The sequence below is a fragment of the Fringilla coelebs genome, assembly GCF_963513975.1.
Source record: "Fringilla coelebs genome assembly, chromosome: 5".
NCBI classification, from domain to species: Eukaryota; Metazoa; Chordata; class Aves; order Passeriformes; family Fringillidae; genus Fringilla; species Fringilla coelebs.
The window spans coordinates 10,814,731-10,880,547 of NC_140033.1; the positions used below are offsets into that span (position 1 = coordinate 10,814,731).

General features: G+C 38.1%; 1 protein-coding gene across 4 annotated transcripts; it reads right to left on the minus strand.

Annotated features, from left to right (window-relative positions):
- Positions 1–2,035: 2,035 nt before the first annotated feature.
- CD36 (CD36 molecule (CD36 blood group)) lies at positions 2,036–31,988 on the minus strand. Of its 4 annotated transcripts, none has more exons than XM_084206595.1 (14): positions 31,913–31,988; positions 24,052–24,285; positions 16,336–16,496; positions 14,187–14,331; positions 13,437–13,619; positions 13,205–13,296; positions 12,729–12,775; positions 10,340–10,409; positions 8,563–8,750; positions 7,601–7,719; positions 6,252–6,325; positions 5,490–5,544; positions 5,119–5,283; positions 2,036–4,442 (listed from the first exon to the last, which is right to left on the minus strand). In XM_084206595.1, exons 2-13 carry the CDS (start codon positions 24,169–24,171, stop codon positions 5,119–5,121), a joined length of 1,419 nt encoding a protein of 472 aa, XP_084062721.1. In that variant the 5' UTR covers positions 24,172–24,285; positions 31,913–31,988; the 3' UTR covers positions 2,036–4,442. The 4 variants fall into 4 exon arrangements, with proteins under 4 accessions (XP_084062721.1, XP_084062719.1, XP_084062720.1 ...); XM_084206593.1 differs by having other exon boundaries at positions 31,846–31,980; XM_084206594.1 differs by lacking the exon at positions 31,913–31,988 and adding an exon at positions 27,499–27,651.
- Between the last annotated feature and the right edge of the window lie 33,829 nt (positions 31,989–65,817).

A 65,817-nucleotide genomic window follows, 5' to 3' on the forward strand; every position in this document is an offset into this window, starting at 1 on the left:
AAAGGAAACCCTGGTCTTAGTAAAACACTACAGAATATTAATGGTCATTAAAATCTGCCTCAGAGCTGCCCTCAACAATCTGCTATCTAGCAGACACTTATGATGGGCTTTTTGTTGCACTGCTTTAAAGGGTTGTAATTGTGTATGATGATGTGAACTCGCAGGGGCAGCAAAACTTCATTATAGCCAGCATCATTTTTGACTGCCTGTGCTGAGGTGAAGCAAGAGAACTTGTGAAAACCTGGATGTCCTTTGGGTGGCGCCTGCTGCAAAGCATTTGGTTTCTCTTCTCACAAAATCGAAGTAAAAAAGGTCCCAGCCTGGTGTTGCCCTGGTGGACTGTAAATCCCTTCCTGCTTCGGGTACTGTTGGGAGAGGGTGGAACCACTGAGCATCAGGGCCAACTGATAGGCAAAGAGGGAGCAGAGAAGGGAAAATGAATAGCATTTATTTATAAATGCAGTTTGCATCTGGTATGTGCAAGTCATTAGTCTTACATGCTTCTGTTTTTATATGGCTACTGAGAAAAAATAAAACAAGCTGTAAGCATATTTTATTAGTTATTAAATTTATTTCTTTATTATGCCGATGTGTAGACCTGTGAATAAAACAAGTCCTTCCCTACTTTCTCAATTAAAAGAACATAGAAGGCATTAATTTTCTCTTTTTTTCACAGTATAGTAGCATATTTGTATTACCTTAACAGACAGTGGTAGGCTAGGTGGGAAGAGCAGGTTTTAACACGTGCTTTGAATGCATAATTACAGTTAGAGATCAAGAGCTGGCACACCTGCTCTGGGGTGTCAGCGTGTGGGCTGTTAGATCTTTGGCCAGATCTGACTTTCACAAGCAGTTTTCACACATAAGGACCTGGGGTGGGTGGGGAACGTGAGGAATGGGCATAGCCTGTCTTGCCTGACACCCAACCTGCTGGGCCAGCAGAGCCAGGAAACGGTGTTGTAATGTGCACATGGATGTGCCAACCCCATCCTGCCAACACATCCAGCTCAAGGGATTTGAAAACAAGCCCCTCTCCCAGCTTGGATTCCTGGGTTTGCTCTAGAATTGCTTCAATTTAGATGTGCTGGTGCTTACCTTGTTCCACCAAGTCTTCTCCTTCTTGTGACCCAGAACATAAATCACAGAATCAGAATATACTGAGGTGGAAGGGATCCACCAGGATCATTGAATCCTGCTCTTCAGTGAAATAAATCCCAGAATCAGAATATACTGAGGTGGAAGGGATCCACAAGGATCATTGAATCCTGCTCTTCAGTGAAATAAATCCCAGAATCAGAATATACTGAGGTGGAAGGGATCCACCAGGATCATTGAATCCTGCTCTTCAGTGAATTGCCCACACAGGGATCAAATGCACAACACTGGTGTGGTTAGCACTGGGTTCTGACCAACAGGGACAATGCATGCTGTATGCCACTGATATTCCTAATGTACCCTGCAGCAACATGACCTTCTAGGAAGCTGCAGTGTGCCTGAGCAAAATGATTTAACAAGGTTAGCCACAGCCTATAGTGAATGCAGGGAGCCCCTGACACAGGCAATGATTGGCACCTGACTCCATTGATCCAGAAGGCTGAACAATTGCTTTATTAAATAATACTATATCACATAATACTATACTATATCAAAAAGATACTATACTATACCAAATTGCATGCTAAAGAAAACTCGTGACTGTCTGCTGACGGCCAGGACACAGCTTTGACCCAACAGGCCAATTAACATAAACAATCATCACCAGAGTCCAATTAAGCACTCACTTCAGGTAAACAATCTTCCCAACATGTTCTATATGTGCAAAACAACAGGTGCAGCAAGTAAAGATAAGAATTGTTTTCTCTTTCTTCTCTCTGGGCTTCTCTAGGAAAAAACTGGAGAGAGATAATTATCTCTCTCTCTGTTCAGAGAATGTGAATGCCACAATAGCCTCAGTTATTCATCCATTTCCAAAAGTAGTTTTCTAGAAAAAGAAAACATACCCCAAAATACCAAGAAAAGAGACACAAGAACTTAATTATTCAACACAGAAGGCTTTATTTACAATGAAACATAAGGATATCAGAAAAAATATTTGAGCTTTATTTTATTTGTTTTTTCATTAATGTTTCAAATGAAAGTTTACCCTGCACTGTTTGAACAAATGTAAATACTTAACATTTCCTTAGTATCATGAATAAACAATAACTGTAACTGATGCTTTGAATGAAGTAACTAAAAATTACAATTCAAGTGCAATCTAGGTGCTGGACATAGCTTAAAAGCCCAAACCTGCATTGAGATCGATAAGATTATGCATATGGACAAACCATATAAAATTTGGCCCTGAGACATTTAAAATCATGGCCTGACTTGCTGGATCACTTCTGCTGGAGCACCACAGAGCACTAAATAACACTGGTAAAGCAAACACTAACTTGCTGACATTGTACTTGAAGTCAAATAAAATGAAGTTGAAATGTTAGCATATCAAAAACTACAGGAGCACTTCTGCTGTTCCTTTCATGTTAGATCCTGACACAAAAGACTTTTTATTATAGAAAGTTGGTGTCAGGTCTTGAACCACAGCAGGTCTGTGTTTATCTCAGAGGAGATGTGGCCTAATGACTTCAGCTGTCCCCATACTTTTTTGACCAGTCCATAGGACTCTAGGGATGGCTTCAGTTGTGTCAAATTGTCCCCAGGCTAACATGGGAACAGAGCATCAGACATGACACCAGCAATAATGTGAATATGAGAAAAAGGTGTTTTTCATTGACTAGCCAGCACCATAAGTAGTCAAACACATGGGCTGAGAGCAGCCCTTCCCTCCAGGGTCACACCAGCTGCCCTGGTAGCTGGCAGCTCCAGCTCACAGCTGGAAGGAGAGTGCAGCCATGTACCTCACAGACCTCACCTTCAAGAATAATGTCTGGGGTTTCTGTGACTCACCAGCTCTACTGATAGCTACAGAACTTCTTCCAAGAGGAACAATGGAATAAAACAGCGGCATTATAGTCAGTTGGATTTTCCCTTTATTTCCAAAGGTAAGAACACCTTACCAAAGATACCCAGCCAAAGACATTGGACTTTATTAGCAACTTTCTGGTTTAAAGTCCATTGTAGCATTGTTTCCAAACAGCAGGATGTGAGAGGCTGGGCATGTTCAATTTCCCTTGTTCTTTGCAGCTCTTAAATAATGGGATAAAAGATCCAAAAAGAAATCTTAGGAAATGCTGAACCTAGGCTCTTGTTCTGAATTTATTAAATCCATGGAAAGAGACCCAGCAACACTCTGTATTTGCCCCATTTACTCTCAGAATAAAATACAGCATTTAGATCAAACAAAAAACTCAAATATTTATGGAGATGTCAGTGTTTGCTACCTGTCTACAAGCTGATGCACCTCATTAAACAAATGGCTGCAGAAATTTCCTTGTGGCAGGTGGTTTATCAGCAAGTAATTGGGGCTACCTGTTTTCATTTACGTGCTTCTATAGCAAGTGGAACCCTCTGATGTTTGATCAAAAATCATTATCTCGGTCTTTCTTGTCTCTGAAGCATTTTGGAATATTTTATCTTGGCCTGTCAGGTGACATATCAGATCATTCTCCAAGGGAGGCCTCAGGCCAAGTGGGCTTAGGGCAGTGCAGAGGCTGTTCAAACAAGAGCCAGAAATAAAAGCTGACGGGAGACAACAGGAAGAGCAGTGGAGCAGGTTGGGAGTTAGGGAGTGGTTCAGATCAATAAACAGCTGTGGAGCCAAATGCCAATGAGCTCCACCAGCAGATGGGTGACTGAGGTGTATCTGTGAGCCATCTCCATGTAAAATGCATGAACCACGTGTTTTAGTAAGTCTTTTATAAACGTCATGTATTACAGTTAGTAACGCGACATAATAAACTTCACATTCAATGCAATTCACATCCCTGAAGAGAGGACAGAGAGCAGTACTATTGCAGCAGCTTCTATTCCTTGAAGGAACAGAGAGGAATATTGCAATGAGAGCAGCTAGAGCACAGCATGAGCTCCAAATGGTTGTCATTCCCAGCCTGTGCTCAGAGACGGAACATCAGCAAGCGGCTTTCGTTTTCTTGCAAATCCAGAAGAAAATGAGTAGCAAGTTGCATAAATGGCAGAAGGGGGACTAAAATCCAACTGCACCTCAACTTCAGTCTGCATGACTGCAATTTAAAATGTGTAACAAGTTTCAAATAAAGTCTTTTGATAGCATAGTTTCCACAGTGGCCTCTTTAGTGATGTCAGAAGCGTGGACCTTCGAAAACATCAGCTTATTTGGGTTAGTAAGCTGGTCTTCTCAAAGTGGAAAAACATGTTGAATTCCATAGCACATGGATTGACTGTGCCTTGAATCATACCTTTTGTCTCTGAATCTTAACAAGCTGCTTAGCTGAAATTTCAATTAAACATTGAAGACTTTTCACCTGTTGTGAAATAAAATCAGAATTCAGCATATGGTGAAGTCAGTCTTCAGCTTAAGAATACTTTAGTACAGCACACTTTCCACCATAATGTTCATGTGTCTGCACTTCTTTTAAATAACTCCAAAAATGTGGTTGCTTCCCCAGGTATGAGCACATTACTCATTTGATCAGTCTGCCCTGGTGGGAGTACATTTACCTCTGTGAGCTGGGTATGTCCAGGAGCTGCTCAGACTGAGATTAGAGTGATGCACCACTGAGAGAAAGTGAGAAACCAGCCCTCAAAAGAAAGTGTCATTCACAGGGGGTTCTCTGAACCTCAGACAGGGGGATGTCCTGGCAGAGCACAGCAATCTGCAGCTGTGTGGCCTCTCAGAAAGGTGCTGGAGGACACTTCTCAGCAGTTTAACAGTCCTGGACAAAATGTCAATTTTAAAGAAATCACAACTAACAAAAATGTTGCTCTTTTGATGAGGTTCCTGTTAAGAGCATCCTGAAAGATTTAGGATGGGAAGAGGACTTGAAAATATTAGGCCAATTGTCTGGATGATTTCCTACAGAACAACTACTGGATTTTCTAGAATATAAAAAAAAATAAGAACAGCAAAATAGGTTCTGAACCCTTGAAACCCTGAGGAGAGGTCACTGCTGAGGAATGAGCTGTTAAAGGCTTACTTACTTATTTTAACTTCTTTGACCTGCATATGAAATAGGACCCCATGAAGGCCAGGAAGAGCACAGAGCCTCCAACCATCAGTGCCATCTGCAGCGTGCTCAGCAGCTGGAGCCGACTGGAGATTTTAGCTCGGAACATTTCTGCTTTCTCATCCCCAATAACAGCAGACTGAAACAGTGCAAGAAAAACATCAGTGAAAGGTACACATGTAACACCTCACTTACTGAATATGCTCTTGGTGTGGTGCAAATCACAGAATGAGTTTAATTACCCAGTTTCAGGGCACCAAGACTGAAAAAGCTAGGTAGATTTTTTTGTTTATTTGTTTGTTTGTTTCAAATCAGAGAATATTAATAGACATAAAATATACTAACCTCATTTAGCCAAAGAACAGGGAACACATAGGGCTTTTTAACTTTTTTTAAAGGCCTGAAATGAGAAAAAAAGTACAGCATGCAGCATGTTACTTTCAGTTTGCTACATAATCCCACTCTCGAATTAAACATTTTTTTTCTTCTCTAACTATATTTCTGTCTTTCAGATGTTCTTTTAAACATACTTTTGGAGTGAAAAAAAAAACAAACCAAACCAAAACTACAATTAATAGCAGCCATTTACATATTGTGCAACCATCATTTCCTGTCTAATCTTCTGTATATGGGCAGTCAGACACAGAGAGGGATGAAGATGTGTGTGCTGTTCATATGTACAAGATGCTTTTCCATCATATGTACAAGATGTTTATCCATACACATTTGAGCCAATGAAGAGGAAAGAAAAGCAACTAGAGACACATTTACCCTTGTGATAAAACCATCTAGTGACAGGGAATACATGAATTCTCTTTCTCATTGGATTTATTGCAGAAAATACAGTTTGTCTTTTTGTTCATGGCCCCATTTGGGTTTTATAAGAATGTTATTTTTAAGAAAATTTTGCCTTGTAAACTTCTGTAGGGAATTCAAATGTGTGTTAAAATACCTGGGCAGTATCCTGCTCTGGAAGATTTACTCTGAACAAGCTTTGGTAAAGTATTTTTATTCCTTCTTTTCCAACACATTTCTACTGATGCTCTCACAGACCGATCAGTCCACTTAAAAAATGCTTTAAAAATAAAATAAAGAAGTAGCACTTACTCAATTCTTGTTGAAGGCCTCACAAGGAGGTTTACTTGCAGCCTTTTTGCAAATCGTAGTGTAAAACCAGTCACCTAAAAGCAGTGAAAAACATCCAACAAGACATTAATTTAAATTTGTTCATTAGATGCCAAAGTCTATATATGGACTGTGTCAAAAAGCACTTTGGGATTATTTTATCCTTATGTTTTGAAGAATTAATTTTTATGAAATGGTAATGTTTCTAAGGGTTTCTTATTTCTCATAGAAGTTCTAATTTTGTGGCTTTAGCATAGTTACTTTTGTAATTTACATTTAAACCTGAAGACAAAGTTAAAAACTGCTAAATGAGTCATGGCATATTTTGTGTAAAGATATGTCTCAGAGGTTTTTTTTTCCACCAAAAATCAGCTAACTTTTCTTTTTCAAAATGAAGGATATCTAACTTTCATAGGGCTGAAAACAAACCTTCCATATCAGGACAAACAGATGTATACAGGGGTCAAATAGTTTCTTCATATCTTTCTTATACTCTCTGTCTTTCACAATAAAAGGCTGTGATTCTTGAAAACTTTGTGTAATATTTAGGAAAATCTGGTTGATGTCTCTATTTCAAATAAGGTGAAACAAAGATTTAACTTCATTTCTCCTCATTGAAGTTACATATCATAGTTGCCTAATTTTAGTGAGAAATTCTTATTTTTACTTTTTCATTCAAAGTAAGAACAAAATAGAATTTTGGAACCTTTGAGTTCATCATACAATTCAGAAAAATTTGGTAAGTACACTTAAAGATCTAAATTGCTGAAACAGAAATAGAGGTAAACTTTCAAGAGGTCAAAATAAATTCATTCTTTTTGGGAGATCTGCTGGACAATTCAAGTCACAAAGACTTAAATTAGGTCTATTTAAATCAGACTCTTCAGAGTTCTAGCAATACAAAATAAACTCATCTATGTTTATTAAGTTTCAATTGTGATAGTAATTATCCAAAAAATTGCTATAGATTTTTTTTTAAAAACCAATTGTAGAGGAAACAGAAGTTTCAAAGAATATAATTTTCTCAAAGTACCTGAAGATCATAGAAAAGCTACAACATACTTCACAGTTCACAGAATCTATTCAATCCCATGTTCCCAATCAGTAAAAATCAAACCAGATTTTCCAAACTTTGAAGGTCAGAGTGAAATAAAGTTCTGCTCTCAATTTCCCCTGCTGAAACCATACCACTTTGAGAGCAGACCTTAGAATAGCAGGCATGAAGATATTGTATCTTCTCCTTGTCCCTCTGGTAAAAGGCACGTTCTACTACTACTAAACCTAAATATTGCAAGTTTCCCAAGGTGCAAGTAATAAATGCTTGGACTTACAGGCTCTATGTCTAGATATGTCTCATGCTCCTCTTCATTTGGGCTCAGGCCTTCCACGTCATCCAATACAGATTCACTTGCATGAAGAAAATGAGGAAGAGAGATATATACTGGTCTTTCTATTAAAAAAAAAAAAAACAACAAAAAACTCTCTTGAATCATTAAGCCTTGCTTTGGCACTTATCTTCACAGGTCATTTTCTAAACATAATTTTGCTATATAGATGTACAATCCTGATAAAAAAGTTAGTAGTCTAGCCTCACCACCATAAAAAAAAAAAAAAAAATCAAGAAGCCCCAACCCAAACCAAAAAAAAACCCAAAGTTTGAGCATTTTTGTTATTTATTTGTCATCATGAGGAACATTTGCATAAGTTACAAATCCTGCTTGTCTTGTGTCTATATTGTGGAGCTGGCAGTGCTCCCAGTTTCATGCTGAGGCGAGGACATGACTATCACTGTCCCTGCCCACCTTCGTGATCTTGTCTTAGCCTGAAGGGACCTCTCAGAGCTCACTCTGCACAAAATGCAGACTCAGCATATATTTATTTTACCAGCATATATTTATTTTACCAGCAGCACACTGAGCCAGTATTGTCTGTGCACATGCATACAGTTGTGGACATACCCACCCCTGCCATGTGTGGGAATTGCCTCAGACACAAGGTGATGAGGCAATTACACATTCTGGCTTTTACACAGTGCCCCTCCTTTCCTTTCTCTACAGACACTCCTGCAGTTTCAGCACACAGTCCATGGTATCCCAACTTTGCATAGCACTATGCAAAATACAGACAAATCATAGTCCTCATTTTGGGCAACGAGGATGCAGAAATGTGAGGGGTCTCACAAGCAGCCTGTGGGAAAAATCCAGACAAACATCCTGGATATCAGAGTGACAGCTCAGCTACAGGACAAGCGCCTTGTCCCCAGTCAAATGGCAGAACTGTGTGACCACCCTACTTGCTTTGCAGGCACTGATGTCCAGGAGTCCAGCTATGGTGCAGTTCTTTGATATTTCTTGATCTGTGCAGAAGCAATAATTGTCTGGGACTTCGACCGGCGCTGCGAACGCTTCGCGAGGAACTACGAACCGATACAGGGTGATCCCCTTGACAACCTGCTTGCTGTGGAAAACTCCATAGATTGATCTGGACACAAAAGAGGAGAAATGGGTTTCAGCCTTTTGGATTAAAAGTCTAAATTTGTGAAAATGCTCCTGAAGGTTCCCCCCAACAGGCTCTCTCTTAAAATAAACCCAGCGTCCAGGCTCCTCTTCAGCAAATTGTAGGGGTGTTTCTCTGTAATGGAGAATATTCCACACCTTCACCAAAGGATATAGCTCAGTGGTGAACATGAAAATACACAAAGCAACAGACAAAATTTCAAATACTAATCATAAACAATATAGACAAAACTAACAAGTTAATTGAGATCTCTTTTCTCTACACACAGCTACACCTGCAGTCATTATGAGGTATTTGAAAGTTTCTGGACTACAGGAGAGATGCTTATCCATATAGAGCATATCTGATATAGTTTTTTGCTGACCTTAAGCTAATCTAAACTTTATGATGCAGATAGCATTTTGCATATAACCTTTTTCTGTTGCATATGAATCAGAAAACTTCTTAAGCTTCTTTTTGCTAATTCAGTATCAGCTGATACAGAGGTATGGTTGCTACACAGTAATGTAACCAGGACACCAACACTTCTATATTGCAGCCAAACAAGAGAAGGGTTTTGCAACATGGACAGAACAATTTTTCCTGGCCCTGCTTCTGCAGGACCTTTGGGCAATTCTTGTTGTCCTTTACTGTTCATGAATTGTGAGAATTAAATGGTCAGAGGGATCTCAAACTGTGTGTGCAGTCAATCCAAAGAATTTTATCATTTCTCCCCTGCACAGAATTCTGTTTTCTATGAATTGGGAAATGTTTTCCAGTTTGTGGATAAAATTGCTTCAGAAAAAACCCTTTTAACTTCATGTAAAAACACTGATCTTTAAAAAAAAACAACCACTCTGCAAAGCAAATGACCCACTTAAACCTAGTAAAAAGGAAGCATCTGTTTCCAGGCAGCAAAATAAATAAAGGGTTTGAACCTCTCAAAGTAAATACACTGTGTTGCACTTTAAATCTTTAACATTTCTTTCAGTGATCCCACTGGAGAACTGGGGATGCTGGCTAGCCCAGCAGAAGCAGCAGGCTTAAAAGTCATCAGCACGAGATGTATTAAGCAGGCTTATTTGTTTGTAAATATATAAAAATAAAATATGTAAAAATATCCTGTGAGAAAACAATTTTGAGTATTTATTGAATGACAGTAAACAGTGTTCTGCACAAATGATTTTTTTCGACATCATGCCTAAGACAGGCCTAACTGGACCCTGCTGTACCTCTTGCCTTCTCAGACCAAACAAGGCTGGGTCCTGACCTTAGAAGTTCATGACTTTGAACCTTGTGGCCCTCAGTACCTTTTAAAGATCTCTAACAGCTCACAATGTCCCATTTTCCTGAATAAAGCACATTGTACCAGCTTGGTACTGGACATAAAAGTTGTAGAATCAGGCTCTGAATCATGAGCACAACTCAAAACTTTACTTTTTAGATGAAAGGTTTGTGTTGCACTGCCTGGTTGACCTGAGCCCAAGCACAGCCACCACAGCCCCCCTCTGAAAACCAAGAGCCCTCAGAGGCACACTTGGGTGAGACCACATTCCAGGAAGGGAGCAGCCTACCTGCAAATGTCAGAGGAGAAGAAGCGTAGCACCTGATCCTTCTTAATAAACGGTGGGAAGGATGCTCCATCTGTGAATAAAGTAAAACAAGAGCTTGAAAGCAATTCTGCCTAGAAGACGTGATTTAATTTCTAGCTCAATACTCAGTTGTTACTTTCCTGTAAAGCTGTGATGAAAGTAAACAATATGAGTCATTTGTGGGAAAACATTTATGTAAGTTATTGCACATTGACAGGCACTTCACAGATAACATGCAATTGTTTTTGAAAGCGAGCCAAGAGTTAGCAGCAGGTTTTTTTCGCCCCCAGGTTTGAAGCTATATGATCAAGCCCATTTAAAACAGAGGATATTAAAAAAAACCAAAAGAACAAAACTGCTTAATATGAAGCCAAAAACCTGTTGCCATTGCTTCAAGGTTTATGCACCTAGATTTATAGACCTAAACCTTCCTGAAGATGCTTGAGTCACCTGCAATTCTGACACTCAACGCTTACAAGAAACACAGCTTTAGATTTCAACACTGTCTATTTAATAATAAATGCTAAACCTTTTCCACTAAAGTTTGCTCAAGTGGGTCTGTAAGCTGAGGTCCTTCTAGAGCTAATGGAGAGGAGGAAGCCACTTCTAGAGCACAGTCCACCTCACCCCATGTTAGAAATGCAAAATAAGTCAGAGAAGCAGCATTTTGGTCTTGTTTCTCTCCACTTGCCCTAAAAGAGTGCAGAGATTCAGATTTGTATTTCTGCATTGCAAGCACCCAGAGTTATGTAAGAGGAGCCTCTGCCATTTTCCCAATTAAGGTGTTGTAACAAACCTTTAACCACTACATTTGTTAGTTTTTGCGACAATTTCTGTTTAGTTTCTTAGGCAGCAGCCATAACCAAACAATTGCAAACATCTGTGATGCCTTTGAATCCAGTTGGCAAGAGCACGAAGGCCAAATTACATAGTGCCACTTGCCCACTGCTGACAGAAGCACTTATTTTTCAAACATTCAAGATCATCCTAAACAAACACTCTGTTTCTAAACCTTGGCATTCTTGTAAGGTTGGCAGACATGGATTCCTGCCCAGCCCCACACAAATATACTGCTTTATATTTTTATCTGTGTATTTTCCTATACTATACCTGTTGAGCTTTCGTGTGAAAGCTTACAAGATAAGGTAGAATTCTCACACTTACAAGATTTTTAGACCTGTTGCATCTGCAAATACAGCAATGTCACACTGAATGACCTTGTGAACTGTGCAGCAATCTTTGCTCACAAGTGAAAGCTCATTTTCACTGTACTGGAGCACTTAATTAGTTAGTAGCATATGTTTATTCCATCAGTTACAGAGGAAGAATACAAAAAAGATGACCCTGGCTAAAAAAAAAAAAAAATGCCAGGCCCCATAAGAAAGAGGGGAAGTCGTAGAATGTAAGATAATATTGTTTCTTATAAAATTACTTACATGGTTTAAAAAGGAACTGATCCTTAATGGCTCATAGAGTTTTGGAAAATCAGATTTTTGTGATATATTTTAAATACTTCAAAATACTTTGTTGCACAGTCTGGGTTAAAAGGAAAATTATCCGTGCCAGGTAAAGCAGAATGGAAAACAGAGGGAAAAAATCCAAACAAAACAACCCAACACAAAAGCCTTCATTTACTGAAGGTCTGGAGCTTTCTGCAAAAGCCTCCACCAAGACACCTGCCAGCCTCAGCTCTACAGATTGTGGTGTCCTCACAGCAATGCTTGCACTGACCAAGAAGAAATATATCACCTTGAACAAATGTATCTTAAACAACTCAGCTGTTTACCCAAGCATTCCAAAAGAAAATTCAAAAATATTTTTCTATAGTCTATTCATCCCAGTCTAAACTACTTTTCTTCTTTCTTTTTCATTTTCTAGTGATCTACAAGCCATTCATCTGACAGCCTCCTCCTTTGTTGCCTCAATTTCTTCTCATATATCAGGATATCCATTCTGGTGCATTTAATTAAATTTTCAACAGTGTAAATGAATGTGCATTATTAAAGTGCCAAGATAAATTCTCAACTACTATAGCAAAGAAATAGACTCTTAATTATATTGTGATATGAAAATAATTAGTAGAAACAAGAGAACTGGATAATTTTGTTTCTCTCCCACATTTACTCTAGATGTAGAGGCTGTGTGCATGCATAGATAAAATGATGTGCAGTAATAAATAATTCATGCATTTTAATAGATACACACATAGGCATATACCATAGGAGTACTATGTCTGCATATATACAGATATTTAACATACAGAATACAGAACTGGCAAAGCCCGGGATAGTTAATTTAAATATTGTATTTCATTATTCTCTTGAAATATCAAGGAAAGTATTGAAATTTTAAAAAGCTTTAATAGGCTCACCTGTGCCATTAATCATATCACAGTGGCCTTTCCAGTATGAAAGAGTGCTGTAAGATAAAATAAAAGTCAGGCTGCATGCAGTATTTTACCATGTCAGTACTTTGGTTACCTGTATTACCAAATATAACTGTTCCTGGGTATCTTGACCCATTAGCAAAGGCCAAGGATAAAGATGTTCATTAATTGAGATAAATTACAGAATCCATTAGAAGAGGTTAAAAGGAATCTACTTAAGAATACAAAACAGAAGTAAATACTTGTATCAAAGAATCAATAACTGTCTTAAGCCCAAGCTCCTAACAGAACTTTTGATAGCTGAAAGAAAGTCATGGCTTTGCTAAGCCCAAGGCTTAATCCTGTTTCCTTTGAATCACTGAAGTATTTCTGTTTATCTATAGCTCTTAGTGAATCAAGTATTAAAAGCCATACCTTGAAAATGCACTTTATATTTTTTTTACTCTACAATGTTATGATACCTTTTATTTTTATAGCTTTCAATTATTGCTGTTTTTGCTATATCTTCTGTCCCTGTATACACAGTGTAAGGTCCATCGGTTGTCTCATTATACTGTAAGAGATGCAACAAGAAGGAATAACAGTTAGAAATACTGAACAAATTCACAGCATTTTCTTCCTCAGAGCAGCTTTCTTAAGGTTTATTCACAGACTGAAAACTGAAGGCATTGCCTCCCCATTGTTTTCACTTACCGGGTAGAAGACTCCCACAAATGACTTTACAGTGCCTATGGGGATACTGTCTAGGAAGGGATCTGTGTATCCCCACAGTATTTCTTTGACTGTTCTGTTCTGCAGTATGGCTGCCTTGGATGATTTAACCCAAGTGTTTATGACAGATTGCATGAAAGGGCTTGTGTACACGGAAGGTACAGCCTACAATGGCAAAAAAAATCAATGTTTAGTATAAAATTCTGCTTGTGCTTTGAATTAAAATCACAGAGACTGACTCCAAGAAATGTCCATTCCCAGATTTACAACTCCCTTGAAGTTAAGTTTCTACATAAAACTGGCACTTAACAAAACAATTACTGGCCATAAGCTACACAAAAGCAGAAAATTTTTCTTGACTGATTACATGAGTTCACTAGATCAGCCCTAATCACAGAATGACAGAACAGCTGAAGTTTGCAGGGAGCCCTGGAGAAATTGCAGGGAAATCCACGCTGTACTGTTCATGCTCTACATCAACATGTTCATGCTCACACACAAAGGGAACCTACCCACAAACTCTTGATTTATTCCCATGTTAAAGTTGACTAGGAGGATGTTTTTTGAGCTTTGAACACACCGTGGTGAAGGTGTCCCTGCCCATGACAGAAGGGCTGGAACTAGATGGTCTTTGAGGTCCCTTCCAACCTAAGCCCTTCTATGATTCTATGAACTCCTCCCCTATTCCCTCAACGTTTGTATCTGCACACTACAGTTTTTTTCTTTACTTACTACAACAGCGAGGTTGAGGATGGTCAAGGTGTCATTTTCTGTCCCAGCAGACATATCGGGTTCAAAATTAGCAATATTAGGCAACATGTAGGATATTGTGCCATTCTCACCTTCCGTGACATTTACTTTGGGTAAATATCTCACCCTGGAAATACAAAACACAAACAGAGAATATTTTAATCTTTGACTTTTGAGAAAACAAATAACCATGCCTGACTGAAGGCTTTTTAAAAGTTGATGAACACTTTAGTAAAATGAAAGTTGAACATTTTATAAACACTAAGAGGTTTCTAAACTTTCAATGTGATTACATGTAAAGTTCAATTTTAGGCAAATATTTCCTTATTGGCAAATGGAATAGTCTTTCTTGATACTAAAATAAAAACAAGTATTTCCTTTGTATTTTTATGTCATGAATGGACCTTATAATTTTTTATACTTTTAAAAATGAATTATAATTTGATACATTTCATAAGCAATCTTATGGTTGCATGTAATTAGAAGGTGGTGACACGGACATAAAAACTCAGATATTTAATCTGATAGACACATCTTGCAATGAAACAGGTTAAATCCATGATGTTACTTTGATAGTATTTAATATGATGTAGAGGTTTATAAGGGATTTTTCAGTCCCACTGAGGTTCTGCCAGTCATGCTCTGGCAGCAGATCTCTAAGGTACAAATTTCTGTTGCAGTTCTGGCTTTAGCTCCACTCTTCAAGTCCCACCCTCTTGCTGACCCCTCTGTGGGGACAGCAGCCAGCAGGGATCAAATAACAGTCTGTGCTGTAGGTCCAGAGAGCTTATCACAGCTCCATCCCAGAAGGGATCTTCAGGATACTTCAGGATCAGATCTCCCAGCAGGAGTGCAGGGGGGTGCAAAAGGTACAGAGAACATTTCCCCATGGTACAGGTGTAGCCATGCAGGTGGGTCTTACCTGAAGAGCATCTGGATCTTGGCTTCTCAGAATTGGTTTGCATATATGTAATTTTAATTATTGGCCTAACGTGCAAAGCACCCACCGAAAATCTTGGAGATTTTTTGTTCTAATGAATGTGTTTTTGAATTGTTCTACACTGTAAGAAATTATTTACTATTTAAAGGGAGATTGAGAGAGAAACTCAATGTCACAGTTACTCAGGTAAACCAAATATCCTAGGAAGGCATGAGTTCAGCAGTGAGAAGAGCCTTCATTTCACAGTCATCATTTCTTACTTAGTCTGATTTAGGCTTCTGGCTGAGATTTGTCTCTGAAAAAAAAAGGGATCATCATCATCACCAGAGTAAAATGTTTCTGTTTGGTAGGAATTCACCTTCTGCAGTATTTCTTAACTGTCCTTTCCTGATTCCTATGTAACCCTTTCCTCTGTCTTCCCAGGTGCTCTGGGAAGTAAAAGCTGCCTCTTTCCCTTGGGAAATAAGTAAGTGTTTAGGCATAAAGGCACTTTGGCTGAAGATGCTGAAATGGAAAACTACCTTGTGAATATAATATACATCCCTAAAGTTATCAAAAAAGAAATATCCTATCATCATAGGAGTAGGAAAACAATTTCCTAACACAGGTGCCAGTGATAGCAAATATTTGGCTTAATAACTCAGGAAGAATCAGCTAGTTCTATGTCAACATCACATTTACCCTTAAACAAATAATAAATCCTTCCTGCATCTATGTCCTAGCCAGTCCACTCAGAAAAAAAGAATGCTTTTCCAAGTAAAATTTGAAAAAAGAAAAGCTATCGATTAAAAAAAGTCATAAAGGTGAAAAAAACAAAATCAAGCCACATTATTAAAATAAGGTATTTGTGATGCATGGATGATAAGATAATCTCTTGGTTTTGGGGCATCTGGCACATTTTCTCCTGTTTAAAGCTGGTGAAAACAGAACAGGAAGGAACACAACCATCTCTGTGATGTTGTGGCTAATGAATTATTGTTTTTCTCAAGAGCAAGCAGCTTCACATCCTGTTACCTATCTCTATTTTTGTTTTCATTATGTTAGACACAATCCAGAAAAAGTTTGGGATTTCTGTGTGTAGCTGCAGTTTAGGCATTTTTGTCATGTCTAAGTGAAGAATGATGCCGGAATTTCAAAAATAAAGTTTATCTCAGCAGATATGATGTCACAAATTAAAGGGTCTTTTCTTACCTGTATGTGTAAGGTCCTCTTTGTTCAACTTTTGGTTGAGCCCCCTCCTCCATAACCTCTGTAGGATTTAACACATGGAAAATCCAAAATTCCCTGTAAACTGAGCTTCCTGGCACAAGCCAATTTTGAAAAGCAGTGGTACCATTGACAATGACAGCTTCCTGAAAGTACAAAAATCAAAGTTAAAATTATCCACAAAAGAAACAAGTGCGAAGATGCATTTACTTTTTAGGTGATTGTTGAAGATTTCAAACCAAACAGAAAATAAACCACCATTTTAGCATCAGTATGAGATGTAGAGCCCAGCTGGCCAACATCTGGAGGAAGCTTGACATTCCTGCTCAGTGAGAGCAAGAGTGAGTCCCCCTAAAACAGACGAGCACAAAGCAGATGCAATTGCTGATGCAGCCAGTAGCAAAGCTTCCCTATTGCTGTTGGAGGGGCATTCCCTCACTTCTCAAACACTTGCCAAAACCACTGATCATTTATAAAGGGAAAATCCTTGGTGACTGGATGACACCCAGCAGGTTACAGAATCCATAAACTGCTTCTCATATGTTGCAAATAGCCCAAGGGAGGAAATAAGAGCTGTGTCTGAGCACTTTTCAGGCTCTAGATAATTTTGCACCCAGAGAAATCACATAGTGCTCTTGAAGGACTGTTTCTTTGACAGAAAATTTTTGTCACCAGAACTGGGATTTTCTAAGAAATCTCTCAAATTCTGGTAACATTTGATTAGGAAATTTTCCCAGATCTAAGGAAGAAGGGATAAAACAGTACATCTGGAACCCCTCTAGAGGAATCCACAGCTTTAAGTCTGTGCTGCTCAGCCATATGGCAGATGGCAACTCAGGCCTCAGGACTGCACAGTGAGCAGGAGAGTTTAAAGGTATGTAATCAGGGGAATGCTTACTCTGCCTGGTCTGTATCAGGCTTCTTCTATGGGATCTTCCCAAACCTTGGGATAATTTAATTTTTCCCCTTGGTGGTAAAGATTCATAAAAGAGTTTTTCAATAAGAAGATGAATCTAGACTGCATGTCTCCAACATAAAAGATGCTTTTCTATATTAGAGTGATTGAAGATGAATTAGCTAATTTGCACAACTCATGAAGTCCAGAAATTAAAAGTCTCTAATTTCTCTAGAGAGAAAGGAAAGATATTTTAAATCAAAATTTGCTAAATATTTTTGCTAGTTTAAGTTTGTGCCTCTAAAGTTCACTTGGCAATCACCAGGTAAACAAAATAGGTACTGCCAGTTACCACCTCCTGCAGTTAGAAAGGAGTGTCTCATCTTGGAGAACTTGTAACACAGTCAGGGTTCTGCCAGTGAAAAGCCTTTGCATGATGCAGTTGCAAACACCTTGCTGACTGTGTAAAGCACCAGACTTGCTGCCTGAATGCCTGCTATAATTTATGTGCATTTGTGTGAGGGGGAAAGAAACCTTGCTGCAGCAAGTGTGATATCATCTCGAGGCCTCTCAAACTCACAAGGTCAAAGACTGTCCCAGCTGTGGCCCACCACGGGGCAGATCACAGATCACCTCCTGGATGAAGAGGGAAAAGCTTACGTGGTTCAGAAATGGCCTTCCCAGTTTTCACAGAGAATTGCTCCAAGAATCTGGGAGAACCAGGATGATATGAAAAGTGCAGCTCAGCCTGCCCAGAGTCTGCCTGTGCTCTGTACTCAGCAGGGTCCTGAGATGGGGACAGATGCCATGATGGGACCTCCCACGGTGGGAGTGGGCAAGTTGTTAAATTTCTTGCACAAATACGGTCAAGAAGACAAACTAATATCTCTAGAAGACAACACTCAGGAACAGAGAATAGAGAAGTTTCAGTGATAACAGATCTATTTAACAGATCTTTAAGTGGTGTTAGGTATATTTCAAATTTCTTCCCCTCCACCCATTCCCCCTCTCCTTTTAGCCCTCTGCCAGGGGCTGGAGCAGGGCAGATGATCTGCCAGCTCTGCCACTGCACTCTGCCAGGTCACCAAGTGTGGATTTGCAGCCCAGCATTCGCTGTGACACTGATGTCACTGTGGACACCCTTGGGGAATGCTTCAAGGGTACAACTGATCCAATCTGGCAGCCAAAGGGGCAACTGGCTCTGGCAGTCCACAGTTCCTGATCTATCTATTGCACCAGCTCTTATGCCTCAGGGAGCTGTTTCTGCCTGCCAGACAGGAGGAACATAATTCCCTTATTTTTTTTTGCTTTTTGTGTTACCTTTCTACCCGTTAGCCATTTGGCTCAGGGGAGAGGGAATCAGCATTAAGGACATGGGAAGCAGCAGGACAAAAGAAGGAGGGGGAAGGAAGATAACAAGACCATTATTTTCAGTGGCATTTAGCCATTATTGTTAATACTATTTCTCCCACAAAAGAGGTGTGTATTACTCTCTGTCACATACTTTGAGAGTGCAAATGGTGGGTTAAAGTGGAATAAAAATCTGGAGCTTTTTTTCATGTCTTCAAATTAATGCCCTCACACCAACAAGTCTTCTTCTGTTTTTTCTGTTTGATCACTGCTGATCTATCCCTAAATATTACCCCCCTCTCTGGCTGGGCAGTTACATATTTCCCTAATAGCACTGCTGTGCTTTGGGATGTTATGAGAGGAGGAGCAATTTTGGAAGCTAATATGCAACTGATAGTAGAAAACACTTCTCAGCTCCCTAGTCCAGCTGCAGCAGCTCTAATATCTCAATAGTTAATGCAATAGTTAATGCAATAGTTAACTACTGTCAGCAAAAGCAGCTGCCCAAATTCCATTGCTACACAGCCAAGTTCATACCACCATCCAGCTGCGCAAGATTCAGTGAAACCAGTGGGAACTTTGACCCTTTTGGTTTCTGATGATTTTCCCCACTAAAGCTGGGTCAAATAGCAATGCATAAATTCAAGAAATGCTGAGCAGTCAGCAACAGAAACTTGCTGCACTTAGTTGATTCAAAGTAAATGCAGCCATCGTGATTTCGGATGAAGAAACACAAAATTTAAGACAAAGTTTCTGTCTTGACAAAGAATCTGGCCAGATGCACAAAAGATGCCATTTTCAGGGAACTGAAATGTGTCACAAGTACTTTGGACTGTAACAAAATTGTGTATGTTGTGCTGCCTACATAGACTGGAGGAAACAAAAAATACAATTCTGTAAAACTGAAAAAGTTAAGCTCAATAAAAGCTAATAATCTTCTCCCATTTGGCAGCTGAAAGAATGACTCTTATTATTTGTTAAATTATGATTATTAGCTTATTACTATCATTCCACTCAGGCTTTTTTGGATCATAAGTTTTATTTCTTTTCAGTCCTTGGTAACAGAATTGTGGGGCTAAATAAAGATTAAAATTGATAGTGTGGGATTATTTGTGGTTAGATCATTTGTGTTCAGCTGAGAGCCAGCAGTTGCTTTAGCTTCATTAGTTTGTGTAAAGAAGGCAAATGAATGTCATAAAGACAGTTTTAAATTAGATATAATCTGGCCAGTCACAGATCACAGATATGCAGAGACAAATGAATAAACATAATAATAGCTCCAATTGAAGGCCTTATTCCTAAAAATAACTGAGACTAACCCAGTACAGCACTGAGGCGTTGTGGCAAATCATTCACCACTCTGTATTATCAATTCATCAGGAGTTCAATATACTAGGTATAACTACGTGGTTTCTGTTCAGCTCCTGAGCACATGCACTCAGGTAGAAATCAGAAGATCTTAGAGAACTGGTGATAAAGGTTTTTCTAGCAAATGAATCCACTATGAATAGCTTTGTTAAACCTAGCTGGGAAAAAACCCATAACTGAAGTGATGGGATGTTTGCCTAAAAAGATAATATTGTTTTAAAGAAGGAAAAGCAAAAAGTAGAAATTGAGCCATGTCAAAATATTTTTTTCCAACAATATCAGATAAAATCTTTATGATTTGTTGTTTTGAATACTCCTTTCTTTTTTTTATTTGAGACATAATTATCTCTAGTAATAATCACAACAGACATGATAATGTTCAACTGAAATGTGGAGTCAGTTAAAAAGGTGTACTTTGTAATCCCAAGCAAAGTATTTCTTTGTAGAGAACTCTGAAACTTCTATGTTTCACTCATAACCTCACTAAGATCAATTTTCCAAACTCCCAAGACCTTAATGGAAAGTTCTCTCCCATCTGGACAGATTCAGTGTTTGTGGAAATTAGGACAGGACTTCTGCCCTTTGGTCATGAAATCAAAGGCACCTTTCCATTAATAGTATCAGAGCTGAAATAGTTTAGCACTAATCTCCTTTTGTGGATCCCTGCCAAGGTGTTGCTGCTGGTGTCATTTTGAGTGTACTCTTCAAGTGACAGTTTCTTTAAAGAGCCTTGAAAACAATTCAGAACATACATACATATATAAAAATATATATATGTATACACACACACACACATAAATATATATATACACATATATATCTATACAATTTATTTAAAATTCTGTCCTCTGCTGGAGGTCAACTTATCCAAATTTTTGGAGACACAGGGAAAGCATGCTGGGACTAGAAAACATAGCCATGTTCTCTGATTTGAAGACAGATGTCCGATAATAAATTGGAACAAATGAAGATGGGACATCTGAGTGTTTTATGGTGCATGAACTTGTTTGGTTGGTCCACTCATGGACTGCTCATGGGTGGAGCACAGCACTCACCCACCAGGAGATAACAGCTGTCCAGTTCCTAAGGGCACCTGAGATTTTCTGTACACTTGCAGATGCTTTCATTTTGCTTCAAAAACAGTTTGATCCAGCACAATATACCCTGCTGTGTTTACTCTGACTAATCTCTCAATGACTGCAATAAAGGAGAAATGAGGCTGGTCAAGTGTAAAGATGTGTGCCTAAGGGAAGCTTAAGAGAAGCATGGTTAGACTTCTGCTGCTAGCAGAAAAGGACGAAAAAACCTATTGACTGCATGGATTTTTGAAATTAAAGTTCCTCCAATTCATTGGGAGATGCTAGAGAAGCTCATCTGGACTTGATTCATCTTGCTTTGGAGTAAATTGACTGTAATGTTATCTGACTAAATCTTGATTACAAGTCAATTTAGGACAATGTGTTTCGCTACAGTACGGAGTGTCCTAAAACTATTCAACATTTGTTATTCTAATCCAGAAATAACATTTGATAGGAACTTACATTTCCTCAAAAAATGTAGAATTTTTCCTACTACCATGCAACAGAATTTTTTCTGAGATAGGATAGCCAGAGGAAAAACTAGGAGTCTTTTTTCAAGCTTTGACTGTGAAGAACTTAAGAAAAGATTTTGCCTTTATTGTTTGTGTCTGAAACAGTTTTTTTTTACCTTTCATTAGGCATATGGCATACTGAGTTTTGTTTTCACCCCCTCAGTGAGGACATTTTCCTCATGTGAGTGCAAATGGAAATAACATAGATTCAATAAGGTTGGAAAAGACCTCCAAGATCATCCAGTTCAAACTTTGACTGCAGTGCTCACTAAACCACATCTGGAAGTGCCATATCTACTAATTTTTTGAACCCTTCCAGGGCTGGTGAGTGTAACACTTCCCTAGGCAATCTGCTCCATAAATGCTTACAGGCCATATCTGAAAGAACATCTCCTCCTTTGTTATTTTCCTGTCCTACAGTCACTATTCTTAAGAAATTCCAAACAAATTTGTCATGGAAGCTGATCTGTTTCTACCAAAGATTTTCCATAAAAATTACATTTCCAAAGTGAAATAGTTCAGAAAAAAAAAGTATTTTGTGCACTCTCTGCTTGGCAGATCTGTTTCCTTTGCAGTCAGCTCTATATTTATTTTCAATATAACTGCAATGAATAACAAATTTGTTTTTATTATCAGACCTTTCATCAACACGGCAAAAGAAGAATTAATTAAATTCAAGTCCCTCCAGAGCATCTGCTGAACTGATCACATATTTCAGCTGTTGTACCTGGGCCCATCTTGTCTGAAATGGAATTGTCTTTAAGTCTTATGGTGTCTCTGAAGAGTCAGCACATTAAACAGAAAGACAATAGTCTGGTACGACTTGTGCTTAGGAAAAAACACATCCATTTACTTAACAAAGCCTCTGCAAATGTGCTCTTTTATGTTTTATGTGATTACTGATACATTTTATATATACACATCAAACAGGCTGCCTTGAAATAGGTACAAGCATCTGAAACATGAGCACAATGAAGAAAATTAAAAAGTGGTTGAGGGGAAAATTACTCCCTCAAATGCTACCACTACAGACTCATGCAGATATAATTGACTATGTAGACATTTGCAAACCATGCTGTGTAACTGGTTCATTACTGTCAGTAAATGAACACATAACACTGCCAGTATTTGTAATTTGTTCCCAAAATATTGAAGGGTACGAGGCAACACTCAGGATTCATATAAGTAAGTATTCGATAAAAGGAGATATTAATTTTTAAATTTACATGCTATTTAGAAAACCTGTTATTTCCTCAATATGGCAAACAATTAAAGTTGTTTGTGACTTTTTTGTAAAATGCTGAAAGGCAGTTGAGACATTATCTAGTGAGATTTTTTTTTAATTCTCTATAAACCTTAAAATTCTTTAAATTCTTGAAAAATACAGTAACAAATAGAAAAATCCCAGTAAAGGTTGGTTTTCATTGGATTACCTGAAAAAAATTGAGATGTTTTATAGAAGCCATTTTTTTTCAAATTTTTTTTTTTTTAAAGATACTATAATATAGCCAGGGCCTCAACAGATAGTTCAGCATTTCCTGACAGTTCATGTATTCACCTCCTCAACTGACTACAACAGCTGTAGGGCTAAGGCTACACTTCCAGAAGAGCCTTTGGATAAGTGTCTCCAAGACACCCACAGTCTTCAGCACCACAGCAGATAAATAGCAGGACTAAGCAATAGCCAAAAGTCTTAAGATTTTCAGATTTTTAAACATCAGAGAATAAACCCTGTGTAGTGACTCGAAGGAGATTTTATGTCACCATAGGGGACACACCAGGGCTTTTATTCCAGATTGCTCCATGATTTATGAACACTTTTCACCAAAGATCTAACAAATTATTTTATTCTTTACATAAAAATCTAGATTTTAGGGACAGAAAATAATCTAAAAATCAGAGAAAAAACTGTGTCTGCCAGGTCTAAAACATTCTACTTCATTCAATCCTCACACTCAAAATGGAGAGATGCTTTTTATTAGATCCTCCAGTCATATGGAGAGCGTTGACTTGGATCATACAATCACAGAATGTGAGGTGAATACATGAAGTGTAGGATCAGATTCTACAGCAGAAGACTGTTTAGATTGTTTGCAGTATATAACTATAACTGCATAGAGTGAGTACCAAAGTATGAAGATATTTTTTTTTAAAAAAGGAAAAATAAAGAAACATGAAAAAATCATAAACACAATAAAATAAAACCCACTTACTTCTAAATTGCATTCTGAAAACACAATATTTTTAGCTTCTAATGTGAAGCACAGGAGAGCAAACTAGTGAATGTGGGAATATAATTAATATATTTTTTAAAGTTTTGTTGTTGCATGTATTTCCAGGGAAGTTTGGAGCACCTAACTTATAAAAACAATGTTTTACAAAGAAATTTAAAAAAAAAGGGAAAGAAACAGAACCAGAACATAAGATTTAAAAATAATGAGTATTCAATAACCACAAACCACATGTCCTGGGGAGGTGAAAAAAAAGAAAAAAGTACCTTTTTGACTCCTTTGCCTATAAGATGGTCTCCAAGGGGTATTAGAACTCCTCCGAAGATTGCCAGGACACCACCGATGATGGCCCCGGAGAGGAGCCCACAGTTTCTGTTACAGCCCATTCCTCTTTTCTGTCAGGGCACAGGTAAACAGTGGACAAATATTCTTGCTGTAAGGCTTGATGGTTCTTCCTCTCTTCCTGGTCCAGACAAACACACTGATCTTCCTCAGAGAAGCTGGTAATATAAGCAGAGAGTGAACAAAAATATCAAATTCCAAAGCTCGAAGTACAAAGTACATTACAGGTAGCAGGTAAGAAGATAACAAGACAAACCCAGAGAGCCAGTGGCTGGCCACTGGCAAAAATAAACCAAAAAAAAAAAAAAACCCACAACACCAACAAACTAAACAAACAAAGAAAGTTGCAGGTACCTTTGGCTTATTACCAATTGCTTATTACATATGATTACCTTCATTCCAGTTGCCTAAACAAACTGGAAAGTTCTATTAATTAATCTTTTTTTTTTTTTTTTGCCTCTGTTGCATCAGGGAAAGCTGACATTGTTAATATTCATATGACATTCTTCCTGATGTAGACATCTTTAGATCTCCCTCTGCCAAAGGAGGAGGCCACAGATAGCTCTGCTTTCATCCCAGCCTGCCGTGCCCATGGCTCCCACTTCAGGCAGAAGCAGGAGTGGCACTGCTCTGGCATCAGCTCCCCTGGCTCCTTCTGCCTGGTGCCATCAAGAACATCTTCAATCAGAGCTTTTAAAGCAAGACTAGAGCTTGATCCTGGAAAGAGGCACTACCTGTGATTTCAAGCTTATTCAGTCTCAGAAGGAAAATGTCTGTGTTTAGTCATTGGAAAATAAGAATTGCTAGTCACATATGTTAATATGTCTTACAAACTGGCCCCTAGTGAAAGGGGTGGTAAAGAAAATCAGAATGACACTAATGTTGAAGGGGTAAAATATAAGCTCGCATTGATATTTTTTCAGAATTTTTATTGTTTATGAATAATTGAGACAAAGAGCTGCCTAATTTTCAGTTTATTCTTTATGATTATGAACTAATCAAATACACAGAATATGCAAGTTGGTTATTTGCTTTAGACCTCCAGTTAACAGAAAGTCTGCCCTTCTCTGTTTTAGATGTCACTGTCCTGTCCTTTTTATTCTTACTAATTTCTGTTTGTTGACATGTTGTGAACATCTCTAAATCAATTTTAAAGCAAGTCATAGTTACAGTTTCAGTTTCAGGAGTTAATTACACAGTCAAGGTCAAACATAGAGGAAAGGAAAACAGAAAGATGAAGTGGAAGAACAACTCAACCAGTTTGCTCACGAAGACTAAAGTACCAGAAGGACTTCATTAGTTTCTAAATAGTAAAGCAGCTATAGGAACAGGTGTGTTCCATTTCCTCAATCACTCACGTGATCTTTTTATCACATAAAGGATGTACAACATGCCCTAACAGATTAGGTACCATGGTCAGCAGGCCACTGGTGTGTCCTCCCTTGTCATCCCAAATTCACAGTTGCATCACATCTCTACCTGGCCCCAGACCCCTCCCTTTAACTGCATTGGAAGCCCACCTTCTGCCTGCTCCTGAGCAGCTTTTGGCTCCCTTGCCTTCAACAATCTCTATTTCTGGACATTTGAGATCATTTGGTATGTCTGGAATTTCTCCTTGGATATTTTCAAGCAGAATGACCAAAAGACTGTTTGCAGTCTTGGGAGAATATCCCTGCTGTCCTGACTATAAAAGTCAGCCTGTCCATCCACCTGCACCAGGTCATTCCACGTGGTTCCTATTCCAATGCCATTAAAGGCTTTTTGATGGACTGGATGTGTTTAACCACAAATTTCAAAGCCTATTTAAGTTAGAAATTTATGAGACTTGAGGAACTTTGAGGTGAAAACCACTAGGACCAAATCTCTTATGGCTGTAGCCAGGCTGAGCTCAGGATCTTCAGTTTGGCAAAGACAGAACGGTAAAAGTCAAATATTGGGTAGGTGGTAGGGGCATATGAAAATCTGATTGCTGTCACATATTGTAGCAAATCTGAGGAAGAGCAGACATCTTCAATTAAATCAAATTCTGAAAAGTTCGTATCTCCATTTGATTTTTCCCCCAGTACAAGAAGATTTTTTTTCTAGTCTGGAAACACACATTTTAAAATTTAAAATGAAAATTAGTTCTTTCCAGAAATATATAAGGGGGTCTTTTAGTATCATCAGGCTTTTTTTCTTTACTTACATACTGAAGATTTTCAAATTCCACAGTAATACATTTTTTACCAAAATACATGTCCACCCAAGTTTCTAAGCTTTTCCAGTGATTTTTTTTTTTTTTGCAGACTAGGCATCTCTCATGAGCACTAACAATAAACAGCAAAAAAACAAGTGACTGCTAACAACTTGTGTCTATTCCAAGCTTCTGCAAATTGAAAAATATTCACCCTTCTCCCACCAAAAACAATGTAATAGCAGTCTAGACATCCCAATTTATGCAATTCAAATTATAAATTACACAACTGTGAGTGAAGAGCACTCACACCACAATACTCAGTTCATATAGAAGTCAACATATTATTCTCATCTATCAGAACTGAATTTAAAATATGAAGATTAAGGTAGAAATTTCCAATAAGAATGCACTTTCTGGGAATTTATATTCAAGTGAAAATTATGTATCTTAAGCAGAATAGAAAGTACCATAACAAAATTAGCTATGGTCCATGAGGCTATTGGATAATTTAGACACAGATTTGACTACAGGATTAATAAGATCATTCACCCCATTCTAGAGTGTTTGGTATGTACTTTTTAATATAGTTTTAAAGATCCTTAACAGAATATTACTCAATAACAAGGAAAATGGTCCATTCAAATGTCTGAAAGACAATTTATAAGCAACTGTATAGAAGGAAAGATGGAAAATGTTATTACATTCTTTCTTCACTATTTAACTTAGACTTCTGTACATGTCAGCTTAAAGCAAGCCCTTATAAAATACAAATAATCTCATTATTTCTTTGAAATTATATGTTTCACATAACATAGAACATACATATATGTTCTTTGACATTATAGTTTCAAGCTTTTTAACTGCAATAGTGAGTGCTAGAAAATTTTCTTTAAAATATGCATTTTTAATAAATTCATATATCTCCAGAACTATATTTTCAAGAATATTAAATATCAAAAGACAGAATGCATGGGTAAGCCAGCCATACTGAGCCTAAACCACCACTGTTATCATGGTTACAAAGCATTTCACTAATCCATGTAAAATGTCACTTTTTCTCGCAAGCAGCTTTGCAAAATCCCTCCATTTTATTTTGCATTAAAAAGAAATATTTTCAAGATCTTCCACCCAACTGACCTTAAAAGTGTTCCTGAGGAAAACCCTCTGATTTTAAACGTTGTATCATATGACTCACCTTGAAAAAGGGCGACTGATTTTTCAGCTGAAGGCACAAGTACTTAGCACATGACTTGCATCAAGTTACCAGGAGACAAGCAGCTAAACCTCCCCACCAAGCACATAGGCTGTCAACTGGGGGGGGAGTGTTTATATATTCCAAGAGACGTCAGTTCCCTCTTTATCTTTTTTTGCCAGAGAAAAAGTTAAGTTGTACTGCTGCTGGGGGAAGGGGTTATTTTTGCAGCCTGACTAAAAGCCACTACCTACATCTCGTGGTAGGATACTTAGCGACTGCAATCTTTACCCAAGTTTGATCCAACTGAGTCAAAGGTCAAGGAGACAAAAGGGTAACTGACTTACTTGGTTTCTGGTCACTTCTTCTTTCATATCTGCATAATTGTATTTTCAAGTAGATTGTGTATTTCAAGTAGTTTATGATAATGTTAGATAGATTTTTCAAGTAAAAAAAAATCAGGAAATTTTAGATTATGTTGAATAGGACTTTTTTCAGGTATCAGATACAAGGTTTCCTTGCCAAGTGCTAAGACTGTTCCTATTTTACTGGAAGTTTGATGAGCATCATACCAAAAGCTTCTTTTTCTGAATGTAGCTAAACAAACATTTATTTTTACACTGACCTCTCTATCAACCAACATGTTACTCCTTCACAATGTCCACTACTAAATAATAAAAGTTTGGCAAGCTTTTGCAGAAATATTTTATAAATGCCTCTTTATCTCAGGTGAATTCAATGAATGCATTGTTTTAAAAGATTCTTCTGGCAGCAGCAAGAGAAAGTGACTTTTATTTGGCTTAATTATGAGAGAGAAAAAATATTTCTAAAAATAGATTCTTAGGTCCAGACTCATGGTACAGCACTGAATAGTTTGCAAGTCACAGGTTTAGTATTTTCTGTCTGTTTTGACTGACTGCCGTTCTGTTATTTTGTGTTGCTCCACTTGGAAGCTTAGCTTTTGTGGGAAAATCTGCCTCTTTCTAATCTATTTCTGCTAAGCAAATCTCAGGTGGATGAAAATTAATAAATTTGAGGGTTTTGCCTCCTAGTAGTGAAGGCAAGACTGAAAGAGAGCCTGGTCATTTGAAAACAATTTTTGTGCAGTTTTCAGTACAAGGCTAGCTGCCAGTGCAAGCTTGTGACCCTGAATAACCAGCTTCTCATCCTTGAAAAGTGCAGAAATTTTGTTTTCCTCTATTTTCTAATTAAAGAGGGATGTTTAACCGCTGAAAGTTCAGCAGTCCTCCACACTGTGCTTGCCATGAGCTACTTTTATTGTTATTAATTGTTGCTATTGTACGTGCCCTCCTCGGATGGTCTCCTGAGGATGTCCTTGTTTGGGATCCTCCTTCACTGCTGCCTGTGCAGAGGTTCCCTACCATGCTCATTTTCTCTGTTTGCAGCATGTGGCAGTCAGTGTGCACCCTCCATGAGGAAAACACCTGGGGTTTTTGTTGGAAGCTGCCACTTTCAATGTAAGGATGTTCGGTTTTCAACACACGCATGCTGAGCTGCACCACCTAATGTTATGATTTACAATATCCTACAATCATCCTGCATAAGCAAAATCTGTTCCAGCAGCAGTGCTGGGCAGTGAAATGAGGACTGCCTGGTTCAACTGCAGAAACAAGCTAAAAGGATGGGAATCTGAGAGAGAAGCTGTAAACTTTTGGTGTCAGTAATTTCTGTTTCTTAAAAACAAACTAAAACAAACCATAATTATTTAATGGTTCTGTGTCCTCTGACTTCATATCAGAGTTCAGAGGTTGCAGAGGAGAGAGTAGGGACACAGAGCTACAGAAGGGGGACACAAAAACAAACATGTACTTCAGGAGAGTCCCCAGTGGTGCATCAACAGACAAACTGTGCCACAAGGAAAAGTTGTCAAAAAGGAGAAACAGAGTAAATGACACTCACATGCCTCATGAAGCCACAGAAAACTCCAGGAAGCCGAAAATGGGAACTGCTGTTGTTATTTCCAAATGAAGACCACGTACATTTTCTGGATTAAACATATTACTGACAAGAAAATGCTGAAGATATGAGTGCTATTCATGGCTTTTATACATATCTCATAGTGGGCCCTTTGGAAAACACTTTATTTGGGGTGCTTTCCTATATGCCTTCAGATTCCTAAATATGTTACGTCTCCCTTTTCTTCCTTTTCTTTTTATTTTTTTTTTAAATATTAAGATCAGTTCTATCAGACATACCTTTATAGTATGTACAATTTGAATTTTCAAGATGATTACATAAACATTTCCCACATTCCTGTAGGAATTCTTTGCTGTACATTATTGCACAGCATGAGTTTATATTTCTGTGTTTCCCAGTTATTGCACTCAGAATTTTTCTTCAACTGCCTATCATGAAGCTTATAAAAACTAGTGTTAACATTAATTCTTTTTCAGATGTGGAAATATCAACATACGTTCAATGATGTTTGGAAGCAAATTAGAAAGCTCCAGGAAAGTCCTGTCTCTACTTTTGCACCCTCTGAACTTTTTAAGGACATTAACTGTTAAAAAACACCCCACAAAATCTACTTTGTAGTTGTTAGGTAAAATGCCAACCCCTGGGGCAAAAGATTAGGCTACTATTCTCAGTATTTGAGACATGTTTTTCTATAAGCTTTTGGGTACTCTCCCTGATTTTGAGACAAATTATAGTAACCTGCTTTCCATGGTAAGTTAAAGCACAAATTTATTGTTTATCCAGGTTATTCTATTAGCATCATCATATGTGGCTTCTATTGTCTCTACTGAAAATCCTGTCATCAGCACTCAGTGGCCCTCTGGCTTCTTTGCAGGAAAGGGAAAAGTCCCACAGGAAGGGCTGTACCTTGCTCAGTAGTGAAAGATTAAATCATTAAACATGCCCCCCTCAAAAGAAAACAAAGCACACACACAAAAAAAAAAAAGAAAAACCCAACCAAAAAAAAAACCCTATGGCATTTGTCCCCAAATCAGCTCTTTCTGATTCAATCTGATTCAACGCACGTGCCCTTAGTTCTACTGAGAAGGAGAGTGATGAACCATCTGGAGAAGAAAAAAGAAAATATGCAATATGCCACAGCTGGGTGAGACTTCTGCCTCTCTCTGTGTCCTGGAGATATTATGAGGTATTACTTTATAGGGAGAGATATTTTGTATTCATGAAAGTTAATTTGATTTCCCAAGGAAATTAAAACCTTCTGTGTGTCACATCATCACACACTACACGAGAAGCATCGCATGAGCTCTCCACTCAGACCAGCTTCACCAATTCACTGCACTTCCCCTTCACAAGAGCCATCCCAGGGTGAGCATGGCCTGTCTTCAGGTATTGCACATAAAGAATATATGACACACAAATGATGAAATAATGATACAGAACTCATATCATTCCCAAATTCCATATTCACTATTTCTATCTCGTCTGTTCTCACAGTGACTGCTATTTTGTATGACCCGATTTTCCAAAAGCCCCAGGATAGAACGGAGTTTTTAGGTCAGGTCACCTCATATAAAAGAAGGAAGAACAAAGATATCTTAGTTGTTGCAGTTTTCCTTTTACTATCTTATCTATATTGTTCTAAAATAAAAGAAAGGCATAGTTTCATGTTGTGTTTCTTCTTGTTTAAGTCATTTACAAATACTTGTTACTGATAAACATCCAGCTAAAAGGAGGCATCCAGAGACAAATTGATTTCTTTTCCTCTCACTAGAGATGAGTGAACATAACTCACCTCAAGTACTTGAAATCTTTTCTTAGACAAGACTATACAGAATCATAGACTCATACAATCATTAGGGTTGGAAAAGATCTCCAACCTTTGAACAAGTACCACCATGTTCACTAAACCATATCACAGGTGCTACAGCTACTTATTTTGAACAATTCCAGGGAGTGCATATCTTTTAGAGGTCCTGATGTTTCCCCTTTAACTGCAAAGCACCTAAACAAGGGACTTAAGTTAGGCATCTAATGATTAGAATGATAATGTTAGAACAATTCCACTCCAAGTCCCCAAAAAGGTCTTTCATTTCCTCTCCACATCAGTGCATCATACTCATGGCACCAAAACAGTTGTACAAGGTTCTGGTAAATGCATACAGATTATGAAAAAAAAATAGAAAACTCCAGAAGAAAATTTCAAAATATTTACCAGCTGGCATGAGTGGAAAGTTTGGACAAAGATTGCAGACATGGTATTACATTTTTTTGCTCGGCTCACATCACAGGTTGTACTGCAGGTGTCTTGGCCTTCAAGGATTAGCAGTGCATGCCCTGAGTCACACTCCAACCACTCATATCAAGCATTATTCAACCTCCTGAAAAAAAAACCTCCCCACCATGCATTAATACCTTATTTCTCCTCACAAGAGTTTGGAAAACTCTTATCAAACTGCTGTGTAGCTCCTTCATTACCCACCAGAGACTCCCAGCCGCAGCTTTCCCAGCTCTGTTAAGTGTTGGGTCTTAAGGTGCTGTCCCTTGTGGTTCCCAATGTGTCCTGACGATATGGAAAAACATCCTAAAATACCAGTGGCTCAGGCCAACTTGGCAGCAGTACAGTGGAAACAGTGTGATATATTTGGCTCTGGCACTGATGAATTCCTCTGTCAAACTGTAATGAAGCTCTTGAAGGGGAAAATGGGTGATGGAAAACCCAGCAATTGCTTCAGGTTTTTGCCCTAGATATATTGCTTTTTGGGCTCTTTGTTACTGATTGGGGCATGCATAAGCTGCTGCCTTTCTCAGTCCTCAAAATCACTTTTAAAATTTGTTTTCAAGCGATTCTAGCAGAGGGATTAGGTGAAGAAATCCCAAGAGCAGCAGGGATAGACCAGACTCTGATTCTTCCAGTCCTGTGGGTTCATGTGAGAATAACTCAGCATATAGATAGGAGGGCACTCAACAAAACAGAATCCAACAGAGAAACTGTAATATTATAACATAGATTTGTTGTGAGTCTGGAACAGGCTATGGAAATATCTTTCTGAAAGGGGTTGGTCAATTAATGCTATTGAAACCTAAGTGTTGCCCCAAAAATTATAATTCATCACCCAATGTGCAATGAGCCAATCACACACAGAGCCAAGGGCTTTGTTATTTCATATTTGCAAAAAGATGGGAATTGTGTGGTGAATCCACAAAGTAAATCCACTATCACCCTAAGTAAAAACGATAAGGACTCTTTATAGGCTGTTAATTTTAATATGTTCTGCTTATCTAATATATTCTGAGTTTAGTATTTGAATATTTCTGGGTTTTGCTGAGCTGGCGTCTTATCTTGGATGGCCTGGTGCCCTGTAGTAGCAGATCCTTCCTCCCAGTCTTTGTTACTCCCCTGGGTTTATGACATTTGAAGTGTGTCAGGCCCTGAAATGTAATAAGGTAATGCCACTGAGAAAAAAAATTGTCTTAGACATCACAGGGAAGGCACAGAGAGGAGGCTCCAATGGCAGGAGACAAAAATTTTAAAGCAAACATCTTCTGAAAGTCAGGAGAAATTTAATAAATCTTGTCCCTACTTGGATATATTCCACTTCTTGCAAAACTCTTCCCCTTAGATCAGAAGTCACAGAATAATGGAGTAATTCTAAAATCTTTCGCCAGCGCAATACCTGGTTGAGAAATAGTCACCATAGTGAATCATCCCAGACAATGTCAGCGGTTTTGAAGAATGACTGGGTAGTCCTTATGTTAATTTTTGCCTACCAGCTACACTGTAATTTTGTCTCTGTAATAATTAGGAACAACACACGTACAGGAGATTTTTCCAGTTGTGAAGACCTGAGTTTAAGGTCAACTTCTTGGTGACTTCTCAAGTACTGAAGACCTGTCAAGTGACTGTGGGCTGACACCCTTCTCTTTCTGTTGACATGCTCCAGACCTGGAGACATGTCCTTGGTCTGAACAATGTAGAGAAGCTCCTCCCTGGGCCTGCAGTCCAGCCTCAAACACCAAAGCCAAACCATCAGCTTCTGCTGGGGAAAGCCCTGCTCCCCATCAGAACAGCAGGAGAAGAAAGTTTTACTGAAGCTACCCCTGAGACAGCTGCCAACTCCCCTTAGGGAATCAGAATCAGTGGCTGGAATCGAGAAAAACTTCTTGTGATACAAAAAAAGGAATTTTTTTCCCTTTTCTTCATATTTTTCTTGAGAAGACATTTAATTACCTCAATAAAAGAATTATACGTAATTCACACACAGACAAAAAACAAAAACTGAAAAATAAAATTACCCTGGCCACAGGAGATCCCTTGGCAGCAGCTGAAGATCTAAAGAGATTATGAAAAGTTGTGTAATATCATGGTGTATTGAGAAATATTAACACTATGATGAACAGAGCAGCAGAGAAAGCACTAGCAGTAATTTCTGTGCACTAGCAGTAAATTAATGAGGGAACTAATAGATACCCTGAATTTCTCAGATCATGTAATTTCCAGTTCCAAGATATGAAATTATTCTTTCAGATGAAAACATGTTACAGAAATATGCATATAACTATCAGTTACAGGAAAAAAAAAAAAAAAAGTAGTTGCAAAATACAGTAATTTAACCCAAACTCCTTACATTTCTGATCATTTTCCTGGTTGTGTCAATTATATACATGCTTTTGAAGTCTCACTTGAGGACAGAAAAAAAAAACCAAACAAAACAAGCAACTACAGACTACATATTTTTTATGGGTAGGATATTTTTGCCAAGTTAAAAAAAAATCACTGAGCAATTATAGCTACTGTTTCAATTGTCAAGAAAATAAATCATTAAAATAGCATATGATTATGCTATATTTATCTCAGTACTTCCATATATTAATTAACTTATATTACTTCAGCATATTTATTATAGATCACATATTATTATATATTTTATATATGCACATAAATTATAGCTTTAAAACTACACAGAAAGTCATATATATACTTTTCTCCTCTAATTAATAATGATACCATTCCAATAATTATTAATTATTACGTTTAATAAGTAGTAATTATATTTAATTAATAATTATTACATGTAATTAATTAGATAATAAAGATAAATAATTAATATTTATCTTTAATATATTATTTTATCTCACAGTTATTAAATGTGTACAGCCACAAACTTGATATCTCTGCTCATATTTTTATAACATATGTATTTAGTTGCCTATATAATAGACTTTCATATACAAGATGATTAACAGGCAAATTGTTAATACATTTTTTGCAGATAAAGTTTCATTATACTTATTTCTAATTGCAATGTACAGTGAAATATTAGCAATTTATGCAAGATATGCAAGTGAAATAATTTGATTACCAGTATATTTAGTCTTTATAAATTTAAGCAAATTGACTTTTCTTGGATTCATAAAGAGTCAAGAAATAGAGGCTGAATAGCATCTCTCTTTGTTTTCAATAACTAGCAGTTAGGAGCATTTTGCAAGTTTTAGGATGCAATATTACACTTACAAGAAGTATCCTGCTGTGTGCTCAGAATCTGCCTCTAGCCCAGGAGCAGGGTCACATACCTGTATGGAGGCAGAGCTGCTCTCACAACTCTTGCCACAAGCAACTGCAGAGGTGCAGAAGAGCCTGCAGACTTCCCTCCTTATGTACAGAAAATTGTGGTTGCTGTAGTGACCCTAAGCAACCCCGCTGCCCAGCTCCCCACCACCCAGCTGATCTTGTATCAGCCACAGCAGAAAGTTGCACAGACCTTTTAAATTCCCTTGTCAGTAAGCTGCCTCAAGTGGTAAGGAATTATGAAAGCCCTAGCTCAAGATAATATCCTCTCAACACTTATGCTTCACAAGGAAGATCAGTTCTAAGAAATCCTTCCAGGACCAGCCTTTGCCCCTGGTCCCTTCAGCCTCTGCAACAGCCCAGAATTTGGAAGCAATGTACCAGGTCCTGTTGCCAATCCAGAACAAATTTCATTGACTTTGCAATAACTCTTTGCAAACACGGTCTAATCCCATTTAATCCCCACAAAGTACTGCAAGAGGATAATACATGTCATATTAGAGATAATTCTTCAGATTTGGGTTTATTATGTTTATTTACACCAAGCATAGAGACAGGTCAGGATGAGGGATCCCAGCTATGAGTACAGCTGTTCAAATTCATGGGACTCTCTATAATATTTCCACAGGCTTTCCTTCAGAACTTGTTTGTCTAAATAAACATCTGAGCCAAGTGGCAGGGCTATTGCCTCCTCTGCCTGTCTTTTTGGATCTTTGCTAAATCTTTTTATCATAGCTAAATCCTTTTATCTTCTAAAATTATTAAATTGTTAATAATTAAGCAAGGTATTATTTTTTTATTTGAACGGCCTATAGAGCATCTCCTTCTAGAAAGTTACAACAAATAGCAACAGTTATCAGCCTGTCTGCCAAGTCACATTTAAGAGAATAGCAGTCTCAGAGGATTATCAGGAACCTGGAGATGAGTCATTATGATGGTGCTATAAAACTCCATATGCACTAACTCAAGGGCCACTCCATGGCATAAACTTTTTAACCAAGGAAAATTCTGCTTCTCTAAAGTTAGACAGAAATCAAGTGACAAGGAAAAGTTAAGATTTAAAAAATATTCCTGAAATATGCATTAATCTGGATATTATCTGGCCTATCCTCTTATGCTGTAAATGCTGTTGTTCTACCTCTGATCTTGGAGTCCTGTTGATTGCTTCCTGTGTGCCTCCCACAGCTGCAGCCTCCAGCTTGTTGCCAGACTTCTGCCTTCCTTTCTACATGTGCTTCCCTTTACCCCTGTTTCCTTCTCTGAGAACCTCCTCCCACCTCCAGCTCTGTGAATGTCTCTCACCTTCCACCCTATCATCTCAGCAGTCACTCCTCCACCAAGCATCTCCCCTACTTTGTCTCCTCCCTCCTTGGATTACCCCTTAGGTTTTTACCCTGCTTTTCCAGAATTTACTGCTTTCCATCAATTCTGTCCTTGTTCCTTGTCATTAACATTTATATTTCCCCAATCTCCCTTGATACTTTTTTTCTTTCTTCTACTTCTCTTCTTCTTCCTCTGTATGAAGTTCTGGTATTTAAACTTCTCACACCATCAGTTAATCAAAAGGCTGGTTGCAAATGAAAACCATATTTATCAGTGCTCTTTGGTACACAGAGAAGTCTTACCTGGAAAAGCTAATTATAAATAATAATTTAAGTTTGGTAACTTAATGCTGTATTATTGTTTGTGTTCCTTCCTAAAGCCTCAGAAGAGCAAAGCCCACAGTATTTCTACCCGTTATCTATTTTCTGCCAAGCTGCCATTTAACACTCTTTTTGAACTCCTCCCACTTCTAAGAAAATGAATACTGAGTAGCTTCAGCCATACAGGAAGAAGAAAAGAGAAAGAAAAAGAAAAAGAAAAAAAAAAGAAAAAGAAAAAGAAAAAGAAAAAGAAAAAGAAAAAGAAAAAGAAAAAGAAAAAGAAAAAGAAAAAGAAAAAGAAAAAGAAAAAGAAAAAGGAAAAGGAAAAGGAAAAGAGAAGAGAAGAGAAGAGAAGAGAAGAGAAGAGAAGAGAAGAGAAGAGAAGAGAAGAGAAGAGAAGAGAAGAGAAGAGAAGAGAAGAGAAGAGAAGAGAGAAAGAAAAGAAAAAAAGAAAAAGAAAAAGAAAAGAAAAGAAAAGAAAAGAAAAGAAAAGAAAAGAAAAGAAAAGAAAAGAAAAGAAAAGAAAAGAAAAGAAAAGAAAAGAAAAGAAAAGAAAAGAAAAGAAAAGAAAAGAAAAGAAAAGAAAGAAAAGAAAAAGAAAATTTTATCCCCCTCTTACCTGCACCAGAACTGGGAGAGGATTTGAGATGAGTCTGGGAAAAGCTCAGAGTTTTCTGAATACAATGCCAGGCAGGTTCAGTGGCAAAGCAGGCATACTGGGCTACCAAAACCAGTGCTGTGCCCTTCCTTCCAACCCACAACAGCTAGAAAGGAAATGGAATGTATCATTCATCTCTTTCTTATGATTTGAGAAGTCAGAGCACTCGTTAGTGTTTAGCATTAAAAAAAAATCCTTAAAATTATATAGGATAAAGATTACAGAATTGTAAACATGTCGTCACAACATGAAACACCCCAGGCATGTTTGTGGCAAAGCACACACCCTCTGTATAATTATACTCGGGCTTTTCTGTTTTAGGCAAAAAGTAACAATAGTCACTTATCAGATTCTCAAAATGGTATTGGAGAGGATTCAGCAGGACACTCCCAAGACTTTCTGGGTAGTAGCAGCCATAGGATTGCAGACACATAAATGCTTAGTCCCTCCAGTTTCTGGAAACTATTTCGTCCATGCTGCACTCTGCTCTATTAGTGTTTTTCTAGTCAGTTTTTCGCCAGTCTGTCTCTATCAATTCCTTTTCTCTTTCTGAAATTCTAGCTCAGAATTCTCTTCCTTTCCCCAAATCTTACTACCAGGCTGTGTACCCACCTCTTCTCAGAGGATAAATCTTTACCATATTAGAACAGTATCTCTAAAAGCCTTGTGTGCTCATTTCAGCATTGCACATTCAGGCAGTGAGGAAGCTTTTTTTCCTGCTGTACTTCTGCACGTGAGATTGTTTTAACAGCAGTTACACATTCTGGGTCTTACTGAACATTGTATTTCCGAAGTCTGTGTGCCCAAGGGAGCATTCTGGTATCTTGGTCAAACAAATGCCATCAGTACCTATCAGATGATATCTCTAAGGATGTCTGTGATGCCTCTGACTACAGTTTAATGTGCCCAGGGTTCTAATGCACACATGCCTACATAAAGTGTGCACATTCCAGTAACATGTATGGATCTCCTTAAAAGAGACAGAAACTACTGCAGTGGGGATGGTTTTTCACAACTTCCCAACAGCATTCATGGCAGACAGCTTCCATTGCTCTTATGAAAAACCTACTAAAAGACACTTAGACCCAGCAGATTCTCATATTTCGATTCATCATCTGCATGCAATAGAAAGAATTTTTTGTCTTGGCATGACAGGCATATGTTGAGTCATGAGCTGGTGAGTCTTGTGAGGAGATATTTTCTTGAATAGTAAACGTGAGGGCATATTTTCCTGTGGATTATTTACTTTCCTTTGACCTAGTAAAATGTGAAGGCCCTCCTCTGTGAAGTCAATAATATTTTATTTTTGACCAGCTAAGTACATTACACATGCTTTCATGTTCACATGAACATACATGCTGGTGCCTTGTTTCAATTTCAAAGAATCGACCTGAAGCTTAGTGGCAAGGTGAGATTTTTTTTGCCTCTTGCAACCTTGCTTATTGCCATTTTCCACCATGCAAGCACCCTGCAAAATACTATCTTTTTCCTTGGAAAATTCCATGTGTGCCTCACTGAAATGCATGTGGCTGGGAGGACTTGTGCCTGCCTTTGAAATGGTGTTGTGATTCCTTGCAGAGCCATACTTTTCATGCCATGCAGGTTCCTCACAGGAAGAACAGGGTAGGAACACAGACTCATTCTTTGGCATGCTGCCACCCTGGTGTACTGACTGAAGTGAGGTGCTTTCTGAGGTACCACAGGTCTTTTTGATGTGGCTACTGCATTTCTGTGTAATCTTCCTGTCTTAGGATCACACAGGAACAGACTCCCACTTTTACAGCTATCTCTCCTCTAAATGCCCCTTCCATACTTCATGTTTCATTCACTTTGCATACTGGGTGTGGATCTAGTGAATCCAAAGCTTTTAAGGGAATTTTGTGATTTAAGAAATAGCTCCTACTCAAACTCATGAGGCCTTAGAAGGGAGCAGAAACAAAATTATAATATAAGCTTTGTCTGACTTGTTCTAATCCTCATTTTGTAATTCAGACTTATTTGATTTGGGGGCTTATTTACAGTTTAGTCCTGAAAAAGTGACTGTAGTTAGGGAGACTTGATACAATGGCTAAAATTTAAGCAGCCTATGAGCATTGTCCCTGGGTTTTACTCAGGGTGAATTTCCTCACAGTTCAAAGAGCTCATATGACCCTGTATTAAATAATCACAGCATAAATTGCCATATTCTACCCAATTCATTAGGTTTTTAGTCTCGTTTTTTTTTATGTTCTCCATTCCACCATGTTGCAATTAGTAAAAATTAATTGAATACACAATTGATTAAAAATTAGAACCTTTCAAATGTTCTCTGCTTCCAGTGCATGAAACCTAAACTTCATGGAGTGCAGCACAGAGTGCAGATGGAATTCCAATCACTGGTTTTTGTCAAGTGGTTTTAGAGACACATAATGGAGCCACCACATAAATTAAACATTTATGAGTCAAAATCAATTAGTGACTAAGATATAAATTAGTTCACTATTAAGGTTTAGCAAGGAGCATACTAACCTAGACAGACCATGCAATGATGAGTGACATTAATGAAGAAATAATACAGTAACAAATATTTGACATTTATATTGGTCATAACATATGTCTAATAAAATGAAAAACTAAGATATATTGGGTATGTCACACTCCTTTTCAGAAACTACAACAGCATTATGCTGTATGTTACATGAGTAATTGATACTTCAGATAAAACAGTGGGATAGCAAGATTATTTTTCTAGGGAAAAATCAAAATAGTTCATGAAAAGTTCAGTGGGTCAATGTCTGACATGACAAATAGATTTTTATAGAGTTTATCAAGTTTGGAGCCCTTGGAAGTAGTGCTCTGCCTGCTTAAGGTCAGCAGAGAGACTAACAAAGTAATGAATAAAAATGTAAAAAGAAATTTATGCCCTGTTACACCTTTTATACATGTTCCAAAGTTAAAAGTTAGTTTGAGCTCAGAAACTACCAAGTGGTCTACTTCCTTGTTTAAGGACAGCCTGTCCCTGCCAGATTTTCTTGGGTAATTAATTGGGTGTTCACAAAGAGTCCCCGCAGAGCCTGGGGGAAGCCGGTGCCAAGTCGAGGTGGTGAGACTGGAAACTCCTGTGGCACAAAGCAAAGTGTCAGAGGAGGATTTTGAGCTCATCCTGTTGCCTACACACCTGGATTCAGTGGCAGCTGTTGGCCCTTCCTCTGACTCTGTCTGGACATACCCAGAGCCATTCAGGTGGAGAAGCCAGAAGTATTGACATTATTGAAGTAATGAAGTTACACAAATCTAAGGCAGTGGAAGAGCAGAACCTCCATGGTTTTTTTTTTAATTTTCAGAGATAAAGCCTGCTTATTTCCATGCATTATTTTAGCCTCAGCATGTGTGAAAACAATGTTTCTGCTCTATTTCTGAAAACCAAACACTGAAATATGTTAATGTACATAAAGCCAAAAATTGTTATACTCAGAAGTCACAAATTGCACTGGATGCCTTGAAATTTATATTGCTGATTTAAGAAGGTTGCTGTTTGTCCTTTGAAAAATCAGATACCTTGCAATTGAAATTCCCATGTTCCTCAAAACAGAGAAATTAGATTTGCCAAAAAACTTTTAAAATGAGAAATTGCTGGTTACTTAAATAATGAGAATGTTGTGTTTGTTTATACAGTGTTCACACAGTGAAAAATAAAGCTGTTTTAGATTATTTTAGTCTTGCCAAGTAGCAATTGCTGCAGTCATTAAAAAAACCAAACCAAAAAAAACCCAAACCCCCTTTGATCTAGATTGCTCAGGTGGATAGTTCTCTGCTATCTCTTAAATCATAAGAAAACTTTCTGTCTGGTTTTTAGCCACATAACTCGGAATTTTTTCTACCAGAATCAGCCGGATTACTCCCAGAGAACATTCAAGGTGCCCCTAGCTCCTCTCCTACTGCAAAGATTCTTAAGATCTGTTTTTCATCTCAGGAGACCTTATTTAGCTTTCATTTCTTTGGCCTCTCACTTGTATTTTTCAAATAAAAATGTTATGTCTGCAGAACACCTTCTGGTGAAAATGTAAGCCTGAACATGCCTCATGTCTTTTGAACAAGCATTGTCTTCCAGTTTAGCCCAAATTTTCTTCAGCACAGCTTCCTGGGAACACCTGTTTGGGAGTTCTTAAGAATCAGGCCAGGGCTATCATCAGAGGATATATTAACATTAATAACTTAATTCATGAATTTAATATTTGAAACTCTTGTGCTTTTATTTAAAGGCTGTCAGCCTCACCAATCTGGTTGTTACACTTCTGAAATAAAGGATTCTTTATCAAGGTGCTTAAATGCCTGGACTGCTGTTACTTCCTTGAGGCAGTGTTCCCCTGTGAATTGAGCAGTGGTAAGAATTTGATCTATTTCTATCTTGAATAAACATTCTTTTTTTTTCAGCATTTTCAAGCTTAAACAGATAATTGAACTTTTTTTTCTATGCCATATCAAGTCTTTCTAATTAATAAGTGAAATGATCCTAAGAAAACTTGTGCTCAAAATCAACTGATATTTGAATTATTATCAAGATCAGAATGCAGAATATGAAAATGCATCTTGTGCTCAAGGATTTCCCGAGCAGTTGTAACAAAAACTGGTCACTGTTAAGTTAGGAAGATACTGAACAAAATGTCACAAGAATGCTTCTTGCACTTTGTGAGGACTTGGAATCACGCATGCACTTTGGGTCTCGAATGGCTCTGGCAGTAATTGTGGGAAGAATAGCAGCTATGCCAGAAAGAAAGAGCACAAGAGCAAGAAACACATTGGGACTGAGACAGAACTTGACATTGCACAAGTCACTCTTAGATGAGTGCCAAGAATGACTACTCAGAGGCCAGTAGCCCAAAGATACTTGGCTTCTCTTTTCACTTTTAATTGTTCTGTTCCAGACACGTATAAACAATACCTAATTGTAGGAAAGCTGGGAGGCAACTTTTAAATCCAAGGAGTGTGTAAAAGGGTAAAGGAAACTCTGATGTCAATAATGGAGAACAAGACCTAAGTTAGAAGTACTATCTGGACAGCCTCAAGGGACTTGACAGCAAATTGACTAACAACTCTCAAGCATGAGTGTGCTGTGGAATGAAAGTAGGAGAAAAGTAAAGGTTCAAAAGAGATGCTTAAAATAACTAAGGAAAAAAAAAAAAGCTAGAAAAGTGTTGGTAGGTTGACTCTAGCTGGATGCTGTGCCCACCAAGTTGCTCTATCACTCCCCTCCTCAATTGGAGAGGGGAAGAAAATGCATTGAAAAGCTCATGCTTTGAGATAAGGACAGGGAAAGATCATTCACCAGTCACTGTCACAGGCAAAATAGGTTCATCTTAGGGAAATTAATTTGCTTTATTGCCGATTAGGATAATGAGAAACAATTAACACATCTGAAGCCGACTTCCTACACACACCTTTCTTCAGGACTCCGCTTCACTCCAAACTCTTCTGCCTCCTCCTCCTCAGTAGCACAGGGGGATGGAATGGGATCAGCTCTACACATGCTGTCTCTCCAAATCCTTCCTCTGCAAGAGAAGGACTCCTCACACTCTTCCCCTGCTCCAGCATGGGATCCCTCCCATGGCACACAGTCCTCCATGAACTCACCATGGTATTTATTCATCACAGGCTGCAGGCAAATCTCTTCTGCACCATTTGGAGGGCTTCCTCACCCTTCTTCTGCACTGACCCCGTGTCTGCAGAGTTCTCTCTCACGTATTCTCACTGCTGTCCCTCCTATCTGCTGCACAGATATGATACCACCATCTCTGATGGGCTTGGCTTTGGCCAGGTGACAGTGACAGGTCCCTCTTGGAGCTGCAGGCGGCTGTCCCAGACATGGGGACAGCTTCTGACAGCTTTTCTGAGAAGCAGCACTCACAGCCTTCAGCCCCTGGCTACCAAAACCTTGCCATACAATCCCAATATAGGAAGGATAAAAAAAATAGTATTGTAGACTCATGAAATAAAACAGTAGGGATACTTCAGGTAGCTCCGATTCTTACAAAATCAGCATTACCCAAAAGGCTTGTCATTTCCTTGTTAAGCCTACAATATTTGGGATGGTATGACTTGAAATTGTACAGTCAAGCTTTAGCAAGAGCACCTCAGATTTCATTTCTGAGGAAAAGTTTCCCATTAATAGACCTATAGCAAAAAAATGGAGTAAAAAAATTGCAGTGAATCCAGTCTCCTAATTCTAATAAGGTTAATTTATTATTCCCAAGGGCTGTGGTGGGCTTGTGTTGTTGAAAATTTCCAATTTTTGCCAAAATTTATCATCATTTTTTGAGAATTTTAATGGCTGCAATTTAAATATTAGAATACGTCATTATTACAAAATTCTTGAGGGCAAATAATATTTGTAAAAGATATTTTCCCTACACTTAATTCTGGCACATTGGTAATAATTTAAGAACTATACACAGAAAGGAACCCAATCTTTACAGCTTTTTTGTATAGAAATAAAGAGGAAATTACAAGAGTCAGTGCAGTCTCAGGAGTTTTCAAATAAGGCGTATATTTTTACTTAAAATACATGATTAAAGACTTCCAAAAAGTGCCTGGAGAGGCAGATTTCCTCCTTTGGTTTTGTTAATGATCTGTTACATTTCAGTGGTGGGTTCTGTCTTTCAACTCTTTTTTTTTTAACCCAGAATACATTTGGACACCACTTCTGAATGTCCTTGAAAATGAATTCCTTTTCCTACAGTTTCTAAACACACAAATGCAGGAAATTGCTATAAGAAATGTTCTATCAACAGCATTGTTTTAATGCATTAACACTTCTGATTCTTCTAACCCTGCACTGATTTTCAGGCAATAATCTAACAGAAAAGGTAAGGAAATGTTCTGGAAGATGCAGCTGTACCAGCAGCATCTAAGGAGCCAGTTATTTTTTTTAAAGAATCTGAATAAAATAGTAAGTGAATTAAGGGAAAAAGCTGCCATTGCTTAGAAGGAAAATGTCCTGTAGTGATTCCCCAGAATCTCAGGGTACCTCTGCACAGAAAAGGATGTGAACAAAACAAGAAAGGCACCCCTTAATCATGAATCTGACAGGCCTGACCTTGTATGCCTCATTAGGATGAGGTCAAGTCCAAGAGAGGATTTCTCAATTGCTTTGTTTCATGCATTGCTATTTTGGTGTCTCATCATCCATCTAGTAATTACAAATTCTGTCACTTACAATGCTGCCTAAATCCCTAATTACTTCATAACACGTAGGTGTTTTAATACTGGCCTATTTAAAAAGAATAATTCAACAGTAACTGAAGGCTTGATGGAAAAGCAAATCTATAAATGCACTAGTTGCAGTCAAGTAGTATAGTATAGTATATTAGCCCTTCTAATAGCAATAAATCTGCTTTCAACAAGGATTTAATTATACTTTATTAAGCAAGAGGATAGATGTATTACCACAAGGCAGTTCATGATAACTTTTCTGACAATACAATGGATTGCAGGCTCTTGAAAAGGTGAGGTTGCATTCATATGTGATAAATAGATTCATGTAGGTTTTCATTGTAAATCTTGGAATTTTTTTGCTAAGGAACAAGGCAATCAACAGGATTTTGAGGTTAAATGTTGCCATATCATGAGAGCTTCCAAGAGTATCTGTTTTCATAACATGCCACAGTCATTATCACTTTTTTCAGGCTTCCTATTGTATATGTGTAATTAAAATAAGGCTTATCTGAACTGCTTAATGATATTAAATATCTTGCTCTGCTCCAAGGTTACCACGTTAGTGATTTTCCCTCTTATCCCAAGTCATGCCTTCATTTAAACAGAAAAGTTGGGCAGAACTGACTGATGATTGCAGAGCATGACCTTCCTTCCTTGCCTCCCACTTCAGCACACTTGCTTTGAGTGATTGATTTCCTGATAGCTGCTGTGAAAAAACCCTGGAGTAAGTGAGGCTGAGCTGATGGGAATGAAAGCTGATTTAATAAGATTGTTTTGCTATTCTGTGTACTTTTTTAATGTTTGGAGAAAGCTGAACCTCAGTCACACGACCAATGGTTGAAGAATCTGCTCTGTGTTCAGATTGGTAAAGAGAAGCAGAGGTGTGGTTTTTTTTCCTTCAGCAAGAACTTTGGGTAATTGTTGAAATTAAATTTTTAATCTGGGGAGTTTAAGTTGCAATTTCTATGCTAAATTATACAAAACAAAATCCAAGCCCTGTTTATATAGATCAAACTAGTACAATAAATGCAATCACTGTTTGAGAAGTAGAAAATGATCTTTTCTGTGTAGAAAATGATCTTTTTTTTAGCTGGGATAGAAGTTTCAATCGACAATAGTAAGTCCAACATTCAGTGCAGCTGGTTGGGATTTTTCCAATTCAGTCAGCATACCAAATGAATACACTTGCACACATCCTCACTTTATTTGCATAAAGAAATCAACTGTAAGGCAAAGTCCTGAAATTCTCTCTGGCGCCAGGAATTTATCTGAGAGAGGATACAATAAAAAGTGTTCAAAGTCTGTCCAAATTAAACATAGCCTGCAAAAACATAATCACAAATGATTAAATGAAAAATTCCTTATCAGAGGTAGGACACATAGATGTCATCTTATAGTATTCCATGTCTTTCTGAAGAGCTTTTAGCTTATTCTGCTTTACATGGAGTGTTAAAAATGAAGTGTAGAAAAGACCTTTTTATTGTAGCTCTGGTCTTAGAAATAAATCAAAACAGTAGAGGATTAATCCACTGCTTAGAACTCAGTACAAATCACTCAGGAAGAGGATTAAGATAATATTGTCCTACTTTAAAAAGTGAGAAAAAATTATATAGTAATTTTATCAAGAACTGAAAGCAAATCATAACCTTAGAGCTGAAGTTAGAATCATTGAGCAGATCTCTTCTAGCTGGTGCTGTCTGCCATGTTCCCTGGTGGAGATGAGTAACAATCATGCTGCATGAGCAGCACTGACAATCTAGGACATATTTCAACAATAATTAAGTGCTGCTGGCTGCAGGTGGAAGGGAGGAAAAAAAGAGAGAAATATGCAGAGGAGAGGCCCAGCTACAAAGCAAGATATAACAAATTCAATGGGAAACGACTGTATTTCAACATGACTAGAAAAACATGCACACACAAGCATGGATCTTTAAAGAACCTTAACTAAACAAAAAAAAAAAAAAGAATGCTTAAGTTTTACACATAAGATCAATGGTTTTTCAATGAAAGAAGATGGCTGCTATGAGCAGAGATCGGGGAGGGAAGAGCTCCACAAAAAAAAATTGATAGGGAAGGAATCTCACAGCAGTGTGAAAGCAGAAAAAGATTGATAAGATGTTAAAATAGTCAGCAATCTGTTAGGAACCACATCATCTTCTACCAAGGTGAAGTCCATCACAGCAGTTCTAAAACCTTGGATTCCTGTCTTCAGTACAGTCTGGGTTGGATGCATGGTGGTTAAGTCCTGTCTTCCTCTCTGCTGTTCCTCTGTGTGGTGCTTTGAGCAGCAAAGGAGTGAAATGAGACTGGGTGGCAGAGAATCTGAGCCCTGCTCTCCAGCCCCTAGCTCTGCATTCCTAACCACAGACTCCTGCACAAAATGAAAGCACTTTTGCCAAGGGTGCATCAACCTGTGCTAAGGTTCATCCTATTCACTAAAGGTGTATATGCCAGCATAAGGAATTCCACTCCTACAGCCTATTCTGGAGCCTGGAAACATCAACTTTTTTTATAATCTGGTCCTATATGAGAATATGAGGAGCTGCTTCTCAGACCACTTATGTTTCTTAATTTCTCCCCTAAAATTTAAGTGGCTGAAGTAGAGAAGAACTGTATTTCCATAGTTAAATATTTTGAATTTTTTAGAAGTATGACCATGTTTTTGAATATCCAGTTTCCAGGTCCACATGCAAGCATTAACCCCATAGTCTGAAATCAGTATTAGCACACAGAAAATGTCTTTGTTAATTTGAAGCTGAGAGGTGGTATGAACTCTGTTCTGACATAACTCAAGGAAATAGGTAAATCTTGGGGAAAAAATAATAAATGCCTCCCTTTTGTCAAGGAAAGTCATGCCTCAGAATTTTCTTTGAAGAAGCAAGCAAGAGTGGGGATGGGAAACCTGCATGTCAGTTACTTCAATTTGAACAAATTGTTTAAATCAGCCATCCACCAAAAACTGTTGAAGAAACTAAAGTGGAAAAGCACAAGAAGGGAAATCTCTAAATAACAAAGAACTGTTCAAAAGATGGGCAACAGACCTCAAGTAGAAGTAAGAAGTAATCAGGGATTTTTTTTTTTTGTTTGTTTGATGTCATTCTTTAATTTTTACATCCTTATGAAAATTAGTAATTTCATGTAACACTAAGGACTCTGACTGATTCTGGTCCCTGAAATTAAGCTGAACAAAATGAGCTTTCTGTTCCTCATTTATGTTCCTCTTTTGGCTATTTTGAATGAAATGGCATGGTTCTGGGGAAGACAAGAGACAATTAATAGCAAGATGACCTTTAGAAATACTTTGTCCCTTTTGCTCACTTGTTCCAGCGCAGACAATTTGTTTCTTCTGCAGGTATATTTTTTTTTCTTTTGTTATTTCAACTCATTTCACTTTGGGGCAGTCTGAAGAGTAGTTTGACTAGCCAAAATTGTGAGATACAAATATTTGCAGGATAGGTATTGCGTGCAGATGTTCTTATTGCTGCTAGTTTGGCCCTCTGATGTTGATTTGTTGTGTGGGTGTATGTCTTTTTATGCACGCAGTGAATAAGGAATGTCTATCCCCAGAGATTGTGTCAGAGATATTCAAAATGAGTGGATTAATTAAAGGAGTCACTAAGAGTTTCTTGATGAACTCAGTTGAATGAAAGCTGAGTATCCTCCTTGTTTGAATATCTATTTTAATTTGAATTATAAAACAAGCCGCAGGAGTATCTTAATAGTGGAATAATTTTTTTCACTTTTACAATTTGTTTTTTTTTTTAAGGGACACACAATTATAATTAGTCAACAGTCTTGAACCTTAGAGAGTGTGGCTTTTGTGATGAATTTTACATTTCACTTCCTATTTAGACTTTCTTAGAAGGGGAAGAGAAAAATCATGCAAAAAAAGAGCGAAGCATTCAGAAAATATTCTGGCAGCATACCAACAACCATTAAGATTTACAAACAGCTCCCAGTAATTTATTTTCCAAACTATTGTTCTATTTTCTACTATTGTTTTAGCCTTTAAGAGTAAAAAAAATCTTTAATTTAAAATAGATCCCTCTTCTTTGCAACTAATAGTTCTCTTCCTGTACTCAGCTATTAGTTTTGTCTCTTACTAATAACCATTCATATTGCCTTTTCTATTAGCCCTGAGCTTTCAGATTTCTTTCTACAAAGAAATCTGTGTTTCCTCAAGGTAAATCTTATTTTCTGCTTAATAGCATGTTTTTCTAATATTTTTCCATACCTTATTTTGTATTGCAGTACTAGTCCCCTTGTCCTCTTTGTCTCCTTGCTGGTATGGTATTTTGTTACATGTTTACACTGACCTCAGCAAATCACTGAGTTCCCACAGTCATGCTTCCCTTAGTTTTAATTCCCCCCCAAAAAAGAAAGATTGCAGGATTTCTGACCAAGATAACTGGCTGAGATATCAAGCCTCAGAATGAAGAGTGCAGATGATACAGCACTGACATTAAAAATGCAGCGTGGTGACAGGATCACCAGAAGCTCTTGCAGACCCTGGTTGTGTAAAAACCCTGTGGCCCTCTCCCACTAGAACATCTCCCACTTGTCATCCTCTTGCCTTTGTGCCAGCTGTTGCCCAATACTCTGATTCTTAATCTGATCCCAGAAGTGTCAAATAAGCATGAGAAGGATCAAAGAGGAAAAGAAGCACTAAAGAAGGGAGTGACAGTGTGAGGTACATAAGAGGGTACAAAATTGGCTCAGTTGCAGGAGAGGCTTCCTAAGCTCCAGATTTCCACCGATTTCTCAATAGTCACTTTCAAGTTACTTAACTCCATACCTTCATAACTTCCCCAAGTGTTGCCAGACCTTGAAACAATTTTTAACATTTCACATAGTTCCTAGTGTGAACTATGTGTCCTTCATACTAAGGACAAACCAGGGAACAGCTGCATAACTTACCCAGAGAGGAAAAGCAAAGGAAGGGTCTATATATCAGATACAGTCCTCATTCATCTCAGGATGTTTAGCTGTGAGCACTCAGCTAAGTGGGATTGTTGGACACATCACCCCCATTTCAATATTCGAATCAATTCACATTTCCCCACCTACCTCTGAATGACAGATCTTTTGCCATAATGCTGCTCACTGAAAGGACCAAGGTGTTGATGTTTTTTTCCTACCTGATCCACCAAGCACAGCTACTCAGCAGCTTTCAGGATGTTCACTGAGAGCCTGTGTGTCTATTTAGGGAAGCAGGGTAACCTGGGTTGCCCTGAGTGTCCATGGGTAGCATTTCACAGTTCCTTGACCATTTTGAACCACTCCAATCAACTGCAGCACTCTGGATATGGGACAATCAGTGCTGCTCAGCCTCAACATTCCTCACTTGGTTATTGTACTTTTTGTTTTGTGGCATTAATAGAGTCCTAGAATTAGGTTAATGGCATTTTTTTTAGGATGTTCGTAGTGTCTAAATACTGGTTAAGGGTACCTAAAGTATCTGTAGCTCAGCTAAATTTATCTCCCTATTCACTCTTTGAAGAAAGTCAGGAGAGACAATTCAGATCTTTGGAAATTAGTCTTTTTCTGCTTTCTATATAGTCCAGGGGGAAGCTGAACTGACTACCCTCCTAATCTCACTAAATATCTGAATCTACTAAATAACTGGATTTGTTCCACAAATCCTCTTGCTCATTTTCTAGCTCATACTAGCACTGAGCATAAATGTATATGTAGGTATAACAAGCAGAGTGACTGGGACCAGAGCAAAGAGTGCTGTGTGTGTAGGCAAGGATGAGATATTGTAAGTGTTGGCAGTGAGGCTCTCACTCTGTGCCTTCACCAAGGGGAAAACCTCATCATAATATTCTTTTTTAGAGCCTTCCATTTAATTTACTTCAATGCTGAAAGCATCTCTTTCCCTTCACAGAGCTGGAACACAAGATCCTCTTTTTTTCTCTTAAAGCATGCATGACCTAAATGGCTCTTACAACATATAATAATAATAATAGTTAAAAACAAGAGAAAAGAAAAAGCAGTGTAATCCCACTAATTAAAAATAAGTACCTACTATAATTATTCCTTAAGAAAAAACCCTTAAATGTTCCTAGTTTGCACAAATGTTGGTTGCACCATGTTTGCACAAAATATTCTTTAATTAGCAAAATGCTCCCTAATCCTGAATTGCAGGGTGTGCACCAAATATTCCACACTGCCCAGGCTGCATGTCCTGGACCTTCACCACCTTCAAAGCATTGTCTTGGCAAATGATGCAGAATCTGTGTTCCTGAAGCAGCTCTTTGGAGGACTGTGGTGAAATTCCCCACTGTTTTGTTGAGGGGTTTTGGTTTTGTTTTAATTTCTGAGATTTTTCCTTTGCATGTTTTCTAAGCTGCACCAATGCCTACAGCTGAAGACACAAATAGCAACCTGCAACCCGGTACTTTTTAAGTCTTGGAAGTACTTTGGAAGTCTTGGAAGAGCACAGTAATCACCTGTGTCACGATTTCCAAGGAGGTGGAATCCCTAAGACCTATTGTATAGAATGACTTTTCTAGAAAGTTTAGTGAATTTTGTCATTCAGACACAATTTTGAAAGAGAAAGTTGCATAAATCAAGGACCAATATTAAACCACTGAGGCTGAAAATCTTCCACCTCCAGAAACAGTGCCAATGATTCTAATTTGTCTTGACTTTTGAGAGTCAAAAGTATTTTTGCATAAAATTGACTGATATTTACAAACAAAACTATCATATTTTGAGGAGGGTCAGAAAAGCTCACTGGCTTGACATAGACACTACGTAAATTTTTCTGCTTCATAATTAGTTGTATGTTATTACCCATACACATAAACTATAATGTTTGTGATCCCCCAAAAGACTTCAAATCATAACCAATATAAATTATTTTGCTCTGCTTGTTTTAAAATATACTTTGAGTGCTTATGGATCATCCCAGAGTTTCTGCTAGATTAAACAGATAAAACATTTAAATCTTGTCCGCTGCTGACGTAACTGTTTCACCTGTGCTCTTAGCAAATATGGGACTTAAGTTCCAAAGCTAAAAAAGAATAATTCTAATATTGAGAGTACAGCAAGCATACAGCATGGCTTAAGCTACCTTCAAATCCTGTTTTCAGGACACAGGGACTTTCTCCTAAGTCACCACAACAGCCTGTGACTTTCCAAATTTGATTTACTGTATCACAAAGACTTGAAGCACGGGAGAGAAACTGTACCAACAACATCATGGGGACCCTCAGGAGACAGATTTGAGGTTGATCTTTAGGGGTACATGAAAGGAAAACTGGTCCAGTTAAACAAAGAACTATTTGCAACAGGAAGTATCAGAAAAGACACAAAAATAGCTTGTGCATTATGAGTAGAAGTCATGACAGGAAAGCCATAAGTGTAGAGTCACATGAAAAATCTACTTACATACACACTCAAGGAAATCCTTCACCCAGAGACAATAATTTTGATGTCCTGGCTTAACCACTGAAAGAATATAAGCTTAAATCAAACAAAATTTACTTTTAGGGATCAAGGTATACCTAGTGTTGGCTTCCAGTCAGATGGGCCATGGCAGAAAGTACCCAAATGGCCACAGTGGTGGTCAATAGTTGTATATCACATTTCTAGAACCAGAGAAGAACAAACCCTGGTACTTGTGCATGACAGCTAATTAAACCAAAGAAAAGTCTTCTTTCTTCAGGAGTACTTTAAGTGTTAGCAGGACCAGAAGTCTTGTTCTACAGTGCAGTACTTACAGCAGAGAAGGTCAAACTTTTCTAAACCCCTAAATTCACATTTGTAGATCACATTGCAGTCAGCATCTTCTCATGAGGAATGTTGTCTGTATATCGTTAAACTCACCCAAAACTCAGTTGATGAAGAACCACCCTACATAGGATTATCTTTTTTGACTTTGAATAATTCTACACCTTTTGCATTGCACAGTTCTACAGCTATCTGTATTCAAAGAGGAAGACTGTGGCCCACAGAGAAAGACTTGAATGCATCTTTCCAATTCTTTATCTATTTTTCTGAAAAGTTATGGTCAAATTACAAAGTCAGCCCCACTATGTTTACTGAACTTGCCCAACTAAATTGATTTATATTGATGTGAGCACCAAGTGGTTAGGATCATTGATTCTGGTTGAACTCCAAACCTGTAGTCAGCCAAAATTTGTTTCTGGACCTCAGACAAGGGATTTATTCTAAAAGCTTCATATTTTTAATTTAAACCTATCTATCTATCTATCTATCTATCTATCTATCTATCTATCTATCTATCTATCTATATCTTCCCTCAGTCACAGTGATGCTTTAAGGATTAATTTCTTAAAAGCTCCTGTAACCTTCTGTGAGATCTTCAGAAAAGGCATGCTTAATTAATTATTTTTATCATCACATATTGTCCTGAAAGCTCAGTGCAGAATTTGTGCTTTTCAAAACAACCAGTTTCTTTGAAGGGAATAGAATAAGAATGTTAAATTCTAATTATGAATTCTGAGGGCTGATAGATGTAAAGAGGCCACAGCACAAGGGATTGCTCTAAGCAGCGAGTGGTAGCATGCATTACATAATTGTGTGCTACAGGCATTTAGATGGTGATGGCCACACATTTTTTAATTAAGTGGTGAGACAATTTACGTCAGATGGTCAGCTTGGACACCATTCCTGCCTGATGAGAGTGACCCTTCAGCAGACATACAGCTTACTGACCACTGCAAGTCAGAACCAAAAAACAAGCTCCTGGGAAGGGAAGGGCTTCTGCACAGGAAGGAGAACCTTGAGGAGAACCTTCTTTTCTAACAGAAGATCTCCTAGAAAAGCAGTTCAGCACTACAAAAGACTTGAACATTGGTTTCTTCTTTTGCTGTGTTATTTTAAGCATTCCTCATCAAACACTACTTGTTCATCTCAGCCCTTGATCTGGCCCTTCTTGATCATTGCATCCAAGCCCCTTTTTATTCCTTGATTAGTTTCCAGCTGGATATTTTCCCTAACACAGCAGACCTGAAGCAGTACAAACAGAGGGATTAAAGAGAATGGTAAAAGTGTAGGAGTTGCATAATTATTTTAAATGCATATTTATGCCAAATACCTAAACATGGCATGTGGCAGCTGAAGGGCATAACCCTCTCCTCATACTTAAGTTTGCAGAATAATCCAAACACTAGTGGGGCATCTTTAGTGTCAAACAGAATGGTTAAGGAGTTCCTAGTAATCTCCTGGAAGGAAACCCATGTTCTAAAAATGCATTTTTAATGGCTTCATCACTCGGTGTTGATTAAAATGTCGTTTTTATTACAGCTCATAAAAAGGGCAGCATTTTATTGCTGTGCTAGGGATCAGATCTAGAAAGAGATTTGAATCCAAAGTATCCTACCCAGGGAACAAAAAAAACCCAAACCAACCAACCAAACAAACAAAAACCCCATACCTGTATATGTTGTAGTAGTCTGAAGGATCACTTTCACAAGGCCAAACTCCTGCTCATGGTGCCATGGTTAACCTCCCAGCTCAAATTTCTCAGTCCAAGTATGCTGGAATTCAGGATTCAACCGACTCAGCAATAATTAGTCAGGTGAAATACAGCTGCCTAATGGAGGCAAAGTTTGATTTAGTAAAAATGAGAGTCCCCAAGAGTCTTAAAACTCTTATCTGAAAGAGAATTTGTAGGATGTGAAACTGTCTTAGGTTTGAGCAGGGAGAGGTTGCCACTGTGAAGTTGGTAGTACATTCTCACTGCTGTTGGAGCCTTACATTTGCATGTACAAGTGCAAGTGTGTTATGGGGTCCCATTGCAAAGTGCATGAAACAGTGACAAGCTGAAGTCAGATACAAATCAAACGACAATCTCGTAACACCTGAATTAATTCTTACTCCTTTTCTTTTGTGTAACATCTTTAGATAAACCAAGTAAGTAGACATTCATTTGAACTTGAGCTGAATGAATACTCACTAGAAAAACTACTTGGAGAAGTGTCAGCGTAAAATGGTATGTCCAGAGCTCTCAGATCCAACTTCCTCCTCAAACCAAGAGTTTCACTAGCTGCAGCTCTCATTAGCTATGCTTTTAAAATATCTAAGAACAGATTCTCCATAGTTCTCCAATGCTGCATTATCATGCACCCAGTAAATAAAGAAGCTTTTTCTGTTGTTCAAAACTGTTAAGCCTCTGTCTCTCATCTCTTCTCAAAGATCTGCCCCTATTGAGAAGATTTTGGTTTTCACTTTACAATTTCCTCTCAATTAATTTTGGACTGCAGTTACATTTCCCCTTAGTCTCTGAAAATACACTTACCAAGAGTTTTTTTGTGGTCAGAAAGTCAAAGCTAATACAGTTTCATATTATCAAGGAAATTCATCCAATTTTATAGTGTAAAGACTAAGTGATTCTATATTTAAGGAATGAGATTTTCTTTATATAGACTTGTCTGGATTCTCTAAATTTTTTTTTCAAAGAAAACAGTGCACTGGAACTTTTTGGCCAACAGAATCTAAAGATTTCTTAGATTGTGTGCACAAGCTAACTTCCCCTCCTACTAAAAACCACCTATGGGAGCATGAGGTTGTGATCAGGATTTCTGCACTAATTTTGATGCTGTTTGCCCACGTTTCACTTCAGACTTGAAGCTTATAGGGCTTCATAGGAGCATCTCAGTTCTGTCAGAATTTTGTTAGAAAGGGCATAGATCATACAGACAGACTAAAACCTTTCATTTGGGTGTTGCCTCAAGAGAAGCTCTTGCTAGTGAGCACCCAGCCTACCAAGACTGCACAACTGTGCTACGGCAGTGGGTGCAGGGGAGCTGTGAAAACCAGTCAGAGCCTTGTGGAACCAGATCTCCTGTTCCTAACTCTCTCCCTTTCTCATAGGTTTGAGAAAAGTCTCCCAGAATGTTTGCCACTTTGTGGGTAATGAAGTGTGGCTGCACATTTATTTCAGTTCACATGCGTGGCACAAAGCTGCTGGCTAAATGTGTCTCCATGTATTGTCATAATCTCATCACCCTTCATTCCTTTCTGTTCCACGGATCACCTCAGCCCTCTGCTGTGAATTTGTCCCATCTTAGAGCAACTCTGCAAAGAGTGGTTATCCTTCATCAGTGCCCTTGCACGGGATTGCTTCACATCTGGCATCTAGCCAAGACCCTGTCACCTCCAAATGCCACTGGATTTTCCCTTCTGCGCTAATCCAGCCGCCCCCATTTGAAGACACATTTTGATGAAAACCAGGTTTGCTTTAGGGAAGCCCAAAATATTGTTCTGTCCCCAGGAGCAGTCACATTGAACTGTGCATCTTGCAGTGTGCTGGGGGCCGGGGTGGTTGATTGCTAATCACAGCTCAGCTCACTGGGGTGTTCACGGCTCCAACCAGGATTTCCTAGTCCAGAGCCCAACTTCTGGTGCCAGAACTGACAGCAAATATCCAAATTCCCTCCCTTTGCTGTGTGACCAGCGGTCCCCCACCTTTTCAAGTGGGATAACACTAAATATATTGTGACATGAAAAAAAAGGAGGTATTGTTAAATTTTACAGAGGCCCAGAGAACATGCTGTCTGTGCCTTTCTTTTATCTCAGGTCAGAAGAAATTAACCTAGCAAGGAGAATTGAAAATAAATATTTATTAATATTTAACTAAGCTTATCAAATATAGGGGATCTGGTTAGCAATAGGGTGCACATCTAATATTGCCCGTTTTTATTACATAATTCCTATTCCTTTATCAGATAAATGGCAAAGATAAATGGAAAATATAAAGATATATGTAAATATAAAACGTATTTTGATTACATAAAATAAAAGTAAACACACCAAAACTGTATATAAATGTAAAATATATTTTATTACATTAACATAAGATAAAAATAAATATTAAATATAAGTAAAAATAATAAAATACTAATTGGAATATACAAGTGAGACCATTTATAAAGAAAAAAACTTGGTAAGTACAAGGTAAATACCTTGTACTATTGAATATTTTCTGAAAATCTTATTGTGTGTGTATTTGCCGTGTAACAGATGTGAGTTCCGGTTTGTGCTCATCAAGAACCAAAAAGAAAGATAATTGCTTATTATTCTTGATCAATAACTGCACGTGTGGCAGGCAATTCTGAGATTTTTTTGACAGGCTACTATAAAAAATATGTGTGCACAACTTTTGGTCAAATCATGTATTTAGAAATACTTATAACACATTTTTCATTTTTGAAGTGAATGACTAAATATATATAGAACTCAATTTTATATACGTAATTCAACTATCTATATAGTAAAATTCTGAAAAATTTCATATGGCAGAACTGAGCACAAAGTGGTGTCAGAAAATGTCAGGCTGAGAGCAGGACACCAACAAGATGAGCAGCATGGAGCTGTTCACCTACTTGATAGCAAACTGGAGAGCTTTTCATTTTTTAGCGTCAGCGTTTTCCCAGTTTTCCGCTACAGCAGAAAATTATCAGCTCCTCTAAGAGGTCCTTTCAGTTATTAATCCAGTGTACTGCTGTCTTTGCAGAGTGGCACAGTTGGAGTACACAAAGGTTTGATTTTAGGTATCTTGTTTGCCAGAGTGGAACATGGCCAGAAAGATCCCTTTGCATTAGGGAGGGCAGAGATGATTGTATTCTGCTACATACACTGATATACGCTAAACCAAAGTTTGAGTAAATTATATTTAATATCAGACATTTGAGGCTAAAAACCTCAATTTTCAGTTCCCCAAGCATGATGAATTTCCTTCTGCCACTGGCAAAGGCTTTTCACGGATGCAGAGATACGTCCCTGAATTTTTCAGGGGCTGTGGTGGATCGCTGCAGCAAGCACTGTTTGTAGGGAACTGTGGGGATGTAACATGAGTTTACTGCTGAGTCAGACATTTTGAAATGTGCAACACAGCAATTGCACAAGTAGCCCTTATTCTAAAATTAGGATTTTTTAATGGAACGCTGACTGAAATTCTCCACAAAATGGAGCTGTGGTTACTATTTTCAAGAAAACATGATAGGTGAGTGCTGTGGCCTTTAAAGCAGCAGGCTGCCTGTGAAGTGCTCGGTGGAAACAGGTTTTACTCAGTCTCTAGCTGTGCCTCAGGGAGTGGCACAGAACTGCCAGCGACCAGCTGCATTTTGTGTAGTGCTGCTAAGAACAGCGTGTCAATATTTGTATAAACAGTTTGTCCTTGTTGCTTTACTGAGGGGAAAAAAGTTTGTGCAGATTCCAACTGTGTCTAAATTTGAGCCTTCCTGCATCTTGAAGAGTAATCACATTTTTGAGTTACGTAAGCAGGAAGTGGCTTCTAATCACTGAGCAATCAGGGGAAGGACCTGTGCTCCAGTAACGTGCCTGGGTTTGGTGAGCCATGGCTGTGGGAAATGCAGGGATGCCAGGATAACTGCTCCTCTGAAGCACTACCTGGGAGACCATGTGATAGCAAGAACTGCCTACAAAGAACTTAAACCCCCTTATATCCACCTATAGTGTAATCAATTTCTCGGATTCATTGCTGCATTTAGTTACAGAGAATGAGGGAGAAAACAGAAACAGCCGAGTGTTCTGTGACTGTGTTCATTACAAATACGTGAGCCTGGTAAGGATAATTAAATTCCTTCTGCTACTCCTACTGCTCCATCATGGAAGCAATGCCACTGATATTCCTGTTCCTTAAAAGTTATGGGCACAGAAGGATATTCCACACTGATACAGAGCAGATTTGGAAGAAATTCCCTGGAGTGAGTAGAATAATATAGCGTAGCAGGCTCCCTTTTTTTTTTTTTTTTTTTAATTTTAGAAAAGCCCTGATATGTTTTCCTTTTGTATCTTTTCAGACTTCGCTTTCCTGACTCGGATTTTGTTTTCGTTACAGGTCACAGGAATTCTTCTCTTCAAATTTTTCAATTTTTTTTTTCTTTAATAGGACTGCTTTCAAAGGTTACAATGAAATGGCAAAGCCTAAGAGCAACAGCAGCCTCTGTCTCAGTCTTGAGAAAGCATCTAAAAAACCCATAACAATAATATATCCCCTTCCCCAAGCTTTTTGTTCCCCTGGAAAATTCCATATTCCCCCCTTCTAAAGAGAAAACCAAATCTTTCCACGTCTTTTTGACCCGTTTGGTTTGGGTCTTTGGTAGGGAAGTTGTGCAAATGACAAAAAATCAGTGAGAAGAGAGAAGCTGCTGGTTGTGCTGGACAGAGGACTCTGGACAGCAAAAGGCTGAGCCAGAGGGAGTGTAAGGAGGCATGATCACATGCATCTTGGCACATTTACAGAGGGCAGCAGCTCCACTAAGCAGAATTCTGTAAACTGGAAGGTCAACATCCCATAGAGGTACCAGCAAACCAAAACTGGGAAGTCCCTTTACAGCTGGAAATGGGTTTGGGGGTTTGGTGTTTTGAAGTGGGTTTTTTGGGGCTTTCTTTCTTTTTTTCACTCAATCATAGCATCTACACTGCTGATACATTCAGCAGAAGAAAAATTCACAGGCACAGTAATGAAAAGTCATTCAATTTAAATTGGTAACTTAAAGGGGTAAAAAAGTATAACCTTACACTCTCCAAAATCAGCTACTCCTAAAGAAGGTTTCAAAAACTTCAGTCCAGTGATAATTAAAAGACTAAAATCAGGAATTGTTACCTGAAACATGAAAATTAATATATTCCTAAACAATCTATTCAAAACATGACAGTTTAACAAGACTGTCAATAGTTACAATATCATCCAAGTTACAGAATTATTTTGAAGACAAACACAAATCTACATTTTTCATTCAAAAAAGTAGATTGATAAGAAATTAAATTCTCACAGAAAGTATCTATGCTTTCCAGGATCTTCTCATTATTTCACTGGTTTTCATGGCACAAATCTATACAAATAAATAAGAAGCGAGCTTATACTAAATATTAGCCTGTATTAGTTTGAATACAGTTTCTATACAATTAGAACATCAAAGCTTGCTAGAAATTATACATATATATCATTTAGACAGAGTTCATTAATTTCTTTTGTCATCTTTATGATGTTTGTAGTAACATAATGCAGCACTTCCTCAAAAATATCAGGGCAACTGTGTTTCTCTAAAAGCCATGTAGCCTCTCTCAAAAATACTTAAAGACCTAAACATGAAATTATATTGCTAGCAGAAGATGTAGCCACTGCTTAGGTGAAGCAGTAGTATGAAAAATTAGGACAAGTAGCATTTGAAATTATGACTTTCACAAAGCATCTCAGGAAGAACATAATAATATTCACTATATCAACTAGCAAATACTAATAACAAGGAATAGCCAGAGATGCTGTTTAATCTATTAAAAGAAATTTGCCCAATACATTTCTCTTTAGAGAGCAATCTCTAGCAATTGTGCATAACGGGCAAAAAAGTTTTATAAGCAGCATTCACTGATAAAGAGAATCACCACCAAGGCAACAGATAATCATCTGTGGGAAATGGAAGTCCTTGACTTTGTTCACAACCTCCAAGAATCAAGGTCAGTATGTAAAGTGTTTTCAGCAATTATGAAGACTTTTAAACATTTCTGAATATGTGGGTGGATGCCAGCCTTGAAAGAATGGCTATGGACCCCAGCCATGTCCATGACAGTGGCCATGACTGCATTACTCAGACTTAGTAAAATCCACTTAAGTTTTAAAACAGTGGGGTGGAAGTGTATCCTGGCTGAAAAACAGGCAGTGATGTTTTATTTCAGTGACAGCAATGAACCATCAGCACAGGGCATAAGTTTGTCTGGGCCTTTCTGACCATTCCTGGGTACCACCTTCTGCAGTCAGAGGCATGTGCCTGTGCTCAAGGGCAAGCACCAAAAAGCTTTTTATCTTTGCTCTGTTAATTCTTACACCCCTTTCTTCTAACATAAAGAAATATCAAGCTCAGGTACTGGACCTTAAGGTCCAATAAGATAAAAAGAGTAAAAAGTAAAAAAAAAAAAGAGAAAAATGGAAAAAAAATGAAAAAAAAGATAATTTGCGCAGTCAAGAAAGGAGAAGGTGTCTTGACATTTTGGGAGCCAGTTCCTAAAAAGAGGTGCAGCAGGAACAAGTTCTAGGCAGCAGAACATGTTCACAGTACAAAATGTTCCAAATGGAACAACACAATGATTTGCTTTTTTTTATAGAAATACCTGATGAGTTTCCCAACTCTCAACAGGCTGGACTAATACCAATAAACCTTGACATAAAGAAGGCTAAATCCGCTCAGGTGGAGACTTGTCTTGCCAGAAATATGTTATACTTGAGATAAATCAATGATAGCTTGAGAGGCTGCCCACAGCCATTTCTGTCAATGTTGTTCTGAAAAAACAGATTGCCTTGTTCTTCTCTCTAACAGGCAGAGGCAGAAATCACACTTCAGCTGTACAGGATATTAACTTGCTCCTATTGATGATTGATTTGCCCACGGGAAATGCGGGCATCTGCTTAGAAAAGCAGACAGAGAAAAAAACCCCAAACATCTGTACTTCTGCCCTGCCGTGGTTTCTGATAACTGCAGCTTTACAAAGGTGTTTTGTCTCTCTCTGGTGAGTGGGCTGGTGTGCAGTGCTGGGCAGAGGGGGAAGAGCAGCTCCCTCCAGCACCAGGCATCAGACACCATCCTTTATTTCCCTGTCTCCTGGGAGTGAGCAGCAGCAGCAAGCCCAGCTCAACACATTTTCCCACTACCTTCCTCTTCCCTCCTTGTAGAGGAAGCTGCTCAGCCCCTGCCAACTCTCCTTCCAGGTCTGTATCTTGAAGGAGCAAAATTCAGTATTAGTTGCAAGGCTTGCTCTGCCTTTGATGCATGTATTCAAGGGGGAGAATTGTTGTGCCAAGTAAGGCTAGAATCTAGGAAGACAACACATGTAGGAAAAATGTGAGTCCAGAACAAATAAAGATTAATCCTGTGGTTCCATTTCATTTCCTATGAAATGCTTTATAGAACATACAGAAGGGAAGATGCAGCGCAGCATGAGATGAGGACAGTGTAATCTTATTTTCTCTGAAATCTCGCCTAGAGGATTGCATTATACTTACCTCTCCAAGGGTAGCTTCTGACTTTTCATTTAATTTCAGGTTTCTATTAGAGGACATAACTCTTTTCTTCTTTGGGAGACTGCTTCACCCAAACATAAAACTTTGTTTATAAATGTATTTATTATAGAAGATTTTTTGTATATGTTTCAGTACTTTTCCAAATGAGTGAAAAAACTTGGCTTGGGGATTTCTTTAGTTCCTTCCCAGTCTGCCTACAGAATTTGCTTTCCCATCTCTTTCCTTTTCTTTATATGATTTTACTTTAACAGTATTTTTGTTTTAGAGCTTCAGTCATATATGTTATATAAAGTCCAGTAAAATTCTGATTTCAGCTTTAAAAAATACTAACAAACACCTTTTTGAGTTTTGATTTACATCTCAGATCTAAGGCAAAAAGCCCTAAGGGGCAAAATGGAAAAAGGAGCAGGGTTTGTAGGAGAAAGGGAGAGAGACAAACTTGATCAGTTTAGGGATGGGGACCATAATGATGGGCTGTGGCATGAGGTGTGGGTGTATAATCACGTCATATTTTTCAAACATAAACCCTGGAAGTCCTTAAGAGGACCTGAATGGCGTATCCTGACAAGAATTCAGCCACCTTTGTCATCATCATTGTCCCTGACTGGGAGGGTCCCACTCTGAGTACATCTGAACAAACCATTAGGGAGGATGTGGAGAAGCAGAATGATGATAGAATCCCAAATTCTGCTGCTCTTGCTGCACTGGAGCTCTCTAGTGGAATACATGCTGCAGAGCTGTCTTCTCCTATTTTGGCTGCCTAACAAACCACACCAAAATATTGGGATTGATTGTTTTTCTGAGGTCCTGTGAAGTGGTGTACAAAAAAAAAAAAGAAGTTAAGACATTTTCGAGTATCTTTTTGTCAATACCTAGTATGAGTTTATTCTAAACTCCATTAATTCCTTAACAGCATCATCTGGCAGAGGAGTAATTCTTCTGTGATTGAAGGTAGGGTTTCTAGACTGCCAGCACATAATGTAATTTGACTTACATTTTTAGAATTTTCTCTATGTGAACACAGATAAACATCAAAACCACAGGATCAGACTGAGCTTGATTCTCTGTTAACCACATATTTTTGCTGTTTACTTGAATGCTCAAATGGTTTGAATGGGTATGAGTAATGTTCCAGCAGAAGTGGGATGGGACTGCTGTGATTTGAGTAACTGAGACAAACAGAAGCTGGCCAGCACTCTCTGCTACCCATCCACGGATTCTGTAATCTAAAACTCTTATCTTTCCTTGTGCTTCTTCTTCTTCTTAAGGGAAACTCACATAAGTGGGGCTGCTGAGGGAGTCACAGCCTGCAGGGGGGTGACTGACTCATTCTCTACCTTATTTCCTTTTTGCACTGCTCTTCAGCCTCATGTTATCTGGATCCTTATAAGCGCCAGGTCCCCCATTTCAGAGCCAGCATCAGTGCAGGGCTTTAGGGAGCCCCTGTCCTGTCCTGCTTTATCCATTCCTGGTGTAATGCCATGAAATTAAGGGAGACTAGCTGAGGAAAATATATAGAAAAGGAATGCAATGCATGCAGAATTAGAACAAAGCAGTGTTTGCATTTCTTCTGCATCCAAGCAGTGAAGAAACAATGCAGCAAAAGGTTCTGGTTGGTGGGAGCAGCATGTGAGGCTGAATGGAAAAGATGTACAGAGATATGCTCTATAAACACTGCCAGTGGAATTACTGAAAGCTTTTCTAGAAGGAAGGCATGCATTTATGCTTGTAAGTGTCTTGCTGATCAGTTAGTTGCCATCAGTGTAAGGAACCAGCTCCTACATTCCCTGAGTTATGAGGGACCCTGGCACACATCACTAACCATGCTTCTATTCCTGGAGTTACCAAAGCACTTTAAGTGGTTATTGAGCCTTTTCCTGTGTAGAGCTGAGCAGCAATGCAGCACAAGCCAGTCCATAACTGGAAAATTTAGTTTTGAACCATTCTTATCATTTCTGACTGGCATAGGACTTCCCTGAAATCTTGTTGTAACAGCTCCACTCCACAAACTCCCTCTGCAGGACCTTTGTAATTATCAATCAGTGAAACAATAAGAGATGGAGAGGAAGGAAGATCACAAACAATAAAATGAGCACGTCTCCCTAAATATGAGGAGGTTTCAGCCCAAGACTAGTGCTTTCTGTCACCATCTAAAAATGTTCCAGTTTTTATTAAGTACTCAACAAAAGAAGGAAACAGGTAGCAGTTAAAGTAGCTCAAAGTAGTTAAACAATTTCCTTACCTTAATAGCTGTTTTCAAGTATTGAATACATCCTTTAAAAACCAAAATATTCTAGGAATTTCTGAAGTAAAGATTCATTCATATCTCCTAAGGTAATAAGGCTCAGACAAATTTATGTGCTCCTATTGTGAAAAACACACAGGATAAACTTCAGATCACCTACTTTGGTGCCTATGAAAAACCTGAAGAACAATTAAGAATCTTGGGATGAATTAAGGGAATCCCAGCATTTACAGTCCAGCATGATCTAACCCTGAATGTGGCCAGGTTCACATTTATATTTTATGCCAAAAAGTCCTTCAAATAATCTTGATCAGAACAGCCATGGATATTTCCCCCTGACTCTCATCCTCAATCAGACTTTAAAAAGCAAGTTTAACGCTCCAAAGAGAGGGGAGAACATCCTTATTCTGGTTTTACCAGTGGTCAAGTACAAGATATGAAGAAAAAATATGCACATTCTTGAGTGCCTAGGCACTACAGAGAAGTGAACCACCAGCCTACAGAGCCATCTCCCTTTATGGTCCCCTACTTAGCATTTTCTGTTGGTCTAAGCTAAATTCCACACCTGACACCTCTTGGGAGAGTTCAGGCACTCTCCTGGAGGTGACAGGCTCCTACACCAGGATCCTTGCTGCCCAGCTTGAGCACTCTGACTTCCCTCACAGGTCCAGGTCAGCCCTGCTACATGCTGGGGTAGCTAATTCAGATGGTCAGAGTAATTTTGAATGGTCATTTTGATTTTGGGTGAAATCAGCAACTGCGTTCTGAGGTAACAAGGAACTCCTCAGTTCATCTGTTCCAATTTCTTGTGCAGCTTTTTCTTTTTCATCTTTTTTTTTTAATACTGTTTTGCTTACTCTGGACTCCCCTTTGAGTCCTGGAATCCTGTCAAAAGCAATAAATGACCACGTATTTGGAGGTTCTAGAAAAAAAATACTCAGCCTAAACAAAGTTTCTTAAATCCTAATAATTTTCTTTAAAGTAAGTAAAGAGTTATGTTCTAATCTGGGCCACATTAAGGCATATGGTACAATTTTTCAGAGTATCATTCAGGAAGGAAAGAGAAACAACCATGAGAATCTTGCAGATAGCCAAAAAGGACTATTTGAGGAAAAAGTCACTGAGCTAGCTCAATTTTGTAAAGGCACACTAGGATTTAAGTGAATGAGAAGAGAAATGAAATGTAATAATACATAGGACTTCAAAAGTTGTATTCTGTCTCTCTGCAGTAAATATGCTGGATTTAGTTTCCCATAACAGTGTCTGATACATGACTATTATGGTTATGATTTCCACAGCCTTCATCTATAACATCTTACACTGCTAAACTACCACTACAGTTAGAAGGTTTTATTAAGACCTAATAGAAACCTCCCCTCTTTTAAATTATGACCTTTTTTTTTCCCTGACCTGATAATTTGATTTCCATTCTCTTCAAAATGCATGTTTGGTATTTTTCAGCCATTATGAGCACTTTCACACTTCATTTCCTTTTTATTTTATTTTCCAAACTTTAAAAAATCAGGTTTTTTTTTAATTTCCACTATGACCATTATTTGCATTTTTTCCTAATGCCTAACTCAATTTGTCTTGGGTTTGTTGCTTAAACACCATAACCCCCTTGAATATTATCAATTAATAATGGAAAAACAGATCTAAGCTGTCAAAACTATTACAAATTTTAAAAAATTATGGTCATAGTTTCAGATTGCATATATTACACTAGAAAAATACTTTTAAAGTAAACTATGTATTTCTTGCAAAAATTAGTTCATAACAGAGGTCAGTTGCCCCTTACATTCAGCTGGTGTTTATTTACAAAGTAGTAATGTGAATGTACACAATATTTTCATACAGAATGCACCTGACATTTTCAATCAAAAAATGTGTAACAAGGAGAAAAGACTTTTGCCTCCATTATGAGCTTCTGCACTTGAGTCTAAGGGGCTTCTCTAAGAATATGATGAAACTGAGCACCTTCCCTTGCACTATGAAATTCTGCTTGTATTTCAGCCATGTAATGTTATTTCTGGGAAGAACTCTCCTTGAAGATGTTGACTTGGACATTAT

What these genes read in the sequence shown, in the direction of transcription:
- CD36 (XM_084206595.1), bottom strand. Translation starts at nt 24,171, where the DNA reads ATGGGCTGTAACAGAAACTGTGGGCTCCTCTCCGGGGCCATCATCGGT. An exon ending in TGATATGATTAATGGCACAG is followed by an intron (nt 10,410 to 12,728) that starts GTGAGCCTATTA and finishes CTTTATTCACAG; the next exon opens with ATGGAGCATCCTTCCCACCG. An exon ending in CATATCTAGACATAGAGCCT is followed by an intron (nt 6,326 to 7,600) that starts GTAAGTCCAAGC and finishes CACTGCTTTTAG; the next exon opens with GTGACTGGTTTTACACTACG.